This window comes from Lactuca virosa, chromosome 7, assembly GCF_052849685.1.
Source record: "Lactuca virosa cultivar CGN04683 chromosome 7, Lactuca_virosa_CGN04683_v6, whole genome shotgun sequence".
NCBI classification, from domain to species: domain Eukaryota; kingdom Viridiplantae; phylum Streptophyta; class Magnoliopsida; order Asterales; family Asteraceae; genus Lactuca; species Lactuca virosa.
The window spans coordinates 19,257,487-19,329,575 of NC_136432.1; the positions used below are offsets into that span (position 1 = coordinate 19,257,487).

The 72,089-nt window shown below is 38.4% G+C and overlaps 1 protein-coding gene across 1 annotated transcript; it reads right to left on the reverse strand.

Annotated features, from left to right (window-relative positions):
• Window positions 1-32,205: 32,205 nt before the first annotated feature.
• LOC145126448 (uncharacterized) lies at window positions 32,206-32,712 on the reverse strand. The gene has a single exon (XM_079061815.1). It carries the CDS (start codon window positions 32,710-32,712, stop codon window positions 32,206-32,208), a length of 507 nt encoding a protein of 168 aa, XP_078917941.1.
• Window positions 32,713-72,089: the final 39,377 nt, after the last annotated feature.

The window sequence follows — 72,089 nt, forward strand, 5'->3', positions numbered from 1 at the left end:
AGCAGAAAAAATAAGATCCAAATCTTCAAACCAGTCATAATCACCCGAAGAAGGAGGTCACCATCAGCAAGTAGAAGATCCAATAAAAGAAACACTTCGGCTTCAAAAATCTGAAAAACATCTCGAGTTCTCGAATCATAATACACCGAAATTCTTCAAAGAATAACCTACTAAAAATGTGAAGCATCCATAAAATGAAGTCCGGATAAAAATAATGTGAGTCCAAAAACATGGTCTAGTAATGCCAAAAATTTGATCCAAGGACCAAAAATAAGTGCCACATCACATTGCCAAAATAATCTTCGTCTTCAACATATCACAAATCCAAACTCGTGAAACCATAAGATCTGAACCGGATGCGAACACAAAATCATCATGTGGTAGAGTTCCAATAATAAATAATCTGAATCGGAAAACATCGAAAAATGCCAAAAATTTGATCCGTAAAGACCAAAAAGAAGTGCCACATCGCATCACTAAATAAATAATCGTCTTCAGAAGTCTTCAAAATCCAAACTCAGACAATCATAATAACCAAATCCGGATGATATTCTATCCCTATTTTTTGATAACTAATGACCGGATATCAAAAATCAAGAAATCATCGGATGGAGAGTGTCGGATACCAAGAGCTAATAGAGAAGCTCTCCCTAGATGTATGAAGGGTCTCGATAAGAAACGAGACAGAGTAAAAGAGATACTCTTGCGGTCATGAGGAGGCGGGTGACATAGTTGCTGAAGCTGTGCTGAGAATAATCTGTTATGCCAAAAATATATCCAAATATCCAAACTGCGGTGCCGGAACACTTGAAGTGGTCTTCAATAGAGAATAAAGTCCACATGCTCAAGATACATGATTCGTCAACCAAAAATCAAGAGTGACAAGTCATAAAATCCTATAAAGTGAAAAATGCAAAACAACTTTGTTGATCAATCGTCGTTGCGGTGCAAGCATCAAAAAAATAATATGAAGTCCAACTGCGGTAGGAGTATTCTTCCAATAATAACCGGCATGAAATGAACCAATGTGACAATCCAAGGTTCGGTTGTGGCAAAAATTGGTGTTAAAAAAAAATAATTGGTGTAAAAAAAAATAATTGGTTTTAATAAAAAAAATTGGCTAAATAAAAATAATTGGTATTAAAAAAAATAATTAGCTGAATAATAAATAATTGGCGTTAAAAAAAAACTGAAAAAAAAATAATACAAAAAAAAACTGAATAAAAAAAAATGAGGTTTAAAAAAAATAAGAAGGCTAAAAAAAGGGGGGGGGGGGCTGATGAGAGGGGAAGGGAAAAAGAAAGGGAGGAGGGGGAGGAATAAGGAGAAGGAGGGAAGAAGGAGGGGGGAAGGGAGGAGATCCGAGGTTGAGAGGGGCTGAAGGAGGGTGGAGGCGGGTCTAGGGAAGGTTGCGGATGAGAGAGGGTGGCTAGGGTGGGAGGTGGTTGCGGGTGGAAAAGGGTTGGGTGTGGATGGGGAGCTGGGTTCAGATGAGGAGGGATACGGATGGTGGCTTCGGATCTAAGAAGGTGCAGGGGCTGCGGACGAGGCGAAGACTGCGGTAGGCGTGAGCAGGTAAACGATTGCGGTCTGAAGGAACAAGGCGGGTGCCTACGAATCCGAGCTGCTGATGGCCGCTGCAGTCCGAGACTGCAGTCCGAGCCAGCAGAGATCCGAAATTGCGGTTGGGCTGAAGGACTTCGGTCCGAAGGCAATAAGGGAAGGTTGCAGTCTTAAGCTGCTGACCGAGGCTGCGGATAGGACCTGAGAGGACCTCAGATCAAGGCTAAGAAGTGGCTGCGGGTAGGCTTCTAAGGGGACTCCGGTAGGCAGTTTTTGGTTGCGGTTCGAGGGGCTGAGAGGGGCTGAACAGATGACGAAAAATGCTATTTTTTCATGAAAAATGGTACCGCAAAGGCCATTTATTCATATTTTAATGAGGGAATCTTTTTATAAAGCATTCTAAGTCAAAGGTGGGTCTTGGGAAGGCAAAAAGAGGAGTGTGCAGGGGGTTTTTAGGGACAAAAGGTGATGGGATTGGACAATGTCACATGGTTTTTGTCTTTTTGAAGGAGTAAATAATGGATTACTCTTTACCCAAAAGAGTAACAAGGACAATATGCTTTTTGCAAACAAATATTATGTCCAAAACAATTCAATTTTGAGATCTACAGAAACTAATACATGAGAATCAAAAATCTTCATACCTCATGATGATGAAAGTTGCTGGGAAAGAAAAATCTTCAAAAAGAAATGCTTTTCTCCACTTTCTTCAAGAAAAATAAGCTCATAATCTTGTGTCTTCTCATCCAAGGAAAAAATAACTCCCTGGAATACATCTTCAACCTTTTTAAGAGACCACAAAATTAATTCTTCTCCCATTTTTTTCTTCATTTCTTCAACAGCAACAAAATAATAACTTTTAAGAACATATTTTTCCAGCATCAAATAGAACGAGCAGCAGCAGCAACAATTTATTTAAAAGTAAGATTTGAGTCAACCCGGAAGATAAACTAAGAACGAACTTCATAAAAAAATTTCGGTAAGAAACCCGAAAGTTTTTCTTGCAGAAACATGAAAAAATCACAAGATAATCACCGAACGGGAGTCGTTCCCTTGAACTAATCGTGAGATCTTCAAGGTACGGCTCTGATACCAATTGTTGAGAGACCTATTTTTATAACGAACGGTGAATGCGTAAGTAAGATATCTCGAGATTAATGGTGTTTTTGTAAGTATGAACACGAAGAACATATTATGAGTTCATAAAAAAGGCTAAGAACAAAGAGAGAATAATATTGATATTCATGAAGAACATGGTGGGAGAGAAACTCTCCCTGGGTGGGAGAACCCGCCAACTTTCTCTCTCTCTAGGATTACATTGTGAGAAAAGTAATCTCTAAGAAAAGTAAAATGAGCTAGCTAGAGTAATAAATGACCAACTCTCCCTTTATATAGGAGGGAGAGTATTTACACCATAAATACAATAAAGGGAAAATACAACCTAATAAACACTCATTATTTGTGGAGCATTTCCATGCACCAACATAGATCTATACGAGGATTGACACCCCTACCTGCGATTGTTAGCTGCAATCCCGGCAGGATAACTTTCGTATTAATCACTATTCGACGTCCGATGAAGCGTCGTGGCGAGGCAATCAATAGTCAAATATCTTCGATTATGGGGGCTCATAGTAATACATTACAACCACCTCATAGATACAACTACAAATATGGACGTCTTAGAGTGGTAGATAAAATACGTTAGGATTCGTAAAACATACTAAAAGATAGTAAATTAGGATTAATAAAATATCCTAAAAGATAATAAGATAAGATCGGTAAATATCCTACAAATATAGTAAATTGCTTTATCGAAATACATGCTTATTAACCTGCTCTATTTAGGCAGAGGGGGGACTACGTGCTTATCAAACTTCTTTATAAAAACATATTTATATATATAAATATCAATTGTTTTATAAAGCTTGAAACCTTAGGATAATGTAGCCATAGATATTATACCTAGTTGTAAGCTATGATATTATGCCCAAGAGATATGATTTCCGATAGTCTAGGAAGAGATATTGCCTAGGTGTTATAATAGCCAATTTCCTAGGATAACATAGTACCTAGAAGTAATACTGGTCAAATATAGGGATATGCACTGTACCTAATCGTTACTCTGCCCAAATATCATGTTTTCAAATAACCATAATCAGCGTGTGTGTGTGTGTGTATATATATATATATATATATATATATATATATATATATATATATATATCGCAAAATAAAATATATACATATATATACAAAATAATTATGAGATCCAAAATATATAATTATCAAATATAAAATTAAAGGGGCTTATATTATGATAGTTATAGGAAATCACTAAGAAAGATAAAAGATAAAATACCTAAGGTTAATGCATTAGTGAGCTGTTAATATTCATCATTAGCCTCATTAAATTCAGCTACCCCAAACCTGTAATCGTTAATCTTGCGAGAACTAGGAAGATATGTATAGATCTGTACGAGGATTGACACCACCACCTGCGATTGCTAGCTACAATACCGACATGATAACTTTCTTATTAATCACAAGTCGACGTTCGATGAAGCGTCGTGGCGAGGTAATCAATAGTCAAATATCTTCGCTTATGGTGGCTCATGGTAATACATTACAACCACCTCAGAGATACAACTACCAATAGGGACGTCTTAGAGTGGTAGATGCAATACGTTAGGATTAGTTCAACATCCTAAAAGATAGTAAATTAGGATTAATAAAATATCCTAAAAGATAATAAGATATGATCGGTAGATATCCTATCAAGATAGTAAATTAGGATTCATAAATTATCCTAAAAAGATAGTAAGCTAGGGTTGATAAAATATTTGAAGAAAGGTTTTTCAAAAATAAAAAAGCATTCTTAATTTAACACAACCAAATAAACTAGAAAACTATAAAAAAATGTGCACTCACCAACATTATGTTGACGTTTTCAAAAGTACATGTATTCTCGGGGAGATGAGTGAGGAGGATAGTCGTGTCGAGGAGGAGGTTTTCAAGGAAGTTTGTTGGAGTTTTGTTGCGCTTGTTTGTCATTTCTAGTTTTGTTCAGGATATCTGTTTGACCTTTTAAACAATGTAATCCCTAATAAATTATCATAAATAAAATTATCGTTTGTGATATACTATGTGTTATGTTATGTTATATATATATATATATATATATATATATATATATATATATATATATATATATATGCCTCGATCCACTATCCATATGTCGCACAGCCCAATGTTTCCGCCGCCGGCCGGAGGTGTGACAAATTGGTATTAGAGCTATAGGTTATCGTGAACTAGGAATTCCTTAGGAACTACGTCTATAACCTAGGGCATATACTTTTAATTAGTTAAACCTAATAAAAGTATTATTATTAATTATCATACGAATAGACTACTTACGAGAGATGTGACTAGTTTGAACTATCGCTTAGGTTGCTGGATTTCAGAACGGCTATATGCAAAAATGGTCCTGCCCTCCGACACTTCTCATCTGTCTGATCCTTTCTTAGTAGTCTTGAAGTACAAAAACATTGAATTAATAAAATACCCTAATCAAACACTAATCAGATAAATACTTATACAAACTCTTATAAATACACCCTTATATTATAAAAACTATCCATTCAAATCATAACTTAAGATTTTAGGTCAAAAACGAATTCTAGGGTTAGTCTAGTAATGTGGTCGTACCACAACTAGACCTAGAATGTGTTGGATAAGGTCTCTAAGTCCATAACTATATCTGGTATGTACTTGACCCGATTTGGCATTGTCCATTTGGTTGCATGGCATCATAACAATTGGATAGACAAAATGAGAAAAAGGACACTTATGGTTTGTTAATATATTATAAGTTCTAATATATTAATATGAAATCATATTATTTAATTAGTATTGATCAAGAATTAATTTTGAATTAATTTTCTGATCAAAAGGGACTAATTAAATATATGGGGATTGATTTGTAAATCATTTATTCATATATAGTGGACTTATGACCCATGGTTCATTGGATTGGGCTAAAACCCCTAGGGTGCTCCATGGATGCTCCATGGAGGTTAAAACCCATGGATCATGGAGGAAATGAAAAATCATGCACATTAGGGTTTGCATGGTGTAACCCTACATGTGACACACTATATAAAGAACCTCATGGTAAGCAAAATCGGCCACTAAGACAACAACAAGGAGGGCTAGCCGATTTTGAGTGAAAGTGTTCTTCTCTCAAGTTATTCCAGGAGTTGTGGTGTTGTGTGAAACATTTGAGGCATCACATTTGGGGTGCTAGGCTCACAAGGTCTTAAGGAATCCAAGCTACAAGAAAGGTATGTCATTCTACTAGTTTTTATATTACAAGTACCCCATGACATGCTAATTAGGATGAGAAACCTTGAAAAATCAAATTTGCATGTATATTAGAGAAAACATAGATCCAAGGTTTCTAGGGTTGCATGTACACCGTAGGAGTTAGAATGCTCTAAACCCATCAGTGGTATCAGAGCTTAGGCTTGTTTTCATTATACTTGATCCAAATTGCTGAAAAAAGTCGAATTTCTGCTCACTGTTTAGTGAACTCGCCGAGTCCATGTGTTAATTCATCCTACTCGTCGAGTAGGTTCTTGCACTCGGCGAGTAGGAGGCACTGTGTGCAGAATTTCGAGTTTTGTTGCTGGAAATGGACTAGAATCATTACCGTAAACTGTTTTGGACTTATAAAATCTGTTTTTGATGTGGTAATGATTATGCTAATCCATTTTCAAAGGTTATTATCAAAGTTTCAAGTTTTATATATGTTTATATGATTCTTGAAATTTGTTGATATGAATGTTCATGCTTATGAGTTTTGGTAGATCATAGGAATTATTTGCAAATTGTTTGATAATGTAATTCTTGATCTAAATGTTATTAATGGAGTCCATAATTTGTCCTCAAGTTATGGATTACCAAAAGTCATTTCTTTAAAAGAGTCATTAAAGAACTCATAGGTTACATAAAATGAAGAGTCTTCATTTTTAATAGACCATTAAACTCATAAGTTATGAAGTTGAAAAGTTTTCAAGAGTTTCAAAACTTGCCCTCAAGTTTTGGAACTTGTAAAGTCACTTTAGAAAACTTTAGTTCCAACCCCTAGAATTTTAAAAGTTAAAATTCAACCCTTATACTTTATAGTATTATAAGTTAATAATATATATATATATATATATATATATATATATATATATATATATATATATATATATATATATATATATATATATATATATATATATATATATATAAGATCAAGTCAGTCTTACCGTTAGTAGGCCTCATGCACGAAGTCGGTCTATAAGGAGGGTATAAGGTTGTTGCCTATAAAATGGCAGCTTAATGGGTGTCCACTCTCACCCACCGCTTCCTTGACTAGTGGAGGGTCGTTAGCCGAACGGGTAGGACAAAGACTATAATTCTCATTAAAAGTATAATGATAAATATAAAGTAACTAAATGTTTTAGATCCCAATCTTAGTTACTTTAGGAAAATGTGAATTTGGTGCTAACCCATGAAATTACACTTTGCACCTTGCTTAAGTCGTTAGTGGAACGTGTGTGGTTAACCGGCACACTAACTTGGACTTGACAAGGTTGGCAAATGGTGGCTTAAGGTTTATCATAGATCGGTGGAGCGCCTGTGGTTAACCGACACATCGATTAGGTGATAAAATTAAGAGTACCAAGTTAATTTGCATGGTTATTCACACCTTGTTTTGTGATCCTCGGCATCCCAGTCACAAACTTGAAAGACACAATCGAGATTTAAACATGCCATTGAATTGTTCAATGAATCTCAAAAGATCTAGGAGTTTCATTCCAATTAAAACCTAATACTTTTCGTGGTGGAAATTGGTGAATCGTCATTCACCTACCTTCAAATATTTTATGGCTTGGATTACGGCATCCCTCTTCTAAGTTATAAAATATTGTGTTGGGTCCTAGCCTTAATATTACATTTGGGTGTCTTATTAAGGACTCTTTATCTAATCTAAACTTGTCTTTCTTCTTTTTCAGATGTCTTCCAACAATGCTTCTGGCTCGAACCCTACCGGCTCCTTCTCTCTCATGAACCTTTGTGGGAGAGTCATCTTTGATGGGACTAATTTCAATGATTCGATTAGGAACATAAGGATGGTCACTCGCTATGAGGACAAAGAATATGTCCTCGACAAGGAGCTAAGGGAAATTGATGAGTCTTGTTCTACTCCACAGGAGATCGCTGACTATAGGACTCATGAGAGAGATGCCACTAAGGTGGCATGTATCATGATGGCCACAATGACAGCCGAGCTCCAAAAGTCCTATGAGGACTTTTACCCTTTTGAGATGCACATGGACTTGATGGAAAGATACCATCAGAGTGCTCGTCAAGAGAGGTATGAAATCATCTCTTCCATGATAACAACCCGAATGAAGGATGGTGAACCCATCACGGGCCACATGCAGAAAATGCAAAGGTTTGTGGACCGTTTGCTGAAGTTGAATGTGAACTTCCCTGAGGAGCTGGCTATTGACATCATACTGCACTCCTTACCTCCCTGTTATGATCAGTTCCGCATGACCTATCATATGAACAAGGAGGAGATCACACTTAGCAAACTTCAAGGGCTTTTGAAGACCGTTGGATCTGGTCTTAAAGGCAAATCGGTTGTTACCACTCCTACTCCTACCGCCGCCCCTGTTCTGGCAATCGGGCATGGTAAAGGGAAAAAAGGAAGACCCCTTCGAAGGGTACCAAGGGAAAGTCTCTTGAAGGCTCCTCATCGAGTGGAACCAAAGGTGGTTCTGCCACTCCCTCTTCCAACCCAAAGGATGCTCAATTCTTCTACTGTCATGAAAAGGGGCACTGGAAGCGAAGCTGCCCCAAGTACTTGTAGGATCTTAAGGATGGGAAAATAAAACCCACCCATGCAAGTATTTACACTATATTGTCTAATAACTCACCACATACTAATTCTTGGGTCCTTGATACAGGGTGTGGAATTCACATTTGTTCTTATTTGTAGGGCCTAAAAAGAAGTGAGGATGTGGAGCACGGGAAGATAAACTTAATCATGGGGAATAGGAAAGCTTCACCTGTCACCAAGATTGGAGTTTATTCTTTATTGCTTAGTAGTAGGTTAATGTTAGATTTGAATAAATGTTGTTACTCGTCTGAAATGGCGAGAAATATTATTTCCTTTCATGGTTTGTACAAACAAGGATTTACTTTTTCATTTGATAATGAATGTGGTGGTATTAATGCTTTTCATAATGGTGTTTTTTATTTTAAAGCATTACCTTGTAATGGTGTATATGAAACTGTGTCGGTTGTAGACAACTTAGGAAATAATGTATTGCATATTGATTCTTCCACTAGTTTAGATAAGGCATCCTTGTGGCATTGTCGTCTTAGACATGTAAACAAGAAGCGCATAGGCCAACTCCAAAAGGCTGGAGTCTTGAAGTCATTTGACTTAAAATCATATGATAGTTGCGAATCTTGTTTACTTGGAAAAATAACAAAGTCACCCTTCACTGGTACTTGTGCTAGGGGTGAAGGTTTGTTGGACCTCGTACACACAGATGTGTGTGGACCCTTCAGAACCACCACAAGGGATGCTAACCGCTTCTATGTGACTTTTACTGATGATTACAGTAGATATGGTTATGTCTACTTAATCAAGCATAAGTCAGGAACCTTTGAGAAATTTAAAGAGTTTAAATAGGAAGTGGAGAATCATTAAGATGCTTCGATCCGATCGGGGTGGTGAGTATCTTAGTACAGAGTTCCTTGACTATCTTATGGAATGTGGAATTGTTTAACAGTTGGCACCTCCTAAGACACCACAACTGAATGGTGTGGCTGAGAGGCGCAATCGAACCTTGTTGGACATGGTTCGTTCCATGATGAGTCGAGCTTCGTTACCAATCTCATTTTAGGGGTATGCCTTAGAGAGTGCCGCCCATGTCCTTAATCTAGTCCCTACCAAGAAGGTTACCAAAACACCTCACGAGATGTGGACTGGGAAAGTTCCCAATCTAGACCACATCAAGATTTAGGGTTGCGAGGCTTTTGTGAGGCGTGAGACTCACGACAAGCTCGAACCTCGAAGTGAGCGGTGTATTTTCATCGGCTACCCACAGAAATCCTTTGGTTACCTCTTCTACAAACCCAGTGAAAATATGGTCTTTGTGGCAAGAAGAGGAGTCTTTCGTGAGACATAATTCATAAGCTAAGGAAACAGTGGGAGGCAAATTGACCTTGAATATATTCAAGAGTCAAGCGGTGAAGGAACCTCTAACACTAGCAGTCAACCTGAGGAGGAAACTCCTGTTGAGCCGATAGATGAGTTTGTGCCTCTGAGGCGTTCCACAAGAATTAGGAATCCAACTGAGCATTACTATGGTTTCCATATTACTGCGGAAGGTGATGCATTTACCAGTGATAGTACACTGGTAAATTTGGATGAGCCTGACAACTTTAAGGAAGCCATGGCAGGCCCTGAGTCCGCCAAATGGAAAGAGGCTATGGACAGCGAGATTCAGTCCATGTATGAAAATCAAGTTTGGAACTTGGTTGACAATGTACCGGGTCGCAAGACAGTCGGGTGCAAATGGATCTTCAAGAAGAAGACCGATATGGATGGGAAGGTACACACTTATAAGGCACGACTGGTTGCGAAGGGCTTTACTCAAACTCTGGGAGTTTACTATGATGAGACCTTCTCACCAGTAGAGAAGATTAAGTCTATTAGGGTTATGCTAGCCATTGCTGCATTTCATGATTATGAAATATGGCAATTGGATGTCAAAACCGCTTTCCTTAATGGAAAGTTGGTTGAGGATGTTTACTAGAGTCAGCCAGAGGGTTTTGTCGATGCAAAGTACCCTAATAGGCTGTGTAAGCTTGAGAAATCCATCTATGGGCTAAAACAAGCATCTCGCAGATGGAATCTTTGTTTCGATGAGAAAGTCAAAGAGTTTGGCTTTTCGAGGAGCGAAGATGAGTCATGTGTGTATGTTAAGGCTAATGGGAGTGTAGTTAGCTTTTTGGTATTGTATGTGGATGACATACTACTCATAGGAAATGATATCCCAACCCCGCAGGAGGTTAAGTCCTAGCTTGGTAAGTGTTTTGCTATGAAGGACCTTGGAGAAGCTGCCTATATCCTAGGGATAAGGATATTGAGAAACAGGAGTAAGAGACTAATTGGACTTAGTCAAAGTACCTACTTGGATAAGGTGTTGAATAGGTTCAGCATGCAGGATTCCAAGAAAGGGGATTTACCGATACAGAGTAACGCCAAACTGAGTAAGACTCAGAGCCCGAGTACAGAGGCTGAGATAGTTGAGATGAGTCGAGTACCATACGCTTCCGCTGTAGGCTCGATCATGTATGCTATGACCTGTACTCGTCATGATGTGGCTTTTGCTTTGAGCATGGTCAACAGATATCAGGGGAATCCTGGAAAGGCTCACTAGACTGCGGTAAAGAACATTCTCAAGTACCTGCGGAGGACTAAGGACTGGGTTCTTACCCTCGGTGGGAGTGATGACTTGAGAGTAGTGGGGTACAGCGATGCTAGCTTTCAGACTGATATGGATAATTTCCGCTCTCAGTCAGGCTGGGTCTTTACCCTAAATGGAGGAGCAATTACTTGGAAAAGTTCCAAACAGGAGACAGTAGCTGATTCAACGTGTGAATCAGAGTACATAGTAGCAAGCGAGGCGGCGAAGGAGGCGATATGGCTGAATAACTTCATCGGATACCTTGGAGTTGTACCAGCTATAAAGGAGCCTATGGAGATTTTCTGTGATAGTGAAAGTGCAGTTTCCTTAGCCAAGGAACCAAGGGATCATGGCAGATCCAGACACATCGACAGAAAATACCACTTCATTAGACATCGAATAGAAGAAGGAATCCTCGTGGCAAAGAGGGTATCATCGGATGAGAACCCAGCAGATCCCCTCATGAAGGGATTGTGTAGGGTTAAACATTTGCAGCATGCGAGGCGCATCGGGCTGAAGGATGATATTAGTTTTACTGATTAGATAGCTATTTATGAAATTTGTAAAGTGTAATTGACATTTGATGATTAAATAAAAGTTGTTATTTATTTATGAGTAAAGTGTTACTATCTTGTGTCAATCGTTTACTATTGTTTCAATTTTGCATGTTTTGACTTCCAGAATAATTATGTTATGGTATATCATATTATTCGAACCATCCACAGTCAATCATACTTTGGAAGTAGGTATTGAGGCAAGACTTTCATGAATGGGTCTGTAGTTTGTCTGGGACAAAGGGACTGCAGTGTTCATAAGTACTCCTGGAATGGGATTCGAGTATTGGATTCAACTCACGCTCACTTATATCACTTCATGGAATTTATCTCGAGTGATCGTGAGACGGTAATATCATATAAGTCTTCAAACCTAGAGATATGAGTTGTTGACCATGAGTTGGTTGTACATTGATTGTACGAAAACGCATCGGTAACTCGATGTTATAAAACATGCTTTTGTGTATGATTCAACAAGTAGTTAGTACAAGCATATGATTCGAAGTTTATCTGCTCCTTCTAGTCCTTGGAGGATTAGAAGCGATATCTGGGCCCCTCGATGATTTTGTTTGACCTATGTGTCGGGCCCGGTCAGAACTAAATTGATGTGTTCTATTAAGTTCTATGTAAAACAGATCGGAAATCGGGAAACAAACTGCTGGACAATAAGTATGACATTGTTCCATGTATTTGTCTGGCTGATATCTTGAGAGCAGAGGATTATATGATCACTTATCTTAAATGGCAGGTCATCTTAGTTCCGCGAGACTTTAAAAGAGCTACGATTGCTGGTCGGATCCTGAAGCCATACTTGCAGCTATAGTTATTAGACTTATCCAAGTGTGAGACTGTTAGATAAGGTGTCTAAGTCCATAACTATATCTGGTATGTACTTGACCCGATTTGGCATGGTCCATTTGGGTTGCATGGCATCATAACAATTGGATAGACAAAGTGAGAAAAATGACACTTATGGTTTGTTAATATATTATAAGTTCTAATATATTAATATCAAATCATATTATTTAATTAGTATTGATCAAGAATTAATTTGGAATTAATTTTGTGATCAAAAGGGACTAATTAAATATACGGGGATTGATTTTTAAATCATTCATTCTTATATAGTGGGCTTATGACCCATGGTTCATTGGAACCTCATGGTAAGCAAAATCGGCCACTAAGACAAGAACCTCATGGTAAGCAAAATCGGCCACTAAGACAAGAACAAGGAGGGATAGCCGATTTTGAGTGAAAGTGTTCTTCTCTCAAGTTATTCCAAGAGTTGTGGTGTTGTGTGAAACATTTGAGGCATCACATTTGGGGTGCTAGGCTCACAAGGTCTTAAGGAATCCAAGCTACAAGAAAGGTATGTCATTCTACTAGTTTTTATATTACAAGTACCCCATGCCATGTTAGTTAGGATGAGAAACCTTGGAAAATCAAATTTGCATGTATATTAGAGAAGACATAGATGCAAGGTTTCTAGGGTTGCATGTACATCATAGGAGTGTTAGAATTCTCTAAACCCATCAGAATGTACAACTACCCCAATACCAGCTGATGATGAGCCGTATGAAGATGGAGAAGAACCCATCGAGGAAGAGGAGCAGCCTAGCGAAGAGTTCGGTGCAGTACCCACAGGTAGTTCACCGTACCTATATTCGTCTTCCCAATATGAATGAAGAGACTCGGGAGGAGGACCCTACTGAGTCGGAGTCATCCCCATAGATTTTTGCTCCATTTCCCACATCCTCTCTCAGTATTCATGCTACGGGACCCAGGACTATAACTACCCCCAGAAACTCCATTCCTATCCCATTCCACATCCTCACTACCATCATTATTGATACCATCAAAGAAGCCTTGCCCTACCCACAAATGGACGCCACAGGTGGTAGAGTGTATTAGGGAGGAGAGTATTGGGTTTTATGAGGTCGGAGAGTCCTCCCAAGCACCTAGGAAAGATCCCATTCGAGAGGATCCCACAGATAGAGCGATCTCAGTGTTAGTCCTGCGAGTAGCACGACATAGGGATCATATACATCAGGTCGAGGAAGATCTTGACTCACTAAAGAGGGAGATCATGTTAGTAGCTGGTAGAGTTAGAGATCTAGAGCAAAGGAGAGATATAGACAAGATGAGGATCCTCCACCCATATGATCATCTGGAGGAGACTCATTCTCTAGTATAGTATCAGCAGATCGTGATCGAGAGTCTAGAGCAACGTGTAAGGGAGTCGGAGTTGAGATTGATGGTGTCGGAGATAGGTACAGCCACTATGGAGGTTATGATCAGTTGCCTTCTGCACCAGTTAGCACAGATGGTGGCTTGGATGGTAGTTTGTTTTGGTCTATGGTAGATAGTTCTAGCCAAGGAAAGTTAGGAACTATGATTTTTGGGTTTGAGGGAGGGAAAAGTAGTGTAGCAGAAAATAGGATACTCCTATGTCTTTTTCTTGTAAAATAGATGTCCATCCTATTCAAACCACATCATTGTACACTCTTTTGGGAAATCTGATGTAAAAATTTATGGAAGTTAAAGAAAATTTTGTGATCTTAATGTATATGGTGTTACTTGTTTGATTCGTTTTCTTGATATAGTTAAATATCTTAACTAAATTATCAAAGTAAAACTCAAACTTTATCATAACAACTAACATATGCCATAAATTTAGAATCACGCCTCACACCAGGAGAAACCCAAAACCACCCGAACCCAATCTCGAGCCTATGAGCTCAGTCGTTATTGAGGTGTTAGTAGTCCAACACGTCGCTGATGCATTAGCAAACCTAAAGACCCCTATGAACATAGTATCATGAGGAAATGGAGGTGAGAGTTCGCAAGGAGATAACTGAGGTCCAACTAGGGTTTTTTCTTATAAAGATTTTATGAACTATAAACCAAAACCCTTCTATGGAAACGAAGGCGTAGTTGGTCTGACTAGGTGGATAGAAAAGATGGAGTCTATTTTTGCAATAAGCTTTTGTCTGGAGTATTGTAAAGTTATGTTCGCCGCCTGTACCCTGGCAGATGCAGCCCTAAGCTGGTGGACCAGTTATACGAATACCATGGGAATTAATGTAGAAAATGCCATGTCTTGGAGTGAGTAAAAGAAAATCATGATTGAGGAGTACTGCCCATGCGAGGAGATATGGAAGCTGGAGCAGGAGTTGTAAAATCTGACGATGCAGGAAGCTGATGTTGCCACCTATACCATCCGTTTCACTGACCTTGTTGATAGGTTTTATAGGTTACAAAATTCATGTGGCGGAAAATAACTTAACTCTTAAGTTCACATGCAACCTAATTTGGATCTATGTTTTCACTATTGAAAGTTATAATCTATAAACATCAAAGAACCCTATGGAAACCCTAGTATTTTCGAAAATCATAAATAAGTTAGCTTTTACATACCTTTTGATTATTCTTGTAAATAACCAATGAATTCCTCCGTCAATAGCTCTTGGAAGCAAACACTTGAAATCTCGTGCCTTTGATGGTTTACACACAAACCCTAGAAACTAAGGAAAATTGAAGAGAGAGGAAAGTGGATATGATTTTAGCTATTCCCTTTGTAGAAGTGATGGCCGAAAATATGATGCCAAGGGACTCTATATATAGTTGATACAAGGAGCCTTAGAAACCCCAATTTGAATACAATATTATTATTTCAAATTTGGTTATTATCCAACTCCTTAATTATCTTTATGGATTAATCCAAAACACTTATTTTATCCCTAAAAACCGTCCATAACCTATGGAACGTTCTGGAACCTCTTTTGTTCAACTATTCAACAATTACAGCTTTAGTCCTTTAACTTTTAATTAATCCAATTAATCCCAAAATTAATTCTATTTAATTCTTAATTAAATAATACTATTTCTAATTAATATATTATTCTCATAATATATTAATAAATCTTTTGTTTTTATTTATTAATCATATAATAAATCAATAAATCAGTCTCTCTCTCTAAAAGTCATCGTATTCAATTTCTAGGTTTGAGGGCAACTCAAAAGGACTTTGCTAATACTTCAAGTATATACCAATTTGGTTGTTGGCTTTGAAAGCTAATCAAACAGTTTCCCACTTGGATAAATCTATAACTACAATTGCCAGTATAATTTCTAAATTAAACAGAAAAGGGTGCTTCCTCCAGACTCTGATCTAATCAAACATTAGTCCTAAGATAAGTGATCAAATCTTCCTTCATTCTTCACGATATCATAGGGATATGAGACATGGATTAGAATTAATCTCATTGTCAAAAATTATGTTTCCCGATTTCCCGATTTGTGATGACCTCGTAAGACTTACTAATTGAACACATCAATTTAGTCATGGTTGGGCCCAACACTATAAGTCAACACCAAATCACTGAGGGGCCCAAAGATATTGCTTTTCCCATTAGGGAAAAAGGAACGAATAAACTTTGACGCGTATGCTTGTATCCTTTGCTCACCAAATTATACATGACACTATGTTTTATAACATCATGTTACTGATGCGTTTTCGTGATACCAATGTATAACCGACTTGTAAATTACAACTCATATATCTCCGTTTTAAGAATATAAGATATTGTCTCAAAATTACTCGTGATAGAATCCATGAAGTTATTCTCTGAGCGTGGATTTATCCAATCCTCAAATCTCCATTTTCTGGGTACTCATGAACGTTATAGCATCACAATTGCCATGTCTAATCTTCTTAGACAATCTACAATCCAATTCATGACAGTCTTCATTCACTACTTACTTCTTAAAGTATGATCCAATATGGAGTTTCAAATAATCAAATTATTCATGAAGTAAAACATGCAAATCGAAACACAGGAATAAATAATTGACAAAAGTAGTAGACAAACTCATAAATAATCTATATAATTCAATCCCCATGATCAATTATATTTATTCTATTACAAGTTTCAAACTAATCATCTAACTACTAAAACTAATATCATCACTCAAACCAATACTCCTAGCATGCTGATTATCTTCTGATGACACTCTCCTTACTATGATGACCTTCTTCAACTCTATGTATGATATAATGGTACTTTCTATCGATATGTCTGGACTTACCATGATCTCTTGGTTCTTTGGTCAAAGCAACTGCTCCTTCCTTATCACAGAAAAGTTCCATTGGCTCCTGAATGGTCGAAACTACTCTGAGATCGGCGATGAAGTTCTTCAGCCAAGACGCTTCCTTTGATGCTTCAATTGCTGCTATGTACTCTAATTCAAAAATATAATCAGCCACTGTGTCTTGCTTGGAACTTTTCCAAGTGACTGCTCCTCCATTGTGTGCTGGTTGAGAATGAAGGTTGTCTCTATCTGTTTGAATGCTGGCATCACTATACCCACTCATTCTCAACGTATCACTACCACAAAGGACTAGAACCAAGTCCTTTGTCCATTGTAGATACTTGAGTATGTTCTTCACTACAATCCAATGAACTCTGCCAGGATTTCCCTGAAAGCAACTAACCATGCTTAGAGCAAAAGACACATCAGGGCGAGTACATGTCATAGCGTACATGATCGATCCTGCAGCCGAAGCATATTGGACTCGACTCATGCCATCTATCTCTTCATCTTTACTGGGACTTTGAGTCTTACTCAATTTGGCATTACTCTGAATAGGTAGCTCTCCTTTCTTTGAATTTTCCATACTAAACCGCTTTAGTACCTTATCCAAGTATGTACTTTGGCTAATACCAATTAGACTTTTCTTTCTATCCCTTAAAATTCTTATCCCAAGAATATAAGCAGCTTCCCCTAGATCCTTCATGGAGAAACACTTCCTGAGCCAACATTTCACTTTTTGCAAGGTCTGAATGTTGTTTACCATAAGGAGTATGTCATCAACATACAATACTATGAAAGTTACTATACTCCTACTAGCCTTGAAATACACACAAGACTCTTCCTCACTACTAGAGAAACCAAATTCTTTGACTTTCTCATGGAAGCAAAGATTCCGGCTGTGAGATGCTTGTTTCAGTCCATAAATAGATTTCTCAATCTTACACATTCTATTAGGAAGCTTTGCATCTACGAAACCCTCTGGCTAAATCATGTAAACATCTTCAGCCAACTTCCCGTTAAGGAAAGCAGTTTTGACATCCATCTACCATATTTCATAGTCATGAAAGGCAGCTATGGTGAGCATTATCCTAATAGAATTTATCATGGCCACTGTGAGGAGGTCTCATCATAGTCAATCCCTAGGGCTTGAATAAATCCATTCACTACCATTCATGCCCTGAAAGCGTGTACATTTCCATACATTGTGTAATGCCCGTGTTTCTAGGCTAGGCATTAATATTGACATGATAGTCTAGGTTAACCTTTGTGACTCATTTTGGAGAAATGAAAAGGAATTACGTGAAAATTATGTGTTTTATGTGTTTTATGCTTAATTATTAGGATTTAATTAATTAAGATTAAAAATGAGCGTCGAAAATAAATAATAGATAAAGCCGATATTTATTAAGAAAGATGTAGTGGTCGTGACAAGGATTACGGATATATAAAGAATGCCAAAATCCGAGTTATAACGAAGAAGTTATGACCTGTCGAAGTTTCGCGACAAACCGACACAGTGCCGAATGTCGTAAAAAGTGAGTTTTTGATAAACTACTTTTTGGCCTTAGTGATCTAAACGAAACTCGTAGTATTCGTTAAACCGAGAAGTTCGATAAAAAGAACGCCCAAATCTGACTTCATATGAGGAAGTTATGATTTTTCAAAGTTTCAGCTTAGCAGTAGACAGCTAAAAACTCGAATTTTAGATCAAGTGATTTTTAACCGACATAACCTAAATGAGAATCGAAGGTCTCGTAAATAGTAGCACAACGGTAAAAAGTCTGACGAAAACGGACGTCGGATGAAGAAGTTATGAATTTTTAACGGATTTCCAGTCCCGGTCTGTTAAAAATAATAATATAAAAATAAATTCAAAATTTTCGGACGAAGTCTAAACGAAAGTTGTAGAGCATAGTTTTCTCTACGCGTGCATATAAAGAACGTCAAAAACGGAGCCCGTATGAGAAAGTTATGGATTTTACAAGATTTGACACAATTTTCGAGAAATTTCGCATGAATAGTGCTGCCACGTCACCCTTCGCATGCAGCCTCCACGTGGCATCTTTTGATTGGACCGCAGCCTCGCGTGGCAACCACTGATTGGTCCGAAGTCGTCACCCTTCTTCCCCATTGGACCGAAGTCCGGTCCACTAAGAGGCCTCCAGCTATCCGAGCCGAAGCCCTGTCTCGCCATCTGTCCGAACCGAGGCCTCGCAGCCTGCCGCGTGTCCGAACCCTCGCATACATGTCCTTCTTCCGCGGCTGCCACGTGCCTCGCTGACTCACCTCTTCTCGGCCGACCTTCGGATCTCACTCCTATAAATAGGAGCCTTGCGAACCCTCCCGGGTAAAAATGGGATTTTGCCATTTTTGACCCCTTTTTCCATATTTTTACTATCCCGACATCCCCCGAAGCCCCTGTACTTATTCCAAAGCCCGAAACACGCCCCGAGATTCCCGAGAAGCCCGAAAAATTTATCTTTTCAGTTTTGAAGCCCGACCTTTCGCAGAGCCCGGTTTCTCAATAAAACTCCCGGTTTTATTAGAAACGATCGTTTTAGGAAATGAATTGCTGCCCGATTTTCATTAAATCAGGTGAGTGTGTAGTCACTTTCATCTTACACATAGATATGAAGTATTTTATATAAAATACGTGCTATGTGTATATATGTTGTTTGTTTATTCGAGATGGGTGTTGAATGAATGTTTTATACATGTTTAAAATGATTTAAAAATGTATATATATTTTATCTTCAAATATGTTGGGTAAAACATGGGTAGATAAAGTATGAGGGATAAAAGTACAGTATAGATGTACGTTAGTAGCTATGAATTTAGTACAGTATAGATGTACGTTGGTAGCTATGGATTTAGTACGTTGGCAGCTATGGACTTAGTGCCTGTTGTGTAAACCTTGGCGACGATGTGACTTCGTGCCTATTTGACATAAGTTGTTGAAGGAAAACAATGTTGTCACCCCGATGTTTGTTTTATTTGACATAAATTGCTAAGGAAAAGCAGTGTTGTCACCACGTTGGTTGTTTTATTTGACATAAATTGATGAGGAAAGCAATGTTGTCACCATACTGATTGTTTTATGTCAGGTGGTCTTATTTGACATAAATTGCTGAATAAAGCAATGTTGTCACCTATTATTGGTTGTTTTATTTGACATAAATTGCTGAGGGAAAAGCAATGTTGTCACCCCAGTGTTTGCCTTATTTGACATAGATTTCTGAAGAAAGCAATGTTGTCACCTTATTGGTCGTTTTGTGTTAGGTTGTCTTGTTTGGCATAGATTGCTAAGGAAAGCAGTGTTGTCACCACATTGGTTGCCTTATTTGACATAATTGCTGAGGAACCCCCGAAGCAAAGTTTTCACCCCTAATGAAAATCCTTAGGCTAGGTCCCTTGTGATAGTTGTTCTAGGGACGTAAGGTGAGGATAACGGGAATGGGTAATTAGGGTTAATTTGGTTGATTGATTGATGTTTAAGCATAATAAATTATGTACTGTGGGTTGAAAACCCTATATGCTCACCAGGCTTCCAAGCCTGACCCACTCAGCTTTTTATATTACAGGTAGTGGACCCCGAGCATAGTCGGATGATGATGATGAGTGATTTTTGGATTATAAGTCAGTAGTTATAAATAACTGTTGTAAGGCTTATAATGTATTGTTTATGCTTTTGATCTATATCGGAACATGACATCCCGAGGTTTTGATATAAAAGGAAATTATATATTTCTTAAAGAATGGTTCTGATAAACTTTTATCATGTTTTGTTTTGGGGACCAATTCCGCAACATCTTTTAAAAAGATTTCTCTGATTTTATTTTAAAAAGCATAAACGAAATCGGTCTTTTCTGGCAGTGAAATTAGGGATGTCACACATTGTCGGTCTTTTTCTTGAATATCCATTTGCAACCCACTATCTTTCGACCAGGTTCTTGATTAACCAAATTCCAAACTTGGTTATCATACATGGACTTGATCTCGTTGTCCATTGCCTTTTTCCACTTGGCAGCTTCAGGGCCTTCCATTGCCTCCTTGTAGTTAGCTGGCTCATCCAAATTTACCTGTGTACAATCACTGACAAACGTGTCACCATCTGAAGTTATATGGCAAGCATAGAACTCAGGTGGTATGCTAACTCTAATAGAATATCGAAGAGGTATCGAATTGTCAATGGGTTAAACAGGAGTCTCATCCTCTGGTTGAGCGATATTATCTTCTAAGGTTTCTTCACTGGTTGACTCTTGAATCTCTTTAAGGTCAATTGTACTCCTACTGTCTTTTTTGCATATGAGCTCTCTCTCACGAAAGACTCTTCTTTGTGCTACAAAGACCACGTTTATCGCTAGTTCCGTAGAACAAATATCCAAAAGACTTTTGTGGGTATCCAATTAAAACACATCTCTGACTTCTAGGTTCTAACATGTCACGAGTCCCTTGTCTAACGAAAGCTTCATAACCCTAGACCCTGATATGTGCGAACAAGGGAACTTTCCATGTCCACATTTCGTGAGGTGTTTTGACAACCTTCTTAGTAGCGACACAATTGAGGATATGGGTGGCTGTCTCTAAGTGATACCCCCAGAAAGAAATGGGAAGAGAAGCTCGACTCATCATGAAATGAACCATGTCGAACAAGTTCCGATTACGCCTCTCAGCCACACCATTAAGTTGTGGTGTCCTAGGAAGAGTCAATTGAGAAACTATTCCACATTCCTTTGAGATAGTCATGGAAATTGATACTAAGATACTCTCCGCCTCTATCAGATCGAAGCATATTTATCTTCATGCCTAATTATTTCTCGACTTCATGTTTTACTCTTTGAACTTTTCAAAGGTTTCTGATTTATTTTTGATTAAATAGATATAACCATATCTGCTATAATCATTTATGAATGTTACATAAAATCGATTAGCATTCCTTGTTGTGGATCTGAAGGGTCCACACACATATGTGGGTATTAGATCCAACAAACCTTCACCTCTTTCACAGGATCCATTGAAAAGTGATTTTGTCATTGTAACATCCCAAATTTCAAGACCAAAAATTTTGTTTTTATTTAAGCAATTTATAAAAAAGTTTACTGAAAACATCATCAATATCATATCAAACCCATAAACCCATAAGTCAAATGTCATAAAACATGTCATCGAATAATAATGTCAGAGTACAATCCCAAGAACATCATAGTGCGAAAGATAGTGGTGTGATGCGCTGCTACCGTGCCGGCTCCTTTCCCTTCGAAGAAGAAGGACCTGAAACAAAATTGTAAACCGTAAGCACAAAGCTTAGTGAGTTCCCCCATCATACCTCATACCATATAAAAATCATATTGTCGGACAATTCTGGGGTGCCCGACCTACCCGGCCAGGCCATTCTGGGGTACCCGACCTACCCTGCCAGGCTGTTCTGGGGTGCCCGACCTACCCTCCGGTTTATCTCAACCGGCTACGGGGACTATTTCACCCCTACTACTACCATATAATAACATAGCATAAACATACTGCCAGGCAATTCTGGGGTGCCCGACCTACCCTTCAAGCCTTACGACCGTGACACGGGGACTATTCCCCCTATTACCACTACCACATAACATCATATCATATTAGCACATAAAACATATCAGGTACTAGCAAACCTAGATAATTATCACAAAGACAATCATCTAATCAAACAACTCCTACAGTCCTACTAGTGGGCCGACATTGTGGTCGTGGACCCACTTCTACTGGAAGGTAACTCACCTCAATGTCGTGCAGCAAATGAACTGTCCTCGGTGCTGGGATAAACCCTCCTCAAACTCCTCCACATAACAGTCTTCCTCAGTTACTCTTTCATATTAATAACCCCTTTAAGGGTCAATCTTGGATAATGGCCAAGTCAAAGTCAAAGTAAATGCTCTGGTCAAAGTCAACATCCTGGTTGACTCAACTCGCTGAGTTGGTCCATCAACTCATCGAGTTCTATAATTCAGAGAATCTCGAATTCGCAATCTGCCTCGTCGAGTTACCCTCTAACTCGGCGAGTTTCTCCTTATGACAGAATCGGGACTTTCCATTTAAACTCGTCGAGTCCTTCCATGGACTCGTCGAGTTCTCCTCCATACAGTCGGGACATTTGCTCACTGACTCGGCGAGTTCATCCTTGGACTCGTCGAGTTATTAACCTTTAAGTCCAAAACACGTCTAACTGGCAAAGTCATCTTCTAGACTCAACAAGTTGCTAAGTAACAGAGAAGGTTGGGGAACCAAGAACCGACTCGCTGAGTCCTAAGAACGACTCGTCGAGTCCCCCATGATCCCAAAACTATACAGTCGATTTCATCCGGGCTTAATGCATCCAAAACATATATCTGGCCTCCTAGGGTCGATATAACACGTAAAGTTAAAAGCTTTACGTTCATGCATGGGCTATTTAGCTCAAAAACCCCTAAAAAGTGGTTCCTAGGATGCATGGGACTCCCGTGGCCATAAATTTGGCACCTTTATGCCATGTAGTCCCTCAAATGATCTGGATCTAAAGTCAATACCCCAAAACATGCTTGCATCCATGAATGGTTCCAAAAATGACTCATTAAAGCCCTAAACTACTCCAAGAAGAGATCTAATAGATGAATGGTCAAGGTATAAACTTTATACCTCAAATGAGCTGGAAATGGAAAAAAAAAACTACGGATCTACTTGCTTCCTCTTAAACTCCCAAGCTTCTTCTTCCTTCTCAAGCTTCAAAACCACCAAAAATACACAAAAATGGCTCAAGAACACTCAAAATGGGATAGGGTTTCGAGTTAGGGTTTTCTGGACTAAGGGAGGCGATGAGGGAGGCCATAGTGGGGGTGTTAAGGTGTTTAAATAGGGTGCCAACCCCAAAAATTAGGGTTTCACTCTGGCAGACCTACTCGTCGAGTCGAGGCTCCCCGACTCGTCGAGTAGACTTCAAGTCTCGCGTCCACATATCCAATTCCTACTCGACGAGTTTGGGGCCTCCAACTCGTTGAGTCCCTTTGTAAAAATGCATAATTCTTATTTAAAATACATAACAGGAACCTGGCGTTACAAATCTCCCGCACTTATTTTAGACTTCATCCTCGAAGTCTGCTGCTGCATCCGGAAAAAGCTCGGGGTAGTGCTCCCTCATCTCGTCCTCCGGTTCCCAGTCCATTATGATCCCTTGTGGTGCTGCCATTGCACCTTCACCAACTCGACCTTCTTGCTCCTCAGATCCTTCATCTTCCTGTCGAGGATGGCTACCAGTCGCTTGATGTAGCTCAGGCTGTCATCAACCTGGATATCCTCTAGAGGAACCATCGCAGAGTCGTCTACCAGGCACTTCCGTAGTTGGGAGCCATGAAAGGTGTTGTGGATCTGACTGAGCTTGGCTGGAAGATCCAGCCTATACGCCACCTTGCCCACCCAGGCTGCAGCCCTGAAAGGACCAATGTATCTGGGGCCCAACTTGCCCCACTTCCTGAACCGGATGACACCTTTCCAAGGTGACACCTTCAGGAGAACCCTATCTCCCACCTGAAACTCCAGGTCCGATCGGCACTTGTCGGCATAGCTCTTCTGCCGACTCTAAGCAGTCTGTAGCCTACTCCGGACCTACTGGATCCTCTCTGTCGTCTTGAGCACCACCTTGGTACTCCCCATGACCCTCTGTCCAACCTCACCCCAACATATCAGGGTTCTAAACTTCCTCTCGTATAACATCTCGAAGGGAGGACGGTCGATACTCGCGTAGTAGCTATTATTGTAGGAAAACTCTGCCAAGGGAAGCTAGGTATCCCAGCTACCACTGAAGTCTAATACGCATGCTCGCAGCATTTCCTCCAAGGTATGGATGGTTCGCTCACTCTGACCATCCGTCTGAGGGTGGAAAGTCGTGCTAAAATGCAGACGAGTACCCAACTCTTCATGGAATTTCCTCCAAAATCTGGAAGTGAATCGCATGTCACGGTCAGAGAACACGGAAACTGGCACTCTGTGTCGAGCTACTACCTCTCTGATGTAGATATCGGCCAGCTTCTCGGCCGAGATGCTCTCCTGGATTGGTATGAAGTGAGCACTCTTGGTCAACCGATCCACGATGACCCAAATCGAATCCACCCCTCGTGCGGTCCTGGGAAGCTTTGCGATGAAGTCCACAGTAATATCTTACCATTTCCACATGGGGATATCCAACAGCTGCGTCTTGTCGCGAGGCCTCTGGTGCTCAACCTTGACCTTCCTACAGGTCAGTCATCTCTCGACGTACTAGGATACATCCCGCTTCATGCAAGGCCACCAGTAATCAGGATGAAGATCTCTGTACATCTTGGTCGCCCCGGGATGAATAGAAAATTGAGATTTGTGCGCCTCCTCCATCAGAACCTGGCGCACACCTCTGTGATATAGAACCCACACCCTATGGTGTAGTGGCAACAACCCACGGCTATCATAGTCGAAGGAGGAAACCTGACCCACAATACGCTCACTCTTCCGATGTTCCTCCTTTATAGCCTCCTTCTGGGCCTCTCGGATCTGCTCCAAAAGCGGAGTCACTACTGTCATCCGTAAGAAAATTTCTCTGATCGGGGCTGCCTTGCGGCTAAGAGCATCGGCCACAACATTGGTTTTCCCCGGGTGGTAGAGGATCTCACTATCGTAATCCTTCACCACATCTAGCCACCGATGCTGCCTCATGTTAAGATTCGGCTGATCCATAAGGTACTTCAGACTCTTGTGATCCAGACTCTTATGATCCGTGTAAATGGTACAACTGACCCTATAGAGGTAATGTCGCCCAATCTTGAGAACGAAGACAATCGCCCCCAACTCTAGATCATGCGTCGGGTAGTTCGCCTCGTGAGGCTTCAGCTGCATCGAGGCGTAGGCGATGACATGCCCTCTCGGCATCAACACTGCGCCCAATCTCGAAATGGACGCATCGCAGTACACTACAAAATCCTCTACGCCCTTAGGTATGGCTAAGATCGGCGCCTCGCACAACCTCTGCCTCAACGTCTCAAACGTTGTCTGCTGCTCAGGCCCCCAGCAAAATACGACGGCATTCTTTGTCAGTCGGGTCAAGGGTACTGCTATCTTGGAGAAGTCCTGAATAAACCTCCGGTAATAGCCTGATAACCCTAGGAAACTCTGAATCTCAGATGGAGACTTCGGAACCTCCCATCTCATCCCAGCCTCCACCTTGGTCGGGTCAACCAAAATCCCGTTCTGGTTGACAAGGTGCCCCAAAAACTGCACCTCACGCAACCAAAACTCGCATTTGGAGAACTTGGCGTACAAGCTCTCCCTTCTCAGGGTATCCAACACCTCCCGCAAGTACTCCTCATGATGCTCCTGCGTCTTGGAGTAAACCAAGATATCGTCAATGAAAACTATCACAGAACGATCCAGCATCGGTCTGCACACGCGGTTCATGAGGTCCATGAACGCGACAGGAGTATTGGTGAGCCTGAAATGCATCACCACGAACTCGTAATGGGCATAGCGAGTCTGAAAAGCGGTCTTCTGCACATCCTCCTCTCTGACTCGCATCTGGTGGTAGCCTGAACGCAAATCTATCTTGGAAAACCAAGACACCCCCTGTAGCTGGTCGAAGAGATCATCAATCATCGAGAGTGGGTAACGGTTCTTCACCGTTACCTTGTTCAGCTCCCAGTAATCTATACACATCCGATGCGACCCCTCCTTCTTCTTCACAAACAGGATCAGGGCTCCCCAAGGAGAACTGCTCAGCCTGATAAATCCCTTGTCTAACAGCTCCTGTAGCTGTGTAGACAACTCCCGCATCTCGGAAGGAGCCAACCGTTACGGTGCCTTGGCTATCAGAGTTGCACAGGGGACTAGGTTGATCCGGAACTCCACCTGCCTCTCCGGAGGTATCCTAGGCAGCTCCTCTAGAAATACGTCTGGGTACTCTCGCACCACTGGCACATCACTTACGGTCGCTTTACCCGCTTCCCGGGTATCCATAACGTAGGCGACGTATCTAGCGCAACCCTGGTAAAGGTAGCGCCCAGTCCTCGCTGCTGAGCATGCGGCTTCTCGCCCTAAATCTCCAGCTCTCCCCCACTTGGGTTCCTAATACGCACGAGGTGCTGTGCACAGTCGATCACCACCCCATTAGGGCTCAACCAGTCCATGCCTATGATAACCTTGTTCCCACGTAACGGAATGGGAACCAAATCCACGAGGTAACGCTCGCCATATAACCTCAACACGCAGTCTCTGAAAACCTCTGATGCTCGGACAGATCGGTCGTCAGCAATCTCAACCTTAAAAGGATAGTCTAACATGTCGGAAGGCTTAGAAAACCTCTTGCTAAGAGCAAGAAAGACAAACGATCGGGTAGCCCCCGAGTCGAATAACACCTGAACTGGGATGCCGTTCACATGGAACGATCCGGTTACCACATTAGGTGCGGCACGCGCCTCCTCGACGGTCAGCTGGAAGGCTCGACTCCTCACCACCGGAGCATCTGTCTTGCCCTGTCAGCCATCCGTAATCCGCAGGGTCGCTGGTGCTGCTGTTGTCAATCTCGGGCAGTTGGCCTTTTATGGCCCTTATGATTGCAATGAAAGAAAATCAGGTCTGATGTCTGGAAGGTGGGGGTAGGGGCAGTACAATCCCTGCACAAGTGCCCAGTCTTTCCGCACTTGTAGCAGCCCGATGACCCTAGTCTACAAACCCCCTCATGTGGCCTTCCGCATTTCCTACAGCGGCTCCGGTCTGACTGGCCCTTCAAATTCGAGTCGACTCCCTTGGGTTTCTTCTCTGAAACCCCAGTACCTTGCTCAGTCTCCGCCTTTCTCTTCCGGATGTGCTCAATGTCAATCTCCCTCTCCCTCGCCCTCATAATCATGTCATCCAATGTCGGGCATGCCGAGTAGCTGACATGTTTTCGAATGTTAGCTCTCAACATGTCATGATAGCGGGTCTTCCGCATCTCCTCTTCCCCTGCATACTGAGGTACCAGTAAGGCCCTCTCCCTAAACTTGGCGGTAATCTCCGCCACTGACTCAGCCGTATGCCTCATATCCATAAACACCTTGGCTAGATGTTGAAGCTCCATAACCGGCGCAAACTCAGCCCTAAACCTGGTCACAAAATCCAACCAAGTCATAGCCTCAATGGATGGGGCTCCCAAAGAATCACTGACCGCCTCCCACCAATCTCGAGCTCGGTCCCTCAAACAACCTGCAGAATACCGGACCTTCGGCCCCTCAGGGCAGAAGCTCGTCAACTTAGCAGACTCCATGTCTGCGATCCACCTCCTGGAAACAAAGGGGTCCTTCACCCCGTGGAATTCTGGCACACCACATCTCTAGAAGTCCTTGAAGGAGAGTGTGCGTGTCCCTGACTGAGTGGCCGCCATGTCACTCCGAAACACCCTGAGGCGATCCTCCATCAGCTCGATAATCCCTTCCGTGATCGACCTGAAAATCACCGGGGTCGACTCAAGGATGCCTCTCGTGATCTCAAAAGCAATGAACTCACGTAGTCCCTCATCGACTGGCTCGGGAGCTGATCCCGAACCTGATCCTGACCCTGAACCTCTCCCTCCGTGTCGCGTAATCACCACCATTCTGAAACAAAACACATAATCGTTAGGGTCATACATAACCTCGAGAGGTCTCACACATTCTACAAGTTCCCTGGTTCTATCTCAGCCCTCCTTGACTCGAGTACGGATCCTCTGCTTTCCGTAGTACGGGCCCATACTACCTTCCACATCTATCCGTACTTTCAGTAGTACGGGTCCATACTCCCTTCTACTACTACGGTTCACTGCACTAATCTCATCCTAGGCTTACCCTAGGGTAACTCTCCAACCTACTCTCTGCCATCAGCTGTATAAGGAATCCCTGCTACCTTAACATAACTAGCTTGCGAACACCATTACATAACACTAAGACCAGATAATTCTTCGAATGAGATATCGCACCCTACAACGGTTAGACTCAAACAAGAGTTGCGAAATAGGGCTAGACCTAACCTTCTGAAATTATTTAGTCCTCACAATATGTAACTTAACGTATTCGTTTACTAGTTAGCTAAATATAACTAGAACTCATAAAAGCACAAAGAAATCACCATTCGAGCATTGATTAACCATACCAAGCATATCCTATTCAGGTCATCATATTACTGACTAATCAGTTCTAGCATGTAACTCAATAAGCACATATGGCAGGCACATAAGGCATATTCCTAGATCCTTAGCCCTAATCTAGCATGCAGTTCTCATACACATATAATAGGCATATAAGGCATTATTCCTAGATCCTTAGCCCTAATCTAGCATGCAGTTCTCATAATCATATCATATCATAACATAACATGTATGGGTATCTTGGGGAAAACTTACTTGAGCTCGGTCGGTTGCACGCATCACACACCTTGTTCTTTCTCAAAACCTTTTATTTTAAAAACTTAGAAAAAAAATTTCTTTTAAAAATCTTTCAAACCCTCGATTTGAGTCCAGACACCCCCGAGGGTGTGTCTGAATCCCTCAAACCAAGGCTCTGATACCAACTTGTAACATCTCAAATTTCAAGACCAAAAATTTTGTTTTTAATTAAGCAATTTATAAAACAGTTTACTGAAAACATCATCAATATCATATCAAACCCATAAACCCATACGTCAAATGTCATAAAACATGTCATGGAATAACAATGTCAGAGTACAATCCCAAGAACATCATAGTGCGGAAGATGGTGGTGTGATGCGCTGCTACCGTGCCGGCTCCTTTCCCTTCGAAGAAGAAGGACCTGAAACAAAATTGTAAACCGTAAGCACAAAGCTTAGTGATTTCCCCCATCATACCTCATACCATATAACAATCATACTGTCAGACAATTCTGGGGTGCCCGACCTACCCTGTTAGACCATTCTGGGGTGCCCGACATACTCTCCCAGGCCGTTCTGGAGTGCCCGACCTACCCTCCGGTTTATCTCAACCGGCTACGGGGACTATTCCACCCCTACTACTACCATATAATAACACATCATAAACATACTGCCAGGCAATTCTGGGATTCCCGACCTACCCTTCGGTCCTTACGACCATGACAATGGGACTATTCCCCTATTACCACTACCACATAACATCATATCATAGTAGCACATAAAACGTATTAGGTAGTAGCAAACCTAGATAATTATCACAAAGACAATCATCTAATCAAACAACTCCTATTAGTGGGCCGACATTGTGGCCGTAGACCCACTTCTACTGGAAGGTAACTCACCTCAATGTCGTGCAGCAAATGAACTGTCCTCGGTGCTAGGATCAACCCTCCTCAAACTCCTACACATAACAGTCTTCCTCAGTTACTCTTTCATATTCAGAACCCCTTTAAGGGTCAATCTTGGATAATGGCCAAGTCAAAGTCAAATTCAATGCTTTGGTTAAAGTCAACATCCTAGTTGACTCAACTCGCCGAGTTGGTCCATCAACTCGTCGAGTTCCATAATTCAGAGAATCTTGAATTCGCGATCTGACTCACCGAGTTACCCTCTAACTCGCCGAGTTTCTCTTTATGACAGAATCGGTACTTTCCATTTAAACTCGCCGAGTCCTTCCTTGGACTCATCGAGTTCTCCTTCATACATTCGGGACATTTGCTCACTGACTCGGCGAGTTCATCCTTGGACTCATCGAGTTATTGACCATTAAGTCCAAAACATGTCTAACTGGCTGAGTCATCTTCTAGACTCAACAAGTTGATAAGTAACAGAGAAGGTTGCGGAACCAAGACCCGACTAGTCGGCTCCCCCATGATCCCAAAACTATACAGTCGATTTCATTCGGGCTTAATGCATCCAAAACATAGATCTGGCCTCCTAGGGTCGATATAACACGTAAAGCTACAAACTTTATGTTCATGCATGGTCTATTTAGCTCAAAAGCCCTAAAAAGTGGTTCCTAGGATGCATGGGACTCCCATGGCCATAAAGTTGTCACCTTTATGCCATGGAGTCCCTCAAAGGCTCTAGATCTGAAGTCAATACCCCAAAACATGCTTGCATCCATCAATGGTTCCAAAAATGGCTCCTTAAAACCCTAAACTACTCCAAGAAGAGATCTAATAGATGAATGGTCAAGGTATAAACTTTATACCTCAAATGAGCTGGAAATGGAGTACAAGCTCTGGATCTACTTGCTTCCTCTTGAACTCCCAAGCTTCTTCTTCCTTCTCAAGCTTCAAAACCACCAAAAATACACAAAAATGGCTCAAGAACACTCAAAATGGGTTAGAGTTTCGAGTTAGGCTTTTCTGGACTAAGGGAGGCGATGAGGGAGGCCATAGTGGGGGTGTTAAGGTGTTTAAATAGGGTGCGAACCCCAAAAATTAGGGTTTCACTCTGGCAGACCTACTCGTCGAGTCGAGGCTCCCCGACTCGTCGAGTAGACTTCAAGTCCCGCGTCCACATATCCAATTCCTACTCGACGAGTTTGGGGCCTCGAACTCGTTGAGTCCCTTTGTAAAAATGCATAATTTTTATTTAAAATACATACCAGGAACCGGGCGTTACAATCATCTTGCCCAAAATACAAGATTCACACTTATTATCTGGCCTTAAGTCAAATGATTCCAACACTCCATCCTTTTGGATTTGGTCGATGCGTTTCTTGTTAATGTTCCCAAGACGACAATGCCACAAGCATGCCTTGTCTAAACCATTAGATGAATCAATATGAAATACACCATTCCCTAAGATATATATACAAATCACAGTTTCATACACACCTTTACAAGGCAAAGCTTCAAACATAAAAATACCATTTTTATAACCAGTGTCGAACCATTTACATCATTAAATGAATATCAAAAACCTTGTCTAAATAGTTGAATAAAGGAGATAATGTTTCGCGTCATTTCTGACGAATATCATCAATTAACTAAGTCTAATCTAATATCACCACCAAGCAAAAGACTATAAATTCCAATCTTGATAATAGGAGAAGATCGCCTATTTCCCATGGTCAGATTCATTCTTCCATGCTCCACCTCCTCACTTTCTCTTAGCCCCTGCAAATCAGAACAAATGTGAAAACCACATCCTATATCAAGGACCCAAGAACGAGTAGATAGTGAGTCATTAGTTTGGATAGGGTAAATATCTGCCGACGATGGCTTCACTTTTCCATCCTTGATGTCTTGCAAGTACTTAAGGAAGATTCATTTTTAATGGCCCTTTTCATTGGAATAGAAGCAAGTGGCCTCTATGGGATCACTAACAGAAGAAATGTCAGAACCGGGCATTGCTTTTGGACCATTATAAGACGATCCAACATGGGCCTTGCCCGTCCAGTTCTTTTTGGGAGAATATTTCATCTTATTTCCTTTGTTTTTCCTAATGGCAAGGACAGGAGAACTGGTAGGAGTAGAGTTTTGATTTTTCTTCAAACCCGACTCAGCTATCTGCTATAGGTTGAGGATTTGGGCCAATGTGGTTTCAATGTTGTTCAAATGATAAGCTAGAATGAACTGATCATAACAAGGTGGCAAGGAGTTGAGGACCATGTCATTAGCCAACCCCTCGTTGAAATTCACATTAAGCCTTTCAAGGCGCTCCACGTATATCTGCATCCTTTGCACGTGGTTGTAAACCGACTCTCCTTCCTTCAACTTGCACGCCATGAGGGCCTTGATGAACTCATACTTTTCTTGACGAGCTCTCTTGTCAAACTTTTCCACAAGATCCAAGTTCATCTTGTAGGGCCAGTAGTCCTCATAGAACCTTTGTAATTTTGGAACTATGGTGGCGACCATGATGCAAGCAACCTTTGTCGCATCGTCGTGGTGTTTCTTATAAGAGAGGATTTCTTCAGGAGTAGCAGTGGCTTCATTGATCTCAACAAGTTTTTTTTTCAAGGACATACTTTTTTCCCTCGTATCGAAGACCCATGTTGATGTTACGCATCCAATCATTGTAGCTGGTTCCATCCAATGTCACCTTGGACACGATAGAGAGTATCGAGAACTTGTGGGTAGACGTTTGTGAAGCAGAAGCATCGCCAGGAGTAGACATCTATAGAGAAAAAGAAGTTTTAGTTAGATGATAATAAATCCTTAATATTTTAACCCATAATAAATATTTAAGTCTAAGACCCAAAATAACAATTCACAACTAAGAAAATGGATGTCCTAATCTTATCACGAATTTCAATAAAAATAAAATTCCTAGATCTTTTGAGATTCATTGAATCTTATCAATGACAGGTTTAATCTCATATTATGTTATTCTATTTGTGACTGAGATGTTGAAAATCACAAACAAGATGTGAATAACAATGCAAATATGTTTGGCACTTTCGATGTCATTTATCATCTCTAATTAATGTGTCGGTTAACCACATGCACTCCATTAACAATGACAATTTTGGAGAAGCACATTACTACTCTTTATAGTCACTATTAGTGTGTCGGTTAACCACACGCGCTCCACTAAAAACATATAAAGCATAATGTCCAATTTCATGGATTAGCATACTTTTCACATTTTTCCAAAAGTAACTAAGAGTGGGATTTTAAAAAAATTAGTTACTTTATATCATTATACTTATTAATGAGATTATGTCCCACCAAATCCATTCGGCTAACGACCCTCCACCACACATGAGAGCCGTGAGTGAGAGTGGACACACATTCAACGGTCATTTTATAGGCCGCTTCCTTATACCCTCTTTATTGCATGGTATCGTGAATGAGGCATACTAACGATTTGACTGACTTTTCTTATACATATAATATATTAAACTTTTAATAATATAAGTATAAGGTATATTTTAAAACTTTTCTAAAATAGTAGGTTTATTTTTAAATTCTGATATTAATATAAAAAATTAATTTAATTTAGAATAAGCCAATTATGATTTAATCTTTATATTTTAAATAACTACAAATTAAATTAATTTAAATCATATAAGGATTAAATAATTATTTACCATTAAACAATTAAGTAAATAATTTGAATTTAATCATAATCCTTACCCTACTAGATTTTCGAAATTTAAGGGTATAGTGATTTCCAATTTTAATTATTCTATTTTAACCAATTAAAAACAATAATTATCAAATAAGGAAACCCTAATATCCCTACCATAATTTCTAAAATTAGGTAGGAGGCTAGGGTTTCAAGAACCCTAGCCCAGGTCAAAAATCCCTTGCCCTAGGGTAAATTTTCGTAAGCCTTAATTTGATCTATTCAACTATTGTACATATTTAATTGAAAACATTTGGCTCTGATACCATTGATAGTTTTATAGGTTACAAAATTCATGTAGCGGAAAATAACTTAACTCTTAAGTTCACATGCAACCTAATTTTGATCTATGTTTTCACTATTGAATGTTATAATCTATGAACATCAAAGAACCCTATAGAAACCCTAGTATTTTTGAAAATCATAAATAAGTTAGGTTTTACATACCTTTTGATTATTCTTGTAAATAAACAATGAATTCCTTCATCAATAGCTCTTGGAAGCAAGCACCAGAAATCTCGTGTCTTTGATGGTTCACACTCAAACCCTAGCAACTAAGAAAGCTTGAAGAGAGAGGAGAGTGGATATGATTTTCGACTATTCTCTTGGTAGAAGTGATGGCCGAAAATACGATGCCAAGGGACTCTATATATAGATGATACAAGGAGCCTTAGAAACCCTAATTTGAATACAATATTATTATTTCAAATTTGGTAATTATCCAACTTCTTAATTATCTTTAAGGATTAATCCAAAACCCTTAATTTATGCCTAAAAACCGTCCATAACCTATGCAAGGTTCTGGAACCCCTTTTGTTCAACTATTGAACAGTTACAGCTTTAGTCCTTGCACTTTAATTCTAATTAATTTCTGATTAATTATTAACTAAATATTACTATTTCTAATTAATATATTATTCTCATAATATATTAATAAATCTTTTATTGTTATTTATTAATCATATAATAAATCAATAAATCAATCTTTCTTTCTAAAAGTCATCTTATTCAATTACTAGGTTTGAGGGCAACCCAAAAGTACTTTGCCAATAATTCAAGTATATACCAATTTAGTTATTAGCTTAGACGCCTAATCCAACACTTCCCACGTTATGTCATGGGATGGTCACCCCGAAATATAAGAAAATAGAGAGGTATATTTGGGGTTTGCCTCAGGTTATCTAAGGTTTAGTCACTGCCTCAAAGCCAACCATCTTCGACAGTGCCAAGAGACTAGTCGTTAGTCTGACCAATAAAGAGATTCGTCGTGGTATGATGGTCCAGAAGACTGACCTTCCGAAGGTGGAGGGTAGAAAAAGTAAATTTGGAAAAGAGTCCAAAGGGAAGGGTAGGCAACTGTTTGGGTGTCAAACCAACAAATAATGAGATAAAATAATATTAATAAAGCTCAAGTCACTGCTATTTCTTATACTAAAGATAGTATAGAGTAAGCAGGGTCGGTCCACAGGAATACAGGACTTCTTATCTTGCCATATTTTCACACATAATACAAATAATATTAAAATGGGGGATTGTGTTTGAACTTGAATTAAACTTCATAAATAAGAAAGATTGATAACAAAACGCAGTAAAAGAAGTACATTTCCGATTCTGACTCTTATACATGTATTATGTTGAAAGATGTAATATGATTATAACTCATGTTCAATCTAGGTTGGTAAGTTAGATATTAATAAACTCTAATATCCAAATTGGCAAAAGTATTTTATTCAAAACAAGCTCTTCAAATAAAACTTCATTTAATTGATTCAATTCAAATAAGTTCTTGCATCAAATCATTAAATGACATTAAGTTTTTGCACTAATTACCAACAATGTTTAACATTCCTCTTAAGCTTGGGAATATAAACATTTAATCTTTGATTGCACTAATTTTGATCTAATTACAACCAAGTAAGTGTGTGTTACTAACATCAAATCATAAAACATATACGAATTTCATAATTTGATTAACTAGATTGATAAGAACCCTAGTTCATTGATCAAGTGAAAAAGAGAACTAACCAAACACATGATTAAGATCAAATCAAAGATTACTGGATGTTAAACACAAATCAAGTTCAAGTTACAACCTAACAACACATACTTAAGAATTCAGATTCGGAAATGATAATGAAATCAACCACACATGTCTAGGTTAAACTACAAATCAAACAAGTTCAAACTCAAATTGACTTACAAAAAGGAAATTAAAGTGTTTCCAAGTGTTAATCTACTTCCAAAAGCTCTGAAAATCGCCTTCTCTCTGCCCAAAATCTGACCTTTCCCCCCAACAAAACTGATTGTCTCTATTATATGAGAGTAAAACTACTTTAAAAACTGTCGAGACGTTTACACGGCCCGTGTAAATTAAAGGGTGCCATTTACACGACCGTGTAAACAAGAAAAGTAGAATGCTCAATCCTTCCAGGCCTTCGAAGTAGAATGCTCTTGCATATGCGTTTACACGGCCCGTGTAAATTATAAGCCATCATTTACACGGCCGTGTAAATGTCTGAAAGGCTCAAATCTTCATTTCTTCATTCTCTCTCTCTTCAATGCTCCAAAACTTCTGAAACTTTGTCTCCAACTCTTTTTAACTTCCTCCATCAAGATCCAACCTTCAAAAGTCCCTGAAATATCATAAAAGTGTGTGAATGGAATTGCATCATGAAAAATCCCGAAAAATATGCAAAATGCATGAGTTTAAACCTAAATGCAATGCACTTTTATGAACTAAAACTACAAAAATGAATGCATGAAATGCATCTAACAGCAACCAACAGAGAAGAAGCGGGAAGTGATTCAGGCATTTGCAGTTACGACAACCTCGGCAGGGACTACCTCTGGAAGTAGCCCAATATGCAATGAGTGTGGGTTTTATAACAATGGAGCATGTTGAATTTGCACCAATTGTGGCAAGAAAGCTCATCTTGCCAACAGATGCAAAACCCCACCCAATCGAGGAACTGCAAGAACAAAGTGCCAAGTGTTCTATAAGTGTAAAGAAGTGGGAAACATCAGGAATGATTGTCCAAAATTGAAGGGAAAATGAGGTAATGATAGGAGTATGTCATTTGTTATAGGAGCCATAGAAACCGTCCAAGATCCGACGGTAGTTACGAGTACATTACTTATCAACAATTTATATGCAAATATACTTTTTGATATTGGCGCCGATAGAAGCTATATTACTCCCTAATTTAGGAAATTGCTAGACCACCCATCTAGTAAACTTAGGGAAGCCTATAGAGTAGAAATGGATAACTGCCAACTCGGTAGTACTCAAGAGATACTTAGGAACTTTAACTTAATGTTAGATAATCATGCTTTTCTCGTCGACCTTATGCCAATGGTCATTGGAATTTTGACGTCATCATCGGTATGGATTGGTTATCCTCTAACCACGTCAAAGTATTATGCTTCTAGAAAGTGTTACGTCTACCCCTACCAAAAAAAGAACCCTTAATCGTCTACGGTGATAAACCCGATAGAAATCTTAGGATCATCTTCTGCATGAAGGCCAGAAAATACTTGCAGAAAAGTATTATGCCTTTTAGCTCATATTGTCGATAGGAAAGATAATAAGAAGAAAAAGATCGAGGAAGTACCTCAGGTGTGCGAATACCCTGATGTATTCCCTGAAGATCTACGAGGTCTGCCGCCAGTTCGTCAAGTAGAGTTTCGGATCGATCTAGTTCCAAGATTTTCCCCAATAGCAAAGTCTCCTTATAGATTGGCACTGTCGGAGATGCATGAACTCTTCATCCAACTACAAGAACTTCTTGACAAGGGTTTTATTAGACCGAGCTTCTCAACTTGGGGAGCACCCGTTCTATTTGTCAAGAAGAAGGGTGGATCTTTCCAAATGTGCATGGACTATAGAGATCTAAATAAGTTGACCATAAAGAATAGATATCTACTACCCCGAATAGACGATCTCTTCGATCAACTGTAAGGATCCAGTTATTTCTCTAAAGTCGACCTAAGATTTGGCATCAACTTCAAGTCATGTAAGAGGACATTCCAAAGGCTGCTTTCAGAATGCGCTACGGTAATTATGAGTTTTTCGTCATGCCCTTCAGATTGAACAATGCCCCAGATGTTTTTATGGATCTCATGAATCGAGTGTTCAAGCCCTACTTGGACAAATTCGTGATTGTATTCATCGATGATATTCTGTTATACTCACGAACCAAGGAAGAGCATGGGCAACATCTTTGAGTGATCCTAGATCTTTTAAGGAAAGAAAAGTTGTACGCAAAATTCTCGAAGTGTGAATTTTGGATAAGAGAAGTACACTATCTTGAGCATGTGGTAAACAGTAGAGGTTTTCATGTCGACCCTTCCAAGATCGAAGCGGTAAAGAATTGGGAAGCGCCCAGACCCCATCAAAGGTTTGTCAGTTTTTAGGACTAGCTGGCTATTACCGGAGATTTATAGAAAATTTATCTCGTATAGCCAAACCCCTCACAACATTAACCCAAAAGTTGAAGGAAATGTTGTATAGCGCACCAATACTATCGCTTCTAGAAGGTACTGATGACTTCGTACTATATTGTGAATTTGTGATGCTTCGCATCAGGGGTTGGGATATATATTAATGTAAAAGGAAAAGGTTATAGCTTACGCCTCAAGACAACTCAAGGTGCATGAGAACAACTACACCACCTACGAATTAGAGTTGGGAACGGTAGTTTTTTCCCTGAAGATTTGATGTCATTACCTTTACAGAACAAAGTGTATAGTATACACAGACCACAAGAGTCTGCAACATATCTTCGATCAGAAATAGCTCAACATGAGAGAAAGAAGATGGTTAGAGTTGCTAAATGACTATGATTGTGAGATTCGTTATCACCTAAGAAAGGCTAACGTCGTAGCTGACGCCTTGAGCCGTAAAGAACGAGTTAAACCTTGTAGAGTCAAAGAACTTACAATGACTATTCAGTCTAACCTAATCTTGCATATTAGAAGTTCTCAACTCAAGGTTTTAATGGAAGAAAATGTTAAAGAAAAAGGCCTTAGAGGAATTGAAAGACAACTCGAGAATAAGGATGACATAACGATATATTTCATGAACTGTGTATAGGCTCCTAAAATTGGAAAAGTCGAAGAACTAGTTCTAGATAAGTCCCATAGGACTAGATATTCCTTCCATACTGGATCAGACAATATTTATTTGGACCTAAAATCCCTCTATTAGTAGCCAAATATGAAGGCTGAGATTGCGACCTATGTAAGTAAATGCCTAACATGTCCCAAGGTCAGAGTAGAATAGCAACGACCCTCGGGATTGTTAGAACAACCATAGATTCTCGAGTGGAAGTGTGAGAAGATCGCAATGGACTTTGTTAGCAAATTACCAAAGACTACAGCTAGTTACGGCACTATTTGGGTAGTTGTCGATATATTAACCAAGTTTGCTCACTTCATACCAATAAAAGAGACAGATAAGATGGAGAAACTGAATAGGACATACTCAGAGGGATCCTAAGATTGCAAGGGTACCCTCATCTATTATCTTTGACAGAGATAGCAGGTTCACCTCTCATTTCTGGCAGAGTTTGCAAAAAATCCCTTGGTACTCGCCTGGATATGAGTACAACGTACCATCCTCAAACCGATGGCCAAAGTGAAAGGACCATCCAAACACTGGAATACATGCTCAGAGCATGTGTTATAGATTTCAGAAGTGAATGGGACACTCACCTTCCATTGTTTGAGTTCTCATACAATAATAGTTATCAAACGAGCATTAAAGCAACACCGTTCGAAGGACTATTCGGCCGAAAATGTCAATCTCCTATCTGTTGGATGGAAGTTGGAGATACCCAACTAGCTAAGAAATTCGTAGGGGATACCCTACGTACAGGCCCATAGATTATCCACGAGATGACTGAAAATATAGTGCAGATACGAGAGAGCATGAAGGCAACATGTAACCGTCAAAAGAGCTACACCGATATAAGGCATAAACCCCTAGAGTTCCAAGTCGGAGATAGGGTAATGCTCAAAGTATCTCTTTAGAAAGGAGTTATAAGGTTCAGAAATCAGGGAAAACTGAATCTGAGGTACATAGGACCATTCGAAAGCGTTTCCAGGATAGGACCATTCGAAAGCGTTTCCAGGATAGGACCAGTTTCCTATCGACTTAAGTTACCACAAGAGCTTAATAACGTGCTTGACGTCTTCCATGTGTCTAATCTTAAAAAGTGCCTTCCCGATGATATGCTTGTTATTCCACTTGATGAAATTCAGATTAACCCTGAACTGAACTTCATCGAAGAGTCAGTCGAAATCATGGACAGAGAGGTCAAATGACTCAAGCAGAGTTGGATTCTAATTTTCAAGGTACGATGGAACTCTAAGCGAGGACCAGAGTATACATGGGGACGATAAGACCAAATGAATGACAAGTACACTCACTTGTTTGAAGGAAGCCCAACGATAAGATAAAAATTTGGGACAAAAATTTCCTAAACAACGGGAGAATGTGACAACAGATAGGTTTCTGTCACTGATCACCATTAGGAAAAAATAGATGTAATAGCTTAATATTGTAATATTTGATTTTGAGATAATAAAAATCAAATATGTCGTTACATTTATTTGTTAAAACGACTATTAGGCTCGAAAATAAGCGTCCAAAAAGTTGTACTATTTTCTAAGCTGGTTAACATACTTGGATAGTACTCGTGAACGTGATCCCAAGGATATAAGATTCGTAAAAATCGAAATCCAAAGGAAAGAGTTATGGATTTTACAAAAATTGAAATTAACTGCCTAACTAAAATTAATTACGTCAAAAATGTACTTAGAGATTGGTTGAGTTTTGACTAAAAGTGCAAAAAGGAGATTCATAGTAATCCTTGAGATATAAACTTTAGGACAAAGAGTGCTGAAAATGGGATTTGTATAAGAGATATATGATTTTTGTAAAATCATTTATTTTTACCCCCGTTAGGCACAAAAATGAAAGTCAAAACTATCTAAAGCAACCTAAAGGAGAGTTGTAGTATCCCTTGAGATCATCACATAGATATAAAGAGGGCTTAGATTGGAGCTCACACGAAGAATTTAATATTTCTACAAAAACTTTTTGTATGCACGAGGTACGCGTCTATGCCCGTCGCGCACCTGACACCGGATTCGAGTAGATTGCGAGTGACGTGGCCAGTTGGGGAAGTAACACGTGGCCTTCTCTGGATGGAGCCACCATGATCACGCGCGACGCGCACAGATATTTGCGTCGCGCGCACCCCAAATCCATGACTATTAATAGAAGGTTGTGCATATCACTTTTGCACACCGTTCTCACACTCTCTCTGCATCTCTCGAAGTTTCTTCCCTTAGAGCGGTCCTTGGAGTCCCGAACCCGATTCATCCCTACACCAACGGTCTCACGCAACTACGGTGAATTCACGGCCCCAATTTTATTATTTTAAATGTTTTACGGGGGAATACAAGCTTATCAAAACTGCTTTATCAAAATATATTCATATCTATAAATATCAATCGTTTTATAAAGCTTGAAAACTTAGGATAATATAGCTATAGATACTATACCTAGTTGGAAGTTAAGATATTATGCCTAAAAGATATGATGCCCGATAGTCTACGAAGAGATATTGCCTAGGTGTTATAATGGCCAATATCCTAGGATAACATAGTACCTTGAAGTAATCTTGGTCAAATATAAGAATATGCATTGTACCTAATCGTTACTCTACCCAAATATCCTGTTTTCAAATAACCATGATTAGGATATATATATATATATATATATATATATATATATATATATATATATATATATATATATATATATATATACACACACACACAAAAAAAAAATTATGAGATCTAAAAGATATAATTATCAAATATAAAATTAAAAGGGGTTTGTATTATGATAGTTATAGGAAATCACTAAGAAAAATAAAAGATAAAGTATCTAAGGTTAATGCGTTAGTGAGTTGTTAATATTCATCCTTAGCCTGATAAAATTCGGCTACCCCGAACCTGTAATCGTTAATATTGTGATGTATAGATCTATACGGGGATTGACACGCCCACCTACGATTGCTAGCTGCAATCCCGGCATGATAACATTCTTATTAATCACTTTTCGACATCCGATGAAGCGTCATGGCGGGGTAATCACTAGTCAAATAGCGTAGATTATGGGGGCTCATGATAATACATTACAACCACCTTAGAGATACAACTACCAAGAGGGACGCCTTAGAGTGGTAGATAAAATACGTTAGAATTAGTAAAACATCCTAAAAGATAGTAAATTATGATTACTAAATATCCTAAAAGATAATAAGACATGATACCAAGATATCATACATAGATATAAAATTAGGATTGATAAAGTATCCTAAAAAGATAGTAAGCTAGGTTGATAAAATATTTTAAGAAAGGTGTTTCAAAAAGAAAAATGATTTTTAATTTAACACAACCAAATAAATCATAAAACTATTAAAACATGTGCACTCACCAACATTATGTTGACTTTTTCAAAAATACATGTATTCTCAGGGAGACGAGTGATAAAGATTTTCGTTCGCAGGAGGAGGTTTTTAAGGAAGCTTGCTGGAGTTTAGTTTCGTCTGTTGGTCATTTCTAGTTATGTTCAAGATGTGTGCTTGACATTTTAAGCAATGTAATCCTAAATAAATTATAATAAATAAAAGCATCGTTTACTTATGTTTTATGTTCTATATATATATATATATATATATATATATATATATATATATATATATATATATATATATATATATATATATATATATATATATATATATGTTTCGATCCAATATCCCTACGTCACACAGCTTGACGTTTCCGCCATCGTCCGGGGTGTGATAGATACGGTCATATGTGTTATTTATTTTATTTTTCTTTTTTTAAATAGCTTTAGTCTAAAATTAATTATAAAAAGAAATGAAAAGGATATAAAACACTATTTAAATTAGAAACCATAGGGACTATTTATGAACTTTTGTCAAAATACAAATTGTATACCATCTAAAATCCAAATTCAACCATTTTGAATCGGTGGTTATTCCAAAAATGGATGAAAATTGGGTTATTTACAATAATTTTTCATAATCATGTGACAATTATTGTGATTATTCCTAACATTCATGATATTTATATGTTTGAATTTTTTTCCTTGTATATTTCAATACTTTTAATACTAATCTCTTTCAAATGATTTGGACAAAGCATAAGTACTTTAATTTTGTGACTCTTTTAATAAGGCACTTAGGTGATTGTTATATATATATATATATATATATATATATATATATATATATATATATATATATATATATATATATATATATATATATATATATATATATATATATAAAGTATTTTAGTGGTGTACCACCCCATTAAGTCTTCATTTTGACCCGATGGACCTAGCAACATAGCCATTGCGCCTAAAGATCCGACCATAATCCATTATATATCATGGCACCATACCAACTACAACCAATATAGGATCGTGTACCACCCATAAGCACCTATAAAACATACAACAAGTTCTTTAGATGACACAGAGATGGATATTTTCTACCATTCAAACACTATAAATATCCCCATCATGGGATATGTTAGTAAATAATTTTAAGCTCTGAAACTTATTATCTCGCTCTTATATACTAATAATACTATTTGAGCTAACATACTAACTTAGGAATGAAAGTGTAATCACAAGCCCAACCCCCAAATTATACTTAACTCTAGTTTCCATTTTTTATCACAACTCTTTTGGATGGCCGAATGATGCAAGCGAGTCCTGAAGAGGATATCGAGTTATATATAGTGATACTAGTGAATTCTCATGTAGATATAGGATTCAAGTATGATGTAAACTCTCATAATTTACATGAGTATATGTCTCGGACTGGAGGGACTTAATTGTGTACCACCCTAATAAGTCGACACTCTAGTCTAGAAGACTTAACATGACCCAATGGTTGGGTCAAGTAGTGATATCAAAGGTCTATATAAAGTAGCCTATAAACCATGCCCAACTGCAACACAACCGAAGCGCTAAAAGATCCTTCCATATTCAACACATACCGTTGCTCCATGCTACATAAAACCAATATAGGATCATGATCCAGCCACAATACCTACAAAAAGCAGATGGTATAACAACCTTTAGAGTACACTAGGAGCAACCCATACTTATCCGATGTAGATTTTTCAGTTGATGATGAGTTAGGAAGATATGAACCGTTCACTGTAGATCATGATATCATATTAGAAGACTGTGCGAGTGTACTTAACAGTACACTCTAATGGAGACTACAAAAAATAAGGTTTATTGTGTATGTGTGGGTAAAAGAGAATTGATTTCCTTCTTCTATGCATGGTCCTTCTATTTAGAGGTTGATAGTGTTATTTATTTTTTCCCTGGTTGACATCGACTGTCAGTGAATATTTTATTGATTTATTAGTCCCCCTCATGGGAGGCATCAGTAAGCAATTCTACGATCGTAAACTCATTCTCTTACTCGCATACACTCTTGAGTTAACAACCATAACTTGGGTGTCAAAGTGTAATCCCGAGCCCAACCCCATATTACAACTAACCCTGTTTTTCATTTGTGATCAACAGGTCCAATAGATTCAGGCCATCACAAGAGGATTCACTAGTCTTACTCAATATTCCCCAACTTGTTATCTCCTCTAGAATGTGGTTGTACCAATACTGCATGGATAAATGGCATATGTTCTAATAAAATGACTCATACAAAATATATATTTTCTTTTTAAATTTGTATGAATATTATTAGATGATCATTTTATCATTCTACATGTCCACATTGTCTTGACAATTTTCTTTGTAGTATATTCCTTATTTATCTGCAACTAGTGAAAATCAATGATATAGTATGCAACCTTCAATGGCTAGTAATATAATCTTATAAATAATGGTCTTTTTATGAAACTTAGAGTAATTGACAAAGTGTGCCTCTAGCCAATTTATGATATAACTTCTAATGAAATCATAAAATCAGAAAGTCATTGATTGTATACTTCTATGACTGACATTATCTCTTAGACGCCCCAAAATACATCCTTACTATACAAAATTTTCTCATATGATCCCTCAAAGATAACCTTGGCATAAGGAGTATTGAAGGTACTTTTTATATTTTCATTCTGCCGTGCCTCACACATTTGGTTTTGATCTTGGCATTTCCATCGTAAGAGAAGAAGATATGATTTTAACTAGAGCTGGCAAAAATCGACCCAACCACCTAACCCAACCCGAACCCAACCCAAAGTTAACGGGTTGGGTTGAGATTTTCAACCCATTTAAGTTAAATGGGTCAACCCGTCTAACCCATTTAATTAAATTGGTTGGGTTGGGTAAAAATTATCAACCCGCCAACCCATTTAACTTTAATATATATATATATATATATATATATATATATATATATATATATATATATAATTTAGTAATTATTTGAATATTATCATGTATTAGTCAAAATATTAATTTAAATATTATAATGTTGTATTATTATTTATATTGTATAAAAATTCAATCCGAATTTCGATCTTTTTTTTAACGTCGATAATAGTAGTCACTCTCCAAAATCATTTTCAAAATAAACATTCTTAATGTTATTTGAACAATTTATTTGTATTTATGAATTTTGATTGTGTTTTTGTCATACTTATGAAGTTTTATTTACGAATGGAACTAATTTAAGTGGTATAATATTTATTTAATTAATTAATTTATTTGATTTTAAATGGGTTAACCCAAGTTTAACTCATTTATTTAATAGGTTGGGTCGGGAACTATATAAACATGTCAACTCGGTGACAACCCATTTATCTAAAAGGTTGGGTTGAGTTGGAAATATCAACTCATTTAAATAAATAGGTTAAGTTTGGTTGAAACTTTCAAACTAATTATTAAATGGGTTGAACCCGAACCCAACCCAGATCGATCCATTGTCAGCTCTAATTTTAATAATTAAAAAAAAAAATTACGGAGTAAACTTAAATCTCATAAACTTAAGTTTTTACTTGGGTAACCATATAAGTTGGATCCTAGCACTAGCAGTCCTATAAATATAAGCTCTATTTTGTATCGACTAAAATGACAAGTTAGAACTTAGAAGGCGCAGCCTATAGCCAGTGTGGGTTGAGGATCAATCCGGCCCGTAATGGTTTGGGCCACAGTAGAAGTTTAATATATAAAAAATAAATAAAAACAATAAAAATTGATGCAGCGATAGTTTGTAAATGCGAGGCTCATGTTCAAACCATCCTACTTCCAGCTTTTTAATTAAGTCTTTTTAAACTGAATTTAATTTAGAAGGTTTTATTACAACTATAAATTCAATAAAATAAAATAAAAAACATTTTATTATAGTTGGTTATAAATCTTTATCCCTTTGTTGAGAGACTTAGGGTCCATGTCTTGGTAATTACATGTTTGAGTTTAGTTAAGGGGTTGATCACCATAACGGAGGAAAATGGAAGCGTTGTATCATAAAAACTACTACGTTTTACAACAATCAAATAAATTATAAGTTTCACAAAAAAAATAAATAAATAAATTATTGAAAATAAATTATTGAATCTGACACAAAGTGATTACGTATACGGTTCTTAAAATTCATTATTTCGTCAATTTGTTGTTTGTTATGTCTCTTATTAAGTCTGGTAAAAGATTGTTTTTTACTCGGTCTAATTCATACCGTTTGATACCACAATTATAAGCCTCTGATTCGGTCATATAACATTTGATGTTCCTTTATTGGCTTAAGAGGTTGGATCTGACTCGGGTCTCAGAGATTGTTTGATATGTCTCTTACGAGATCTGGTAATTCAGTAGATTATGTTTGATACTACAATTAGAAGCCTCTGATTCGATTATATATCCCCTTATATGCATCTTATTGAGTTTGATAAAAGGTTGTGTCTAACTCAATTGGACTTTGACTCAATTACCAACTATCAAACAACTCAATTAGATCAGACTAGACCTGGCAAATGTGTCGTGTCGTGTCAGGTTCGTGTCGTGTCAAGACATTAAATGGGTTGAGAAGGCTTGACCTAACCTGACCCGTTTAATTATCGTGTCGTATCGTGTCAACCCATTTGTTTTCGTGTCAGTTTCATGTCGGGTTTCTGGTTAAGATTTAGACCTTGTAAATAGCTTGTGTCATTTCGTGTTAAAAAATTTTAAAGGTTAGAAAGTATGAGATGGGGATGCAGAATTGAAAAGGTAAAACACTGGAGTTGGGAAGTGGAATGTGGAATGACAAAATTTATAGTAAGTTTAGAAAGACAAAATGGAAAAAGTTAGCTAAGGAGCAAAAATGATAAATAGTAAGAAAGATTAAATTAAGTCACTTTAAAAGTTTGTATTTTAATTTTAATTCTTGAGTTTGGCTCACTACAAGTTTATAATATATAATATATTTATAAAAAGATAAAATTTATAAAAATTGATATATAATTAAATGGGTCATATTCGAGTTGAAAGTCTTCACTCTAACCCAACTCGTTTAATTTTCGCATCAATCATGTCATGTCATGAACATCCATACTGTGCCTCTTGATGGTCCTTCCTTTGTGAACATATTGATTGGATGTTACTCCAACGACGCTCAATTCACGATTCTAAATTTTTATCACTATCTAAGATGTAGTAGAATTTCATCTTTACATGCATTGTCTTTCTGTGATGTCAAGGTTCTTAAGTCACAGGGACCAAGCCTTCGATATTATAAAATGTTCCACTGGAACTTGTTACTTAGAACAATTCCATGGTTATGAAGTCTCAAATTTAAGGTACACTCCTTGAACACTTCTTTGCATTAAAGTTTCCAACTCACATGTAGATTTTGAAAAAAAAAAATCTCCCTTTATGGAAACATTTCCATATTCCCATATGACCATCAATTCTGAGGTGAGTCCACCACAGCGAAACAATTCCCAATTTTTTTTTTGAAACTTGCAAACTAGAGACATTGTTCCTTATGAATAGTATTGTCAACATGCAATACAAGTATAACAATTATGCTCCTACTAGCTTTGACATGTACTCAGAATTCAACTGGACTTCTACAAATCAATACCCTTTGACTTCCTCATGGAAGTGTAGATTCCTATTTTGCGATGCTTCGTCAAGCCTCTAATTAGGCTTCTTAAGCTTATGTACTTTATCCGGATAGTGTATGTGTTCAAACCCTTTCAAGATGTGATAAACATATCTCTTGAAAGTTTAAACACTTCCTTGCCATTCCTCACAATTCAAATTATTAAGAGGGATGTTGTAATCATATTGTGAATTTGAGAATACAACTAACACAACCAATCTCCATATTGATCTTTATCAGATCTTAAAATCCAGTAGCGAAAGTATTTCCCCATAATTATTTTCATGAATTAGAGTGAAACCTTTTCCACCTAGATTTTCAAGGTGCATACGTTCCTATCCATGTGAATCAACCATTTCCAACCTACAGTCACTAGAAAAGGTTTAAGATAAACCAAATTCAAATTAAGTTTTCCTTCATGGAATGAACTTTGCTAATTTTTTCAATTTCTTGCCTTCTGGCAGCTCAAAAGGCCTAACATGATTTCATGTTGTTAGCATCTCACCCATATTAATTAGTGTACTTTCACTGACCAACATGCTTAGCCTTCTGCAGTTAAATGAAGAACATATAACTCATAGACATTTCCAACTCAACTGGAAGTGCACAGAAATTAGATTGTGTCAATAGACAAAACAAGTTATCAACCTTAGGTCGCGTGCTAGTGATAACTAAAAAGGATCATTTGGTTGACTCTTGAAACTCTTGAGATCAATAAGACTCCCATTGACTGCTTGACATATAAGTTTTTTTCTCAAGAAACATTCCTTGGCGAGCTAAAACCAATATTCAAAAGTTCATGTGCATTTTGGACAATAAAACACTTCATAAAATGGGTGTCAGTTTATCTTTTGTTTCTCGATCATCGAAAACATAAAAAACTCAAATTCTAGATGTGCTAGAGTAAGAAAACATCATTACTCCACATATTACAAGGTGTTATCATCCTTCTTAGTTTTGAAATGAGTTTCAAGATACGATTTAGAGTTACTAGAGCATGGCTCTAAAACTTTGATTGGAACAAAGTATGACTCATCTATAATCGAACCATTTCCAACAATGTTTTATTCATCTTCTTATTCATATAATTGCATTAAGATATTATTGGAGGATTAATTGTAATACAATTTCATAATTACTAAGATGATCATAAAAGATGATACTACAACATTCTCCTTTCTTTTCAGATTGGAGAATATTTTATCTTTGTGCTTGACAGATTCTTCTATTCATTCTGCTACTCTTTGAACTTTTCAAACGTATTAGAATTCTACTTAATCTTATAAACAAAAACATATTTATTGAAGCATCAGTAAATCATTAAGAATAGAGTGATCGTCCCTTATGGTGGATCTGAAGAGTCCATATCAACATATACTAGATCCATTAATCCTTCAATTGCATCACATAAATATGTGAACGACGAATTAGTCATACTTTTCCAATGAATAGGATTCTCATGCATCATGCAGTTAGAATTGTATGACTCCAAGTTTTTGTACAATTGAAACTTGGTGATGAGATTCCTTTTCACTTGGTCAAAAAATGACAATGCCACAAGCACGTTCTAGAAGAATCAATATCTACTATTAACATTACTATTATTAGAAACATAACCAAACCTTTCATAAATTCCATTGCAAGGAAATATGGCAACTTCATTTTATTGGTAAAAGGAAAATTGGAACTTATCCTTACAATGCATGAAATGAAAAACTATATTTCTATACATTTTTGAAGATTAATAGCTATCTATTAAATTATCCTAACTCCCCAGTAGTAACTCTAAATTCTGACCATCGAGCTATGTGACCAAAGCATTTCCCACGATCAAATTTAGCTCACTTCACTTAAGCATCCTTATTCCTTTTATATCCTGCAATACCATCAAAATGTGATCATCACATTATGTATTAAGAGTCTAAGAATAGGAACTTATAAAGCAATGGAGTTAGATAATGGATGTACCTGAAGTAGATTCATATGAATTGACTTTACCATCTCTGAGATCCTTAGGTACTTTGGGCAGCTTCTCAGCCAACGTCCTTTCAATTGGCAGTAGAAACAAATGGACTCTTTCGGTTTAAGACATGGAACGATCCTAGAACAAGCTTGTCTCTTAACCATACGATCACATAGTTTGACCTTAGACAACCCCTATCTATTGGGAAGATAAATCTTTTCTGGATCACTAATGTCACCATTGCCAATGTCTATAAGAACCTTGGAATCAGACCTTATAATCATTTCTGCTTCAGATGTGTTCTTAAGCATTTCTGCCTCAGAAACCATCAACATTTGGGATAGATCTATTAGGATCACATCGAGATTCCTCATATGAAAGTTCTCAACGAACTGACCATATGACTTAGGAAGCGAGATAAGAACCAAATCAATGGCTTGCTCCCTTGTAAATACAACACCCATCCTATCCAATTTGTCAATGTACGACTTCATTTTCAGAATGTGCGCACACACATAATTTCCATCTTCATTTTTACATGCCAAAAGAGCTTGAGTTGTTTCATATCTTTTAACTCGTGATGTTGGGAGAGTCACATGAGGAGGAAGTGGAAGAGTTGAAGAGAGACGATGTCTAGTTCCACCATTTCCTAAGGAAGGCAAGACATTTTCACATTGGCTTGAAAGTGGAAGATCATATCCAAAAGATTGAGGAAAACCATTTCCATAAGAACGAGGAAGACCTTTATTATCTTGATTTGATATCTAAAATTAGGATAAGAGAGATTTCAAATTAGTTGATTTCAATCTTTAATTATCAACCCATAATTAAATTAAGGCTAGGATCTATATTTTCGATTCGACCTTTGAAGAGGGATGCCATAATCAAATTTGATATATTTTAGGTAGGTAGAATCACCTCACCCTTTTCAATCACATGAAACTCCTAGATCTTTTGAGATTCATTGAATCTTATCAATGACATGTTTAATCTCGATTATGCTCTTACCAATTGTGACTGGGATGCCAAGGATCACAATTAAGATGTGAATAACTATGCAAACCCGCTTGACAACCTCGATATTATTTATCATCTCGATCTGATGTGTCGGTTAACCATACCCGCTCCTTTAATAATGATAAATTTCTATTTGTCAATCAGCTCAACTTTATAATCCCAAATTAGTGTGCCAGTTAGCCACACATGATCCACTAACTACATATAAAGAGTGATGTGCATTTTGATGGATTAGCATACAATTTCACATTTTTCCTAAAGTAACTAGAGTTGGGATTTATATAAAAGTTTCTAGTACTTTAATAGCATTATACTTTTAAGAGGTTATGTCCTATCAAATCCGTTCGGCTAACGTCCCTCCACCATACAAGGGAGCGGTGGGTGAGAGTGGACACTCATTTAACGGTAATTTTTGAGTCTGCTTCCTTATACCCCCCCTTAACGTATGGCTTCGCGAATGAGGCGTACTAGTGATTTGACTGACTTGTCTTATACATATAATATATTAAACTTTTAATCATATATATAGTATAAGGTCTTTTTAAAACTTTTTCAAAATACTAGGGTTTAAAATTAATATTTCGAATTAATCAATTAATAATAATTAATTTTAAACTAAATAATGATTTAATCTTTTTATCTTAATTAAACAATTAATAAAGTAAATTTAAATCATATTATTTACCAATTAAATAATGTAAACATATGGATTAAATAATTATTTACCAATTAAATAATTCAAATTTAATTCTAATCCCTTATCCTTTTAATTTTCGAAAAAAGATAGGGTTTGTGAGGTTTTTTAAATATTCAAATTTTAAATCATATTAAAATAATAATTAAGGAAACTAGAAACCCTAGGGATAAGCTATAATTTTCGAAAATAAGGGGGTGGTGGCTAGGGTTTCAAAAAACCCTAGCCAAGTCGAAATTTAAGCCTTTAGGGTTTAATTTCCATAAACCATAATTTGATCAGTTCATTTTAGTGCACAATAAAATAGAAAACCTAGACTCTGATACCACTGATGAGTTTTCTAGGTTATAAAATTTTACATGTGGCGGAAAAACACTTAAACCCTTAAGTTCTCAGGCAACTTAGAAATGATCTATGTTTTCTCTATTGATAGCAACCAACTATTAATATCAAGAAACCCTAGGAGAGAGGCTATGAAATCGAAATTCACATCAAATTAGGGTTACATAACTTTTGATTATCATTCTAAATAATCAAAGTAGAATCCTTCTTCAAAATCTTGGAAAGCTAGCACCAATGGAATGGATGTCTCTAATGACTTATACCCAAAACCCTAGTAGCAAGAAGACTTGATGAGAGAGGAGGATTGAGCAAAATTTTGGCTCTATTAAGGTAATAAGGAGTGGATGAAAATAATAAGAGCCAGGGAGGGGTTTATATAGCTGAAGGAAACTTGAGGCCAAAGCTAGGGTTTTTTGGATACGACACAGATTAATTAATATAATAATCAAGCTACCTTATCTCCTTATCCTAAGCCTCGTGAAAAAAAATCTAGGTTATTCCTAGCCAAATTTCATTCACCCCCATCCCATGGGGTTCTAGAGTTTTTCTGCTTCAACTTTCAATAAATAACCAAACAGTCCCTGCACTTTTAATTAATTCAATTAATCCCAAAATTAATTCAAATTAATTTCTGATAAATTAAAAATGAATTATTATTATTTATTATTAATATATTAATCATAATATATTAATAAACTATTTATGCAAATTTATTAACAATATAAAAAATCAGCAATTCAGCCTCTTCCTCTAAAAGTCATTATATCAAAATACTAGTTTTGAGGGCAACCTAAAAAGGAGTTCGCTTCTAATTCAAGAATATACCAATTTAGTTATTGGCTTAGACACTTTAATCCAACAAATTCTAGAGAGCTTCTTCCTTGGAGCTTAAAGTCATCTTCATCAACTTCCTAATTGCCAAAATGAACCAAAGTCTTCAAAGGTTGTAATGCTTTCCTTCTATGGTTGTTTTAATATTTCTAAGTCTTGCAAAATGATCTTTTGGTGGGAATAAAACTAGTTTTATTTTTTTCAAATCTAAAGTCTTTCGTTGCTATGTTTATGTTTTTGAATAAAAACCCAACAATTGGTATCAGAACCATTTTTGCAAGCTTGGTTAGATTTTATGTTAACTTGATGAAATCTTTGTTTTTGGAAAACATTGATGGTTTTCTCTTTGCAAGAAAAATCCATACATATTTTATATGACAACTTTTAAAATGTTTATAATTGTTATTTTTATGACTAGAAGTTTACATGCATCTTTTTAGTCATAAAGTTGTCTTAGAAAAACAAAGAGTTGTTTTATATAATTTTGAATATATAAATGTGTACGATGTGCATAAACTAGCCAACGACCTTTGTGTTGTTGGTGGTGTTGATTTGTTGAAAAAGTGGTTGTAATATTTATTTATTCATATGGTATGTAATAATTAAATAGAGTAGTTTTCTTCACTTTTTTTTGTAAGTAATAGATTAGTTTTTAGAAATAATTTATTTGTACAAAAATGTAACAAGAAATGACGATGGAGCTATTTTTTGAAGACCAAATGGTAATTTTCGCAACTTTAGAGTGTGCAAGAAAAAATGCAACCTTTCTGAAAAATGTTGCTAAAGGTGTTGTTGTTGGCAGACTCCTTTAGGACTGTTGGCCCTAATGCAACACTCTATGCAACCTTTAATGAAAAGTGTTGCATGTTGTTGAATTATTAGTTTCAAGAAGCTTTTCAACTTTTTGCAAGGAATGAGTGTTTTCTCAAGTGGGAGCTTTTACAACAACATTACTAGAAGATTTACGGTCCCTTTAAATGTCCCTTTAGAAACGGACTTGACATTTTGTGATGACTCACAAAATGTCAATAGTTGGTTTATGCACACATGTTTTTTAATATGTTTGTGTTGTTTTATATTTTTGTTGTTATTATTATATGGTTGATAAATTAGTTCTTCAAATAAAAAATAATATTTGAAAATAAATAAACGTCACAAAGGAGTTTGTTTTTAATGAAATTTACCTTTTTAACATAAGATGGTAAAATAATTTTAAAAATAAAATAGTTTTATCATTAAAACTAGTAACCAATAATATTTGAGGATTAAAATTATATAAGTTTAAAATAGAGATTTGTAAACTTATCAAACTTCAAACCTTATTTTACAAAGGAAGTTTTATTTAAAGGTTTACAAATGTTCTAAAGCGCTCAAATGTAAAACTTAATACTAGCTATTAAAATTTGATCCCGTCAATTCTATAAAACCAGATTTTAAAAGAACATTGTTAAAATGTGATTTTAAATAAAATAATTTTTTTAATATATACCATGGTTTATTGTTTGCATCCAATAACCATGATATAATATATTTTTTAAACTAGAATTATAAAAACATCAAAGACCCCTTACAAACCTCAAATCTATGCAATCTTTTTTTAAGAACACTTGTACATCTCTTGTATGCACTAGTGTGATAAATGATACATAACCGCTAGTGTTATCTTTTGATGGTCGGAGTGTTTTCGCGATTTTTATAACCAAGTTATAGGCCGATTACACAATTTTTTCAAATAGGATGATTTGATCGGAAATTTTTTGTGATAAATGAGACCTAAGTGTAACATCCCAAAAATCATGACCAAAAATTTCATTTTTAATATAACGATTCATAAAACATTTTAGAGAAAACATCATCAAGTTATTTCATTTCATAAAATCCATAGATCATAATTATCAAAAGCATGTCATAATTAAATAACAATGTCAGAGTACAATCCCAAGAACATCATAGTGCGGAAGATAGTGGTGTGATGCGCTGCTACTGTGCCGGGACCTGAAACAAAAACTATAAACCGTAAGCACAAAGCTTAGTGAGTTCCCCCATCATACCTCATACCATATAACAAACATACTGCCGAGCAATTCTGGGGTGCCCGACCTACCCTGCCAAGCCGTTCTGGGGTGCCCGACCTACCCTGCCAGGCAATTCTAGGGTGCCCGACCTACCCTGTCAGGCAATTCTAGGGTGCCCGACCTACCCTTCGGTCCTTACGACCGTGACACAGGGACTCTTCCCCATACTACCACTATCACATAACATCATATCATGCTAGCACATATAACATATCAGGTAGTAGCAAACCTAGATAGTTATCACAAAGACAATCATCTACCAATCAACTCCTACTAGTGGGCCGACATTGTGGCCGTAGACCCACTTCTACTGGAAGATAACTCACCTCAATGTCGTGCAGTAACTGAACTGTCCTCGGTGCTGGGATCAACTCTCCTCAAACTCCTACACATATCAGTCTCTTTTAGTTACTCCTTCATATTCATATCCCCTTTAAGGGTCAACCTTGGATAATGGTCAAAGTCAAAGTCAAAGTCAAAGTCAACGCTCTTGTCAAAGTCAACATCCTAGTTGACTCAACTCGCCGATTTGGTCCATCAACTCGTCGAGTTCCATAATTCATTGAATCTCGAATTCGCGATCTGACTCTTCGAGTTACCCTCTAACCTGCCGAGTTTCTCCTTATGACAGAATCGGGACTTTCCATTTGAACTCGTCGAGTCCTTCCTTGGACTCGTCGAGTTCTCCTTCATACAGTCGGGACATTTACTCACTGACTAGGCGAGTTCATCCTTGGACTCATTGAGTTCTTAACCTTTGAGTCCAAAACATGTCTAACTAGCTGAGTCATCTTCTAGACTCAACAAGTTGCTAAATAACAGAGAAGGTTGTGGGAACCACGACCGACTCGCCGAGTCCAAAGAATGACTCGTCGAGTCCCCCATGATCCAAATCTTTCCAGTCGATTTCATTCGGGCTTAACGCATCCAAAACATAGATCTAGCCTCCTAGGGTCGATATAACACGTAAAGTTACAAGCTTTACATTCATGCATGGGCTATTTAGCTCAAAAAGCCCTAAAAGTAGTTCATAGGATGCATGAGACTCCCATGGCCATAAAGTTGGCACCTTTATGCCATGGAGCCCCTCAAAGGCTTTGGATCTGAAGTTATTACCTCAAATAATGCTTGCATGCATGAATGGTTCCAAAAATGGCTCCTTAAAGCCCTAACCTACTCCAAAAAGAGATCTAATAGATGAATAGAGAAGTATAAACTTTATACCTCAAATGAGCTGGAAATGGAACACAACCTCTGGATATAGTTGCTTCCTCTTGAACTCCCAAGCTTCTTATTCCTTCTCAAGCTTCAAAACCACCAAAAACACACAAAAATGGCTCAAGAACACAGAAAATGGGTTAGGGTTTCAAATTAGGGTTTTCTGGACTAAGGGAGGCCACAATGGGGGTGTTAAGGTGTTTAAATAGGGTGCAAACCCTGAAAATTAGGGTTTCACTATGGCAGACCTACTCGTCGAGTCGAGGCTCCTCGCTCGTCGAGTAGACTTCAAGTCCCGCGTCCAACATATCCCATTTCCTACTCGACGAGTTTAGGGCCTCCAACTCGTCGAGTCCCTTAGCAAATATGAATAATTCTTATTTAAATACGTACCAGGAACCGGGCATTACAATTCTCCGCCACTTATTTACACTTCATCCTCGAAGTCTGCTGCTGCATCCGGAAAAAGCTCGGGGTAGTGCTCCCTCATCTCGTCCTCCGGCTCCCAAGTCCAAGTCCATTATGAGACCTTGCGATGCTGCCATTGCACCTTCACCAACTCGAACTTCTTGTTCCTCAGATCCTTCGTCTTCCTGTCGAGGATGGCTACTGGTCGCTTGATGTAGTTCAGGCTGTCATCAACCTAGATATCCTCTAGAGGCACCACTGCAGAGTCGTGTACCAGACACTTTCGCAGCTGGGAGACATGGAAGGTACTGTGGATCTGACTAAGCTCGGCTGGTAGATTCAGCCTATACGCCACCTTGCCCACCCGGGCGACAACCCTGAAAGGACCAATGTATCTGGGGCCCAACTTGCCCCGCTTCTTGAACCGGATGACACCTTTCCAAGGTGACACCTTTAGGAGAACCCTATCTCCCACCTGAAACTCCAGGTCCGATCGGTGCTTGTCAGCATAGCTCTTCTGCCGACTCTGAGCAGTCTAAAGCCTGCTCCGGACCTGCTGGATCCTCTCTGTCATCTTGAGTACCACCTCGGTAGTCCTCATGACCCTCTGCCCAACCTCTCCCCATCATATCGGGGTCCTGCACTTTCTCCCGTACAACATCTCAAAGGGAGGACGGTCGATAATCGCATGGTAGCTATTATTGTAGGAAAACACTGCCAAGGAAGGTAGGTATCCCAACTACCACTAAAGTCTAATACGCATGATCGCAACATGTCCTCCAAGGTCTGGATGGTTCGCTCACTCTCACCATCCGTCTGATGGTGGAAAGTCATGCTAAAATGCAGACGAGTACCCAACTCGTCATGGAATTTCTTCCAAAATAGGGAAGTGAATCGCACGTCACGGTCAGAGATCACGAAAACTAGCACTCCGTTTCGAGCTACTACCTCTCTGATGTAGATATCGGCCAGTTTCTCGGCCATGATGCTCTCCTGGATCGGTATGAACTGAGCACTCTTGGTCAATCGATCCACGATGACCCAAATTGAATCCACCCCTCGTGCGGTCCTGGGAAGCTTTGTGATGAAATCTATAGTAATATCTTCCCACTTCCACATAGGGATATCTAATGGTTGCGTCTTGCCATGAGGCCTCTGGTGCTCGGCCTTGACCTTCCTGCAGGTCAGACATCTCTCGACGTACCAGGCTACATCCCGCTTCATGCAGGGCCACCAGTAGCCAGGACGAAGATCTATGTACATCTTCGTCGCCTCGGGATGAATCGAAAATCTGGATTTGTGTGCCTCCTCCATCAATACCTGGCGCACACCTCCATGATATGGAACCTACACTCTACGGTGTAGCCTCAACAACCCACGGCTATCATAGTCGAAGGAGGAAACCTGACCCACAATACGCTCACTCTTCCGATGTTCCTCCTTCATAGCCTCCTATTGGGCCTCTCGGATCTGCTCCATAAGTGAGTCACTACTGTCATCAGCTAGCAAATATCTCTGATCGGGGCTGCCTTGCATCTAAGAGCATCGGCCGCAACATTGGCCTTCCCCGGGTGGTAGAGGATCTCACAGTCGTAATCCTTCATGACATCTAGCCACCAACGCTGCCTCATGTTCAGATGCAGCTGATCTATGAGGCACATCAGAATCTTGTGATCCGTGTAAATGGTACAACGGACCCCATAGAGGTAATGTCGTCAAATCTTGAGGGCGAAAAAAATTGCCCCCAACTCCAGATCGTGTGTCGGGTAGTTCGCCTCGTAGGCTTCAGCTGCCTCGAGGCGTAAGCGATGACGTGCCCTCTCTGCATTAATACTGCGCCCAAACCCGAAATGGACGCATCACATTATACTACAAAATCCTCTACGCCCTCTGATAGGGCTAAGATCGGCGCCTCGCATAACCTCTGCCTCAGTGTATCGAACTTTGTCTGCTACTCAGTCCCCCGGCGACATACAACGACCTTCTTCATCAGTCGGGTCAAGGGTACTGCTATCTTGGAGAAGTCCTGAATGAATCTACGGTAATAGCCTGCTAGCCCTAGAAAACTCTAAATCTCATATTGAGACTTCGGAACCTCCCATCTCATCACGTCCTCCACCTTGGCCGGGTCAACCAAAATCTCGTTCTGGTTTATAAGGTGCCCCAGAAACTGCACCTCGTGCAACCAAAACTTACACTTGGAGAACTTGGCGTACAAGCTCTCCCTCCTCAGGGTATCCAACACCTCCTGCAAGTGCTCCTCATGTTGCTCCTGCGTCTTGGAGTAAACCAAGATATCATCAATGAAAAATATCACAGACCGATCCAACATCGGTCTGCACACGCGGTTCATGAGGTCCATGAATGCGCCAGGAGCATTGGTGAGCCCGAAGAGCATCACCACGAACTTGTAGTGGCCATAGAGAGTCTGAAAAGCAGTCTTCTGTACATCCTCATCTCTGACTCGTATCTGGTGGTAGCCTGAACGCAAATCTATCTTGGAAAACCAAGATGCCCCCTGCAACTGGTCGAAGAGATCATCTATCCTCGAAAGTGGGTAACTGTTCTTCATTGTTACCTTGTTCAGCTCCCGGTAATCTATACACATTTGATGCGACCCGTCTTTCTTCTTCACAAACAAGATCGGGGCTCCCCAAGGCGAACAGCTCGGCCTGATAAATCCCTTGTCTAACAGCTCCTGCAGCTATGTAGACAACTCCTGCATCTCGGGAGGAGCCAACCGCTATGGTGCTTTGGCTATCGGAGCCGCACCGGGGACTAGGTCGATCCGAAACTCCACGTGTCTCTCAAGAGGTATCCCAGGCAACTCCTCCGGAAATACATCTGGGTACTCTCGCACTAATGGCACATCACTCACGGTTGCCTTACCCGCTTCCCGGGTATCCATAACGTAGGCAACGTACCCTGCGCAAACCTTGCTGAAGGTAGCGCCTAGCCCTCGTTGTTGAGCACAAAGGTGGTCCTCGCTACGGCCTCTCACCCTCAACCACCAACTCTCCCCCACTTCGGGTCCTGATACACACCAACTGCTGTGCACAGTCGATCACCGCCCCATTAGGGTCAGCCAATCCATGCCGATGATAACCTTGTTCCCACGTAACGGAATGGGAACCAAATACACGAGGTACCGCTCGTCATATAACCTCAAAACGCAATCTCGGAAAACCTCTGATGCCCGGATAGATCGGTCGTCAGCAATCTCGACCTCTAAAGGACAGTCTAACACGCCTAAAGACTCAGAAAACCTCTTGCTAAGAGCAAGAGAGACGAATGATCGGGTAGCCCCCGATTCAAATAACACATGAACTGAGATGTCGTTCACTTGGAACGATCCTAAATATAACACATAAATATCACACATAAATATCATAACCGACATGTAATAGGAGTTAGGGAGAAGAAAACATACCCGTCACCACACCTGGTGCAGCACGCACCTCCTCTGCGGTCAGCTGGAAGGCTCGGCTCCTCACCACTGGAGCATCTGTCTTGCCCTGCTGGCCATCTATCATCCGCATGGTCGTTGGAGCTGGCGCCGCCACTGGCGCTGCTGCCGTCAATGTCGGGCAGTTGGCCTTTTTATGGCCTTTCTGATTGCAGTGAAAGCAAATCAAGTCTGATGTCTGGAAGGAGGGGGTAAGGGAAGTACAATCCCTGCCCAAGTGCCCAGTCTATCCGCATTTGTTGCAGCCCGATAAACCTAGTCTACAAACCCCCTCATGTGGCCTGCCACATTTCCTACAGCAGCTCCGGTCCGGCTGGCTCTTCGACCTCGAGTCGACTCCCTTGGTTTTCTTCCCTGAAACCCTAGTACCCTGCTTAGTCTCCGCCTTCCTCTTCATGATGTGCTCTATGTCAATCTCCCTCTCCCTCGCCCTCGCAATCATGTCATCTAATGTTGGACAGGCCGAGTAGCTGACATGTTTCCGAATATCAGCTCTCAACATGTCATGGTAGCGGGTCTTCCGCATCTCCTCATCCCCTGCATACTGAGGCACCAATAAGGCCCCCTCCCTGAACTTGGCGGTAATCTACGCTACCGACTCAGTCGTCTGCCTCATATCCATAAACTCCTTGGCCAGCTGCTGAAGCTCCACAGCCGGCGCAAACTCAGCCCTAAACCTGGTCACAAAGTTATACCATGTCATAGCCTCAATGGTTGGGATTCCCAAAGAATCACTGGCCGCCTCCCACCAATCTCGAGCTCGGTCTCTCAAACAACCTGCAGCATACCGGACCGTCGACCCCTCAAGGCAGAAGCTCGTCAACTGAGCAGACTCCATGTCTGCAATCCATCTCCTGGCAACAGTGGGGTCCTTCACCCTGTGGAAGGCTGGCGCACCACATCCCCTAAAGTCCTTGAAGGAGAGTGTGTGTGTGTGTCCCTGACTGAGTGGCCGCCATGTCACTCCGGAATGCCCTGAGGCGATCCTCCATCAACTCGATAATCCCTTCCTTGATTGGCCCAAAAATCACCGGGGTTGACTCAAGGATGCCTCTCGTGATCTCAGAAGCAATGAACTCACGTAGTCCCTCATCGACTAGCTCGGTACCCGATCCCGAACCTGATCCTGAACCTGATCCTGACCCTGAACCTCCCGCTCCATGTCGTGTCACCACCATTCTGAAACAAAACATATAATTGTTAGGGTCATACATAACCTCGAGAGGTCTCACATACTACAAGTTTCCTGGTTCTATCTCAGCCCTCCTTGACTCGAGTACGGATCCTCTACTTTCAGTAGTACGGGCCCATACTACCTTCTGAAATTATTTAGCCCTCGCAATATGTAACTTAACGTATTCGTTTACAAGTTAGCTACATATAACTAGAACTCCTAAAAGCACATAGCAAGCAGCATTCGAGCATTGAGTAACCATACTAAGCATATCCTATTCAGGACATCATATTAATGACTATCAGTTCTAGCATGCAACTCAATAAGCACATATAGCAGGCACATAAGGCATCTTCCTAGATCCTTAGCCCTAATCTAGCATACAGTTCTCATACACATACAATACGCATATAAGGCATCATTTCTAGATCCTTAGCCCTAATCTAGCATACAGTTCTCATAATCATATCATATCATAACATAACATGTAGGGGTATTTTGGGGAAAACTTACTTGAGCTCGGTCGGTTGCACGCATCACACACCTTGTTCTTTCTCAAAACTCCTTATTTAAAATTTTTGAAAAACTAGTTTCTTGTAAAAATCTTTCAAACCCTCGATTTGAGTCCAGACTATTGGGTTTTGGTATACTACAACATCCTACGGTGCACATACAACCCTAAAAGCCTTGGATCTATGTTCTCTCTAATTCTACATACAATATTGTTTCCAAAGCATTAAGCCTACAACTAGCATACAATTGACATATAAATCATAAAAGTGAGTTATAGAATTACCTCTTGGTTGTAGCTTGTAGACATTGATCTTTTAAGAGCTTGGTGCCTCAAGTGTTGCACCTCAAATGGTTCACCAACACCATGAACAATTGGAAGGCAAATGAGAGAAAGGTTATGCACCATAAATCGTCCATCCTCTTGCAATATCACTCTTATGTTCGATTTTGGCTAAAGAGGTGCTCTATATATATGTTAGGAATCCAAGAGTCATGGGTAAACCCTAATCCATACTCTTGGGCTTATTATCCATGATCCATGATTCAAGTGGGCTAACTCTTTATGGATTCTTCCATAAACTTAGTCCATCATGTATCATAAGCCCACAACATATATATATATATATATATATATATATATATATATATATATATATATATATATATATATATATATGTATATAACTAATTTACACAACTAGTTCCCATTAATTTAATTAGTCTCTTTTGATCACTAAATTAATTCCAAATTAATTCTTGATCAATACTAATTAAATCATATGATTTCATATTAATATATTAGAACTTATAATATAGTAATAAATCATAAATCACCTTTTCTTAAAAGTCCGTCCTATCAAATTGTCCTGGTGAAGGCAACCCAAATGGACCATGCTACTCTCGGGTCAAGTACATACCAATTATAGTTATGGGCTTAGACACCTAATCCAATAGTCTCCCACTTGGATAAGTCTAATAGCTATTATTGCAAGTACGACTCCGAAACCCGACTAGCAAGTGTAGCTCTCAAAAGCCGTTGTCGAACTCTGAACAAATAAAATGACTCGTACATTAGATAAGGGATCATATATTCTTCCATTCTAGATATTGTATGAACTGAGACATGGATTATAATTATTCTCTCTGTTCATGTGTTGTTACCCGATTTCCGATTTATGACGACTGACTAAATGAACAAATCAAATTAGTCTAGGCTTGGCCAAGCATTTAGGGTTGTCATCACTAAATCATCGAGGGGCCCACAGATATCGCTTTCATCCCCTTAGGATAAAAGGAACGGATAAACTTCGACTCATATGCTTGCTATATTTACTCATCAAATTACACACAACAATACGTTTTATAACACCAAGTTACTGGTGCGTTTTCATATTATCAATGTGCAACCAACTTGTAAACTGCAACTCATATGTCTCCGTTTCAAGAATATAAGATATTATCGTCTCATGATCACTCGTGATAAAATCCATGAAGTGATACAAATGAGCGTGGGTTGAATCCAATACTCAAATCTTATTACAGGAGTACTCATGAATACTGCAGCAAAGTTGTGCTATGTCTAACTCCTTAGACAATCCTACAGACCCATTCATGACAGTCTAGCTTCAATACATACTTCCAAAGTATTTATCGACTGTGGATGGTTTGAATAACCTAGTTATTCGGGAAGTCAAAACATGCAAAGTGAAACACAAGAATAATACTAATCCTATATGGCCCCAAAACTTTTGAGTGTAAATAAAACACCTTTTATCTAATCACCATATTGATTACTCATTACTCATTGTATAATGTTTCGAATAATCAACTTAATACTTGAATTAAAACAATAGTTATCCCATGCTCCAAGCATGCACACTATGTTTGCCTATGATCATTTCTTTATGAAATAGATCAATTGAATGCATTTCAATGATGCTCATTTCACAATTCCAAATCCTTATGATAAATGTAAGAATACCAAATTCTTGCCATTTACTGAAATCTATTAAATTCTAAACTTATATGCATTGATCCTCCTGTAATGACTATGCAAAAAAGTCACAGAGACTTGGCAACAGACATTACAAAGTACTCCAATGGAGAGCAATTCCATGGAAAAGAAGTCTCACATTCAAAGTACATTCCTTTGAACATCCTTCTTGCATTAAGTTTTCTAATCTAACACAGATTTAAAGAATAACTTCCACTTATGGAAACATTTCCATATTCCCATTTTGACTATCACTTCTGAACAAGCGTCGCCTCTTTTCAGAATATGTCAATACAGTCCTTCCAAAATTCAAAAGTCTACTTCCAACTGTCCATTAGCAACCAATCTTTGGCGAACCTTAGATTTTCCTCGACAATTGCTTAACCACTTTAGTCATATCTTGTTCTAGTCCCTTTTTCCCTCTTAATGCCCCAGACATTTGGAAAAATTAGAACACGAGAATATTATAGCATACGTAATCGATCTTATACCCGAAGCATATGGGACACGATTCATAATGTCTTACATAAAGACGTGACCAGTCTCTTGCTATAACATTTCCACATATAGAATTTCCTTATGTTGAATCATTTCAACATAACATCCATATATGTTTTTGACTAAATTTGATTAAAATCTCAATCTAAGCTTTTAGAATTGAAATGAAGTTTAAATTCCTCTCCCTTAATTATTTCAAAACAACTTTTCAAACTCTGCAACTTTACAAATTGAAACTTTTGTTTTTTTTATAATTAACATTGCTATCTTGCAACACTTAGCGTAATAATTGTGCTCCCACTAGCATAATAATTGCATTTTTATTAGCATAACACTTATGCTCCCGCTAGCTTTGACATGTACCCAGAAATCAGTTGGACTTCTAGAAATCAATACTTATTGACTTTTTTCCTAGAGTTCAGATTTATGATACGAGATGCTTTGATAAGCCTTTATCTAAGCTTCTCAAACTCATACAAGTTTCCTTAGATAGCACACATGTGTGTCTAAACAATTTTAGAACTTACAACAATAAGTCTCAAATGTTTAGATCTTTGCCATTTCTCACAATTCAAACTATGAAGAGGGATGTCGTAATCATAATCGAATTTGAGAATGCAAATATCACAAGTGCTATCTCCTTAAAATCTTCTTAGTGAAAGCGTTTCCTCACAATCATTTTCATGAATTGGAGAGAAACCTTATGACACTTAGATTTTTTTTATGGTGTATGTGTTCCTATCCATGTGAATTTGTCATAACCATAATCACAAGACAAGGTTAGTGACAAATCCAAACTCATATGGACTGAACTTGTTCAATCTTAATTTCTTGCCACCTGGCAGCACAAGGCCTACCATTGCTTCCAGGTTGTTATGCAACCAATTGAGAACTCTCAGAACTCACATGCATAGTCAACTTTAACTGGAATGGGCACAGAAACATGAATATGTCAACACGATAGGTTACAAGCCTCAGGTCGTGTGCTAGTGATTAATAACAGGTTTACTCTTGATTAGTTCTTGAACCTTTTCAAGATCTTTAAGACTACCACTGACCTCTTGACATATAAGATTCTCTTTTGTCAAGAACCATTCCTTGACAAACAAATATTCAAGATTCAGTGCGGATTCTTATCAAGACAAATATACTTCACACAATTGGTCTTAGTTGGTCTTTGTTTTATTCAAAACATCGTAACTTACCAATTTCAAATGTACAAGAGTAAGAAACATTTTACTCTACATTTGATAAGTGTTATAAACCTTTCTTAAGATTATGTCACTCAAGTTATAATCTTGGAGTATGACTCTAAGACTTGTTTTTGGAACGAAGTATGACTCATCTTCTTGATTTAACCATTTCAACAATTCATGATTCCTCTTCTTAGCCATACAAATGCACTAAGATATCCTTAGAGGATCAATTATGATATGGTTTTCCATAATCATTAAGATGATCATTAAACACGATACTAAAGTACTCTCCCATCTTTTCGAATTGAAGAAACTTTTATCTTTTTGCCTAATTTGATTCTTCTTATTCGTTCTGCCATACATTGAAACTTTTTCAATGATTCAGAATTACACTTAATTTTGTAAGCATAACCATATTTACTAAACTTTAGTAAATCATAACGAATAGTCTTATCGTTCTTTGTGGTGGACTTGACCAGCGCACAACCAAGTGTACCCAATCCCCTAGTCCTTCACTTGACTCACATATACATGTGAACAAGGAGTTAGTCTTATTTCCCAAAGATGAAAATTATCATTCATCACACAATACAACTTGCATGATTTCAAGTTTCCATCCAACTGAAACTTGGGTGAAGAGAATCTTTCCATATTTGGTAAATTTTGACACTACCACAAACAAAAGAATCAAATCCATTTTCCAATATTTCTATCAATGGAATCATATAAACAACAATTTTCACAAATGTCATTGTAAGGAAACTTAAAATAAAACTTTTCTTTATTTATCAAACTACGGAAAAAGTTTTCCTTACAATGCAATTACAAATGAAAACTATGTTGTTATCTATTCCTAAGCAATCTATCACAACTCTTAAGCAACAACTCAAAATTCTGATCACCAAACCAAGCGATCGAAATCATCTCTTCGCGATTAGAATCAGATTATCGTTCCTTTAAGTTTCCTTTCTTTTCTTAGATTCTCCAAAACATCAAAATGTAATTACATTACATCATGTATTAAGAATCTCCAAATAGGAACTTAATAGAGTTAGATATTGGACTTACCTGAAGTAGAGTCAAACTTTTGACTTTACCATCCTTGTAATCTTTCAGGTAAATAGAGCAGCTTCGCAACGAATTCCCTTTCTCTTGCAATAGGAACATATGGACCTTTTGGGAATAGTATACTGGACTATCTCAGACTTAGCCTTTCTCTTTACCATTTGGTCAACTGGGTTGACTATGGCCGATCCCTTTCCATTGGGAAGAGAAAGCTTTTCTGGACTTCCAATGTTACTATTGTCAATGTCCATGGAAGTTTGGGCAGTAGACCTTCCAATCAAATTTGCTTTACCAGTGCACCAAATCATTGTTGATTCAGCAGCAGCAAGCAAATAGGTAAGAACGATAAGGGTCATGTCGTGGTCTGTCATATAGTAGTCCTCAATGAACCCGCTATATGACTCAGGAAGTGATTGAAGAACCCAGTCAACAGCCAACTTCCTTGAGACTTCGACACCCAACTCTCCCATCTTGTCAATATGTAACTTCATCTCCAAGATGTTGGCACATATAGACTTCCATCTTTGTGTTTGCTTGCCAATAGGGCGTGAGTGACCTTAAACTTTTCAAGTCTATGAACTTGTGGGTTAGGGAGAATAATTGGAGGAGGTGGAGGAAGTGAAGTATGATTTCCAGTCCCATTAATGCACGACAAAGGGATAATCTTTCACCTTGATCACCATGTGGGATATCATCATCATCAGAAAGCTTTTTCTAAAAGGATAAGGACGACCATAGTTGTCAGAACTAGACATCTATGAGGGAGAAATTCAAGTTAGTTGATTTAAGTCCTTAATATAACACCCAAAACAAAATATTAAGGCTAGGACCCAACACAATATTCTACAATTGCGAAAAGGGATGCCGTAATCCAATTGTAGAATATTTGAAGGCAGGTAAATGACGATTTACCAATTTCCACCATGAAAAACGAAATAGAGTATTAAGTTTTAATTGGATTTGAAATTCCTAGATCCTTTGAGATTCATTGAACTTTTCAATTGCATGTTTAAATCTCGATTGTGCCCTTCAAGTTTGTGACTGGGATGCCGAGGATCACAAACAAGGTATGTATAACCATGTAAATTAGCTTGGTACACCCAATGTTAGAAATCACCTAGTCAATGTGCCGGTTAACCACACACGCTCCATTGATCTATGATTAACATCAAGTTACCCTTTTCCACACATTGTTAGTCCCAGATTAGTGTGCCGGTTAACCACACACGCTCCACTAACGACTTAACAAGGTGCAAAGTGCAATTTCATGGATTAGCACCAATTCCACATTTTTCCTAAAGTAACTAAGATTGAGAATTTAATAAAAGTTTAGTTACTTTATATTTTTCATTATACTTTTAATGAGGGAGAATTAATGTCCTATCCTAACCGTTCGGCTAACGACCCTCCACCATTCAAGGAAGCGGTGGGTGAGAGTGGACACCCATTAAACTGCCATTTTATAGGCAGTAACCTTATACCCTCCTTATAGACCGGCTTCGTGAATGAGGCCTACTAACGGTAAGACTGACTTATTTTTATACATATAAGCATTAACTTTTAATATTATAATAGTATAAGGGTTGAATTTTAACTTTTAAAATTCTAGGGTTTGAAATAAAAGTATTCAAAAGTGAGACTTTACAAATTCCAAAACTTGAGGGCAAGTTTTGAAAACTTGTCAAAACTTTTGGATTTTCATAACTTATGAGTTTTAATGTGGTTTTTATGAAAAACGTTTCATGTTCCATAACCTGAGGACAAGTTATGGAAGACCTTAAAACCATTAAAATAACTCTTAAAAATGAGACCTTTCATTTTTCCATAACTTATGAAAACTTATGAGTTTTTAATATTCATGAATGAGACTTTTCACATAACTTGAGGACAAGTTACAAAAACTCATATCATGAACAACTTTTAGATCAATTTTAATCAAAAACAATTATCACATAACTTTTCTATTAATCTAATCTAACTCATAGCAAAGCAATTCACATCAAATATTACAAATAATCATCTAATTATCTAAATGTTTGACAATTGACTTTTAAATGGATGAGGATTATCATTACCAACTCAGAAAATACAATTTTTAGGTTTACAAAACAGTTTCTAGTAATGACCCTATCCATTTCTGGCCAAAAACTCGAAAATCTGCACATAGGGACTCCTACTCGACGAGTTCATGAACTGGACTCGCCGAGTTCACGTGTTACTGAGTGGACTCGTCGAGTCTGATAATGGACTCGGCTAGTTCATCAGACAGAATGCAGAAAAATCGATTTTTTCAGCTTTGAAAATTAAGCAAGCATCAAATAGAATAGAAAACAACTCATCGCTCTGATACCACTGTTGGGTTTTGGTATACTACAACATCCTATGGTGCACATACAACCCTAAATGCCTTGGATCTATGTTTTCTCTAATTCTACATGCAATATTGTTTCCAAAGCATTAATCCTACAACTAGCATACAATTGACATATAAATCATAAAAGTGAGTTATAGAATTACCTCTTGGTTGTAGCTTGTAGACATTGATCTTTTAAGAGCTTAGTGCCTCAAGTGTTGCACCTCAAATGGTTCACAAACACCATGAACAATTGGAAGACAAATGAGAGAAAGGTTATGCACCATAAATCGTCCATCCTATTGCAATATCACTCTTATGTTCGATTTTGGCTAAAGGGGTGCTCTATATATATGTTAGGAATCCAAGAGTCATGGGTAAACCCTAATCCATACTCTTGGGCTTATTATCCATGATCCATGATTCAAGTGAGCTAACTCTTTATGTATTCTTCCATAAACTTAGTCCATCATGTATCATAAGCCCACAACATATATATAACTAATTTACACAATTAGTTCCCATTAATTTAATTAGTCTCTTTTGATCACTAAATTAATTCCAAATTAATTCTTGATCAATACTAATTAAATCATATGATTTCATATTAATATATTAGAACTTATAATATATTAATAAATCATAAATAACCTTTTCTCAAAAGTTCATCCTATCAAATTGTCCTGGTGAAGGCAACCCAAATGGACCATGCTACTCTCGGGTCAAATACATACCAATTATAGGTATGGGCTTAGACACCTAATCCAACACAGACACCCCCGACGGTGTGTGCGAATCCCTCAAACCAAGGCTCTGATACCAACTTGTAGCATCCAAAAAATCATGACCAAAAATTTCATTTTTAATATAACGATTCATAAAACATTTTAGAGAAAACATCATCAAGTTATTTCATTTCATCAAATCCATAGATCATAATTCTCAAAAGCATGTCATAATCAAATAAGAATGTCAGAGTACAATCCCAAGAACATCATAGTCCGAAAGATAGTGGTGTGATGCGCTGCTACCGTGCCGCCTCCTTTCCCTTCGAAGAAGAAGGACCTAAAACAAAAACTCTAAACCGTAAGCACAAAGCTTAGCGAGTTCCCCCATCATACCTCATACCATATAACAAACATACTTCCGGGCAATTCTGGGGTGCCCGACCTACCCTTCCAGGCAATTCTAGGGTGCCCGACCTACCCTGTCAGGCAATTCTGGGGTGCCCGACCTACCCTTCGGTCCTTACAACCGTGACACGGGGACTATTCCCCCTACTACCACTATCACATAACATCATATTATGCTAGCACATATAACATATTAGGTAGCAGCAAACCTAGATAATTATCACAAAGACAATCATCTAACAATCAACTCCTACTAGTGGGCCGACATTGTGGCCGTAGACCTACTTTTACTGGAAGGTAACTCACCTCAATGTCGTGCAGTAACTGAACCGTCCTCAGTACTGGGATCAACTCTCCTCAAAGTCCTACACATATCAATCTCTTTTAGTTACTCCTTCATATTCATATCCCTTTTAAGGGTCAACCTTGGATAATGGTCAAAGTCAAAGTCAAAGTCAATGTTCTGGTCAAAGTCAATGCTCTGGTCAAAGTCAACATCCTGGTTGACTCAACTCGCCGAGTTGGTCCATCAACTCGTCGAGTTCCATAATTCAGAGAATCTCGAATTCGTGATCTGACTCGTCGAGTTACCCTCTAACCTGCCGAGTTTCTCCTTATGACAGAATCGGGACTTTCCATTTGAACTCGTCAAGTCCTTCCTTGGACTCGTCGAGTTCTCCTTCATACATTCAGGATATTTGCTCACTGACTCGGCGAGTTCATCCTTGGACTCGTCGATTTCTTAACCTTTGAGTCCAAAACACGTCTAACTGGCCGAGTCATCTTCTAGACTCAACAAGTTGCTAAGTAACAGAGAGGGTTGGGGGAACCACGACCTCACTCGCCGAGTCCAAAGAATGACTCGTCGAGTCCCCCATGATCCAAATCTGTTCAGTCGATTTTAGTCGGGCTTAACGTATCCAAAACATAGATCTGGCCTCCTAGGGTCGATATAACACGTAAAGTTACAAGCTTTACATTCATGCATGGGCTATTTAGCTCAAAATCCCTAAAACGTAGCTCATAGGATGCATAGGACTCCTATGGCCATAAAGTTGACACCTTTATGCCATGGAGCCCCTCAAAGGCTCTGGATCTGAAGTTATTACCTCAAATAATGCTTGCATCCATGAACGGTTCCAAAAATGGCTCCTTAAAGTCCTAAACTACTCCAAAAAGAGATCTAATAGATGAATGGACAAGGTATAAACTTTATACCTCAAATAAGCTGGAAATGGAACACAACCTCTGGATCTAGTTGCTTCCTCTTGAACTCCCAAGCTTCTTCTTCCTTCTCAAGCTTCAAGACTACCAAAAACATACAAAAATGGCTCAAGAACACTCAAAACGAGATAGGGTTTCGAATTAGGGTTTTCTGGACTAAGCGAGGCGACGAGGGAGGCCACAATGGGGGTGTTAAGGTGTTTAAATAGGGTGCAAACCCTGAAAATTAGGGTTTCACTTTGGCAGACCTACTCGTCGAGTCGAGGCTCCTCGACTCGTCGAGTAGACTTCAAGTCCCGCGTCCAACATATCCAATTTCCTACTCGACGAGTTTGGGGCCTCCAAATCGTCGAGTCCCTTAGAAAATATGAATAGTTCTTATTTAAATACGTACCAGGAACCGGGCGTTACACTAAGCAAGAGAGTTCCGAGGAATAGATGGGATCAAACCTGTCTTATTAAATTTGTTAGTAGTGATCCTATTAATCTAGGAATTATATAGTAGAATATAATTGATAATCGATATCTACCAGGTTGAATTCAAATGAATGGGATAAAGGATACTTATCCATTTATTTGTTCCGCAACTTAGATCCTAAACTTTGGTAATTAATGTTTTTGGAAACTAAAAGGGTATTATTTATTAAAGATTAAATATTGAAAATACTAAATGAATTTTGTTAAAATTTTGAAGATATATATAATCCACTTTCATAACCATGAATTGTCATTTTCTTTAATGACTTATTGAACCAACAACATTCAGGAGATACAACTTCAATGAATGGATTCATGTCTTGAAAGACAATCTCGTGAGAGATGTGAAATTGTATACACTTGAAGTTCCTAGTCCTAAATAACTTACTTTTAGCAATAGTCCTATACATGGTACCTAGTAAAGGTATCACTTTGATGCTCAAGATGCTTCTAACATCTAACATACCAAAAATCATAGATAAAAATTTCATTTTTAATTCAACCCAAATCATTAAATA

Bases quoted from the DNA above. Each gene is read 5' to 3' on its own strand.
- LOC145126448 (XM_079061815.1), bottom strand. From the start codon at position 32,712: ATGATTGGATGCGTAACATCAACATGGGTCTTCGATACGAGGGAAAAA.